Here is a 72,089-nt window from a genome sequence, read left to right as displayed (position 1 = left end):
ATATCCGGCCGTACCCGGATAGTGAGTCCGGTACATCACTAGAATAAACTAGCCTGAGTCAGAATGAGGTTTAAAAAATCTGAAAAAAAAGAACTTTAATCTATTAATAAGTAGAACAGCTAGCCTCAAGGTTTACAAATTTAGGTGTTATTTACAATTAAAAATCTGAAATCAAGTTCTTGAACAAAATACACTAGAAAATTACAAAATATTGAAAACTGGATCAGCTCAAACTTATTCAAAATCTAAAAGAAAATAGCCTGAGTTTTTATAAAAAAACTTAACTAGCCTAAGGCAGTCCAAGATTTTATAAAATTCCCAAAAATTTTCAATTTAGCAGGGTTGCCACTGTTTAAGTCAATAAAACTAGCTAGAGTGAGTATAAACAAGCCTGAGTCAGAATGAGGTTTTTAAAAACTGAAAAATTACTTTAATCTAATAAGCAGTAGAACAGCTAGCAAAGGTTGACAATTTGGTAGTAAAGTTGTGGACTGATTGTGGTACAGTTAACCTATTAGTAATACCCATCATAATTAAATCCTACCTTATTTAATTAATATCTAACAAATACTAAATTCTAACTGAGACTACTTTCTTTAATCAGACACGACAGTTTTGAGTGATGAATCTTTTATATAAAACACAACAAGAAATACTAGCATAAACAAAATTATTAATTACTTTGGTAACACTTTAAAAACTGGAAGCTATTTAAATCTATATCAAAAGACTTAAAACAAAAATCTAAAAATTAAATAAAACTTTTAGTAAACAAGAAACTGTAAAATTTTTAATAAACTATTAAACTATAAACCTGGCTTAAATATTTAAACAATTAAACACCTGTTGAATTATTCACTTTTAATAAGCATTCACAAAAAAGTTAAAGATATTTTGTTGCTTCAAGCTACACACCAAACTAACTAACTGCTTACATATAAACTGCCTGTCATGTTCTGATGTTTTGTTGCATCAGTATTTAGTTTGAAACATTTCGTCATATGATTCTCATTGGCTCGTACATTCAACAGTATTAACTCTAAATATTCTCTGAGCTCAACTTTAAACAATAAATAATGCAAGTTTTCATTCCAAAGTTTAAAATTTTACAACATATGTAAAGAGTTGCATTTCATGAAATGTTTATTTATAGTTTAAATGTTAACAAATGTAAATTCGTCATGGTACAAAATGAGCCAATCACGGTAGGTGTTTAATTTTAACTGACGAAAATGACTCTTATTAATTTTCACAGGGTTTGTTTTTGAAAAAATACTTTTCAGTATGCTCTTTTTTACTAACTATATCCGGGTCCGGACTTTTTTTTCAAATTAGAATCCGGCCGGAACCGGATCCGGACTTTTTTTTTTTAATTAGAGTCCGGCCGGATCCGGATATCAGACAAAAATGCCAATATCCGGCCGGACCCGGACCCGGATAGTGAGTCCGGTACATCACTAGTATTAATATAGTTATTAAAAAATAACAAAGTTGTTAATCAAAGAAAACTTAAATCAATGTTAACCTATTTTGTGACAACTCTAATTATTAAATTTCTTATTAAATAGATTTACTATAACTTAAAAGTTATTTCAGATGGTTTTGCTACAATAAAACTGCGCATCATGTAAACTAATAAGAAACTGTTGTATTCTTTGTTACAGAAAGTATATCAAACAACTTTGTTTAAAGTATATAACTTTTTTTTTATGCAAAAATTATTTTTCTATTTTAAAAATTATTTAAAACCCTAAAATCTATACATTTATGAACATTTATAGAATCAATCTTTTAAAATTTACTCAATCAAATTTGTTATACTAAGTTTATAGTTTATAAATATATTATTAAGCTTTAATACTTACCCAACTCATTAAGAAATATTTTTACATTTTTCAACTTCACAAACTACCTTTTATTTTATAAAAATGTTTATAGATTTATATTATATTTTTAATAAAAATACTAAAAATTAAAAAGGTCAGTGAATAACCAATTTTATTTATCGTTCAAAAACTGTTTCTTTAAACTGCATAATTTTATTTTGTTTAAAATAGAATTTTAAGTTTTCTTATTGTTTTTAAATTAATTTCGCTTAAAGAATTAAACAACGATGAAAATAAATAGGTTTTAGGGCTTATATTTTCAGATTATTAGAATAAGTCATATAATTAACAATTTTATTAAGTTAACAAGTTTGAACAGTTTTAAAATTGAATTTTAAAACAATTTAAGGATGTAAATTTTTAATGTTTCAAATGTCTAGTTGTTATATTGTAGTAAATGAATAATTCTAAATGAACTGTACCAAAATAATATATTCATATTAGTCTAACAGTTGTTTTTGTGCAGCTTTTATAATATACAAAAGCTTAACGAGATTCTTCATTAAATTTAACATTTCGCTTTAAAAAATTTTTCTTTCTATTGTATTTAATTATCAATCAAAACATATACATTGTGCGAGCTTTAATTTAACTGAACTAGAACACTAAGTCATTAAAATTTTAAACATCTAATTTAAATCTTGACAAAAATGAATACTACTTTTCTTCAAACAGCTTGATTTTTAGTTTTTCTCTTCGAGCTAAGTTTGTTTAAGTATTATAATTTTTAAATAATTATTACCAAGTTCAATTAACTTTGAAAATAAACCACTTAAGAAAATTGCTAAGAAAAGTTAATGTTTTGTAATATGTTGGAAAATTTAGTGTAAAAAATATTAGTATTTGAGCCTGACTACTTATAAATTAGTTACTTGATGATATATAGTATAAAATAATCGTAGTAAGAGTTTTTTTGCATTATTTAATTGATTTCATATTTATGATAACAAAGTTTTTAATACCTCAACTTTAGGAACGATCTTAATTTGAGAGTAATCAATAAATTTTTTAAAGTAGTTTTGAACTGGCTTTGTTTATAAATTTTAATGACTTTAAATTTTTTTAAATCTTTATTAATAAATAATGAACTTTACCACACGAACATCAACAACAAACTCCGAGACAACCTACCACCGGTTTCGTCCTTGTTAGGACTCATTGGGCAGGTATAGCCGCGAGAAACCGCTGTTGTGATCTTGACCAAGCGGGCTTAACTGCATATGCACTGCAGCAACCGTTTGTGGGTAAAATCCAAAAAATTGACACAGCTAAATTATTCGTAGCCAAACGTCTCAGACATTGTCAGCTTACTGTGAGATTATATTCTATGCTCGTTCGATCAGTTTCAACCAGTAGGTAAAGTTCATTACTCATTATTGATGGTCCGAAGCATCTCAACTTTGTTGATGATGGACGTATTAAATATTGGTTAAAACTGATCAAACGAGCATAGAATATAATCTCACAATAAGCTGTCGTTCAAACTAAGTTATTTGGTTACATATATTTCAAATGTTTTTTTTTTTTGGGGAAAGTTATCACTAACAAACATAAAAAACTTTAGTATGCTAATTTAAGTTAGAAAAATAGGTTCAACACTTGTTTTTTGCTTGTTTTGCTTTAATTTCTAGTAAAAAAATGAACTCGAGTTTTAAAACAAGAAATAAATATAAAGTATTAATATCTCAAACTATAAAGCCAACACATTTAATTATTAAAGTAGCAATTTAGTTTTTTCAGAAATTTATAACAAAAAGGTATTTATTAGACTATTTTAGACAACAGTTTGTCGTAATTTTATTTAAAACTGAAGGTTTTGCTAAATAAATTTGGCTAATAAAAAACTAAGTCATCGGTCATAATTTACTAGTTTACTTAAGCTGATTGTCATGAAACTAAAAAAAAGTTAAATAACTCTTCGGAAACTTACACTACTAAAAATACGGTTGTTTCTAACAACTAAAAATTAAGAGTTAAAAGTTTCAAAGTCATAATACCTTTTTATAGGATTATACTTTTCATCAGCACTTTTATATAAATCACAATATTAGTCTGAAGCAATTAGTTGCACTTAACCATCGTTTTAAATTTAATAATTTTATAATAAAAACTAAATTTTACTGGTTCGTGTAACTTTCAAATAAGACCAAATTATTATTTATCGTAGGTATAAAAATTTCGACACTTATTGTTATACGAACTGTTTATCTGCTATATTGACGAATAGAATATCAGTAGAACTTTTAATAATTAAGTAGCAAGAATATAGACAACCTTTAATTTAAACGATAAGTATGTTGGCTTTACAAGAAAAAAGAAGTTGAAAGTGTGACCGTAAAGCTATGAATAAATCAAAATAAAAAAAGTACACTAAATGAAACTAAGAACATAATTTTAACTTTTATTTTGTTTCTGATTTATCGATATCAAAAACATTTTATAGAAAAAAGTTTTATTTATTAAGAGAAAATTACTTACTTCTGTTTTTGAATTCTAACTACCTCGTTGTTTTATTTTTCACTTATGTTGAAATAAAAACAATTTTCTACCGAAAATAATTAGGCGTATCATTAAATTGAAATTTTTGAAAAAACTTATATGTAATACTACTGTACTTTATATGTAACATAAACATACTGAGTACATTTCAAAATTTACGTGTTCCTGATATAAAATAGCAAAAAAATTAATATATTTTTACTATTATTATAAGAGTATATTACGAATTACCAATACTAAACAAAGTATCTAATAGTTTATGTAGATTAAATATTCGTGTAACGGCCGTAAACAAAATAAACACAATTTTATCATATAAACTTTAACTTAAAACTCTGTTGTTTTTATAGGTTTTCTGTTAATTTATAATGCAATTTTTGCTCAAAATATTTTGTAAAAAAATCTTTGAATAACGCCATACTTCTTCAGACAACTAAAAGTACTGTATAATACAATATCAAAAGTAAATTTAAAAAAAAAACTTCTAGTTTTATTAAATTTTTTCAGAAAACATGACTTTTAAAAAAATGTTTAAAACAGTGTTTTTCAGTATAAAACCTGCTTAAAATATTACAACAGTAATTCTAATATCCTTTAATTACGAAAAAGTAATAACCTTCAATTTTTTTATGAATGCAATAAATTATAAGTTATGCAACAGGCAAGCAGTAAAAATATATAGTTTATAACAGATCTGTAAATTTTTAGCAAAGTTTTTTTTTTACGTAATATTAAAATAATCAAGGTTAACAATTTCATAAAGCATAAAACCAGCTTAAAATATTTTAACAGTAATTCTAATATCCTTAAATTACGAAAAAAAGTAATAACCTTCAATTTTTTTATGAATGCAATAAATTATAAGTTATGCAACAGGCAAGCAGTAAAAATAACTAGTTAATAACAGATCTGTAAATTTTTAGCAAAGTTTTTTTTTTACGTAATTTTAAAATAATGAAGGTTAACAATTTCATAAAGCATAAAACCTGCTTAAAATATTTTAACAGTAATTCTAATATCCTTAAATTACGAAAAGGTAATAACATTCAACTTTTTTATGAATGCAATAAATTATAAGTTATGCAACACGCAAGCAGTAAAAATAAACAGTTTATAAAAGGTTTGTAAATTTTTAGCGAAGTTTTTTTTTTTTACGTAACTTTTTAAATAATCAAGGTTAAAAATTACACAAAGCTTTACTCTTCGTCAAGTAAAAACATTTTAAAAGTAAACACTTTATTTCAAAACTAAATGAATGAATAAGGGCAAACTACTTAAATACAACTAGCTTTTTAATATTTTAAAAAGAGCTTTTTTCAATGTTTTTATTAGCTCACACTGACCTATAAGTATATTTTCACTTTTTTAATTATATAATTTTATATACTTAACATACGGTTAAAACTAGACGTGGAAAGCTATAAAAAATTATTAATATTTTAAAAGCTTTACATTATTACATGATGCTTTAGACAGCCCCAATAAGAAGTACAAAGTAAACTTTTATGTCGAAACTAAAAAAGAAAAAATCGAGACACACTTTTTCAATCCTGAAGTTTAAATAAACTTAAACTAAATATATTTCAAATGAATATATAATTTAGTAGAAGCTTACTTTAAAGTTGCTAAAGATATTTTTACTTTTAAATTACCTGTTTCATAAAGTTTAAATTAGCGAATGGCATTACAAAATTTCATTGTTATCAAATAGTATAATCAAATAGAAATTTAATTACAAAAGTGTTCATAAAATCTTTGTTACATAAAAATACAAAACAAGTTTTATACTTTGCAGGTAGTAGTAACAATTCAAATTAGTTCAATGTTACCTGAAAACACAACGGGTAAGTATTTTTCTTAAGTTTTTTTAAAAAACCAAAGTTTAAGTTCAAGATAAAAAAAGTGTACCAAGTTTTTTTTTTACTTAAAATCAATTTTAAATGTTTTTTTTCGCAAAAAATTTACTTTTTTACGTACTAAATGTTTTTATATAATTTTGATCAAAGTATAATTGTTTAATAAGGTTTAAACAAGTACAGTAGGTACGCAAAATATCTGGAAAGTTAGTGAGATCAAAAGTTGGTAAATACTTTTGATCGTAATCGCTTTTTAGAAAAATCTTTTGAGTAAAGTAGGTAGATCCTATTTTTAGTAACAATAAGTACATATAAGCTATCTACGTTGTGAAATTTGTTTAAAAGCTGTACTTACCTTTCCGATGTCCTAATTTTATCTATGAAGTAATAATTTAATTAAAACACTAATTTGTTTAATCTGATTTTTTCTTTAGACTTTATTGTACCAGATACAACTTTATCAGGCTTATTGAAAACAAAAATTTCACTTTCAGTTTTAATATGCGTATTCGGTTTGGTTGGAAATGGTTTGAGTATCTTTATTGTACTGGTTTTAAAGGAATACAAAAAATCAGTTATGCAAATGTTAGTGATAATCAAAACATAGTTCAATAAGTGATAAAATAATTAATACTTATATAAAAAGTTACAGCTTTATAGTTTTATAAAATTAAACAATTATTAGTAAAATTCATTATTAAACAATTTTTTTTTTTAAATCGTTATGTTTCGGATTATATCTTTTTTTACCGTTTAGAGAAGTTATTTATATAAACTAGGTAGTATGTTTTGTTCAGTGACTTACTATTACAAATTTTAGGAGAAAAATGCTTCTTTTAAGAAAAAAAGGGTTTAAAATTGATTTAAAATTTACAAACGTTTATAAAACTACGAAATTCTTTAATTCTCATATTAAATCTTAATAACAAAACTAAAACTTAGAAAAACTTTCTTTGACTACCGAAGTTTCGCTGCTCATAAAATATGAACAGCTGTACATGTTCTAATATAGTATTTGTCTTAAAGCATTTGTTTTGATTTTCTAATAGGCATTGGATGAGTAAATTTCTAGAGTTTGTCGCCTTATAATGTTATATGTAAACTTAAGTTGAATAAAAGTTGCATAAATACTACTTGACAAATTAAAATGTTTAAGCTTTTGCATATATTAGCTTAAGTATAACAGAGTTTTAAATCATATTTAAAATATATTACCCACCTAATGATGGTTAAATCTTTTTGAGAACTTTAGAAGTACATGTTTTTTTTATAAAATTACAAAATTTTACTTAAACTTTTCGCAACTAATAGAGCTAATAAAATGTTTAAATTCAGTTAAAAAAAATAATGGAAGTGTTCTGTTTTTAAGCTTAACCTAAACTTACCAATAGTCTGTATAATTTTATTCAAATTTTTGTTTTATTGTGTACATTTAGTCCTGTACGAATAACATAACTAAAATATATACTTGATAAAACAGATACTTGAGCTAGAAATCAATCAAATTAAAACTCCCAAATTTTTAAATAACTTGTTAGTTCTTTACTTGTTACTAGTTTCACTGCTCTTAGATATATTAACATAGTTTCATACTTTAAAACAGTTTAAGGCAGTTTTGTAACTTAGTGCTACAAAAACATTTTAAAAATACTTTAAACTATATTTTTAATAACGAAATACAGGTATATTTTACAACTATCAATAGCTGATGCATTGTTGTTACTAACAATTCCATTTAACGTTTATGAAGATATTAATCAAGGTTGGTATTTACCTGGGTTTATATGTCTTTCTAAAGAAACTGTTGTTTATCTCAGCTACAGCGCTTCAGTATTATTTCAAGTTGTTAGTGTTTTTAATTGTATAACTTCTCACCACAGTACATCTACTCTACATCATGTATATATATATAAAGTATTAATATTTATTCCCTAAATTATGTTTTGGCCTTTATTAGAAATAAAAAACAAACAATTAAACTATGTTAAAACATTTCTAATAAACTTTATTTCAATACGAACCAAAAAAAAAAGGATTACTGGAAATTTTTAAAATGTATTTTATGAAAAAATACTTATGAACACGAAATTCCGAGTTAATTTAACTGCATACAGTTTCAGTTATGTTTTAGAAGAAAAAATGTTTAACAAAATAATGTATCTGACAATTTGACTTAATTTTTATAAAATCTTAATGTAAATTTTGTAAGTTTTATTCAAAAATCTAGTTTAAATAACAAACATGTATACATTTTATAATATCTGAGGATAGATTCAAAACTTTAGTTTTTCTTCATACTTTCGAGAATTAATAATTTATCAAGGTTTTGTAGTTCATAAATTTTTATTGTGTAAGAGAATTGTTAAGTTTTTATTGAATTTCAAAATTTTTATTACTCATAAAAGAATATTAAACTTTTAATAATAAAACAAAGTATAATATAAAATTATTTTTTACAGCGATTTTGAACAGAAATAGAAATAAAATAACATTCAATTCTTTTGAAAACTGATTTCGTTAATTTTTTAGTACTTTTCAGTTTTTGTAAAAGCACTATACTATTAAGCAGAACGAATTTATTGTAATATTGACTAATGACGTCAAGTTTAGTTGACTTGAAAAATTATGATTTTTCAGTTTAGACGTTTAAAAAAATTTAATTTACTAAAAATTTTGATCTTATAGTTAAAACGAGTTTTTCTACTACGCAAGCCTTTTTTTAACTTAAACTATACTTTTGATCTAAGTTAAAATTTATAGTTTTTTATATGTTTATTAATATTAAAAACTTATTAAACTACAATTATTTATGAAAATTTTCTCATATTTGTAAACTGTAATGTTAATTGTATTTTGTTAAATAAATTTTTTTAAGACTGTTATAAACAAACAAAAGCAAAAACATATGTACTTTTAGTTTTTTAGTTCTTTATATAGAAATAATTAAGTTCAATAGAATATTAATAAAGGGAAAAACAGCGTAAAAGGGTTAAAAACAACATTTCAAAGGTTCTAAGAAGGCGTTTTGTTATGCTTAGTAGAACTATTTTAGATTTGAAGTTAAATACTAGTCTGTTTTGTATTAACTGTGTAGCTTTTGTAAAATTAGTGATTTTTAGTTATATGCTTTGTTACACGTTGGCGGTCGTGAATTTAGCTTAATTAGTAACAAAAAAATAAGTCTTGCAACCTCTAGATTTAAAAAAACCTTGATCTGTAAACTTACAATTGTGTACGAATACGACATTTTGGCAACTATGTTATGAAGAAATATAATTAAATTCATAATTGCTCTGCTCATCATGAAATCAAAAAGTTTGATCGTTAATTATATTCCTTGAACTTAGCTGTAACTACTACAGTTAATAATTTTGTTGTTTTACAGGTAATAAGTTTGGATAGGTACATTAAAGTTTGTCATTCCTTTTCAATTAAACTAAAAAAACTCAGAAAAAAATCATCAGTGAAAATTATCATATCGTTTGTTTGGATACTTGGCTTAATATTTTGTATTACAGTAATAAAAGACACAAATAGTTCAGGAACAAACTGTAGACACAAGTTGGTTTTAGTTTAATTAGCATTTTTGTAAAATATTTATACAGTACATAAAGATAAACTATTTTAAAACAAATGGATTTGATAAACTATAAGGAACTTTAAAACAAAAGAAAAACACTGATAAGTTCGTAAATGTAAATAGAAATTAAAGCTTATGTTTTAGTCAGCGTTTACCTCTTATCTAAGGGATGTCACCGAATTGTATTCTCTAGTAGATAACTTTAAGATATGTTAAAATATTTCAAATAAATAAAGAAAATACAGTCAATGAGTTGCTAGTAGTTTGTTATAAAGTAGGGGTGGATAATGTACATCCCGCGCAGTGAAAATGACCCGTCAATGTTTAGAAAACAAAGTATAATGCAGCCCGCAAAAGGTAAAACTGCGGCCTGCGACCATGTAAACCCGGCTAATATAAATATCACTTAACTTACTGTATATCAGTGGTCGGAAAGTGCGGCTAATGAAGGGTAAAACTTGAATACTAGTTTTTTTTTAAGGTTCCATAGTATAGTTAAGCTCTTTTACAATAAAAGTATTTTTAATTACTATGATAAGAACTATTAACAATAGATCATTTAAAGATAACTAAATTTGATTTACATCATTAGTAGAAAGAAAAACACTAAAAAGTAAACAAATAACATGTAGAGGTAATTACTATTTTAGTTTTTTTTACAGAAATGAAAACGCAGAAAATTACTTTTATGATGGCAACAACAATAAACTAGACACATATGGAGACTACAATTACTCTGATTTTATTAATACCTACAACAAAACAGAACACCTTTTCTCAATCAATATTTTGCAATTACTTTCATGCGCCTCAAAGCTGGAAAAACTTTCTCACTTTTAATTTTGCATTTTTCTACTTACTTCCAATTTTTATAATGTCAACATCATATGGACTTATAATGAAAAAGGTAACTTAACTAAAAAATATTTTTAAGAGCTAAGTTTGTACATTTTTTTTAATATTAATACTGAAAGTCAATGAAATAATTAAATATTTAAAACATTTATTAACTTTTAATCTTTTATTTTACTTGTGTAATACAGTATGAAGCATTTTTAATATATAACCTTTTAGTAAAAGGTAAAAGTATCGGTTCGCATGAGCAATATTTTTAAGGAAAAAATAAATAAGGTAATAAATTTTAACATTTATTGTTTTGAATACTTATTTAAACATATTTAAACAGTTTTGTTATGATTTTTACTATACTAAATATATAGAAAAAAAATGGTAACATCAAATCTTTTTAAACATATATGATAAATAATGAACTTCACCACGAGACCAACAGCAACAGCATTTAAGACAACCTACGACCGGTTACCTTATTAAGACTCATCAGGCAGGCATAGTCGTGAGAAACCACTGTTGAGATCTTACCAAGCGGGCTTAAGTACAAAGTACTGAAGCGACCGTTTTTGGCTAAAGTTGAAACATATATAAGAAATAGTTATATTCTGAAAATTAGTTCTATTTAATTTTTGTTTTAAATAAAACTACAGCTAAGAAACCTTTCAAAAACGAAAAAAAGCAATACTTCTAATTGAATTGCATAATACTATAAAAGCATTCAGGCAAAAATAATTTTAGGTAAACCAAACGAAAAAACCGCTTAGAAACGCAATAAACACTAGAGTTCTTGAAAAAGCTAGAAAATCCTTTAGTAAAGCAAAGAAAATCAACAAACCCAACACTAACAGTAGAGTGAACACAATTTGCACGGCTTCTTTTATTATTTGTTGGTTCCCTCAACACGCTTGGCATTTTGCCCGATTAAAAGCAGTAATCAGCGAAGACAAGGTTAGCAAATAAGTATTTTATGAAAAAATTTCTATTCATGCGTTTTTTTAATTACCGTTAGTTTTGATTTTATAATTAACTTTTGCATTTTTAAAGCTTTTATTTGTTTTTAAAATTTGTTTATTTTGTTGTTTGAAAAAGTTACACTCGCAACCATCATAACTAATAATTAAAACATATAAGTTAAAGTCATTGTTAGTTAATAATGATTTATTAAAAGAAAAAGATATTTCTATGTGAATACCAACAAACTAAATTCTTCTAAAAACATTCGAAAGGAAAATTTAAGAAAAATAAAGTTTTCCAGTAATAAGTAGTATTCATACAAACTATGAATATTCTTTTTAAATTAAGATAAAAAAAGCTTTTTCATAGTACTTAACCAAATAGTCTATTTAATATAAAGTATTTATTTAAAGAATTTTTTATTTTACACGATTTAGAAATCTTAATTAAGCTGTTTAAAGTTATACGTTTAAACTCAAACTAATTATATTTTTTCAAATTATATCACGTCAAGTTAAATTGTATACAAGTTATTGTATCAGTAAATGATAAAATTTCTGTCCATGAATTTTTTTGTTTAAGAACTTCTGATTTGTTACGTGATTATAGTAATATATGTTTGTACAAAAGTATGTTTAAAACTACCACAATTATTTTATATTTTAGGTTTAAAGATTCAATGACTGTTATTTACATTAGAGTTATAAAGCTTAAACAGTATTCGCATAGTGCTTGGTGCTACAACAAATGATAGAAAAATTGCTAAACATTATCTTAATTTATAAAAAAAACTAAACTGGTGTTTTTATAATGTATGTTACTTACTTATATAACTAATAAAACTAATTAATAATGTATGTATGTATAATGCATATATATCGAAATTGATATATATTAGTGTACTTAACTAAGATAAACACGTAAAATATACATTGTCTTTGTTAAATTTCAAATTTATTAGTTATTTCAAAAACTGTAAACTATTTAAATAAATGACTATTATGACTTTACTTTTGATTAAAACGCCGTTTAAATTTATAGGAACACCTTTGTTTAGTTTTAAGCAGCATGGCTAGTCTTTTAGGATATCTACATTTTCTGTTGAATCCTTTTTTTTATACTTTCCTACGTAAGGATTTTGCTGAAAGATGGAAGTAAGATTTAGTTATTGTTAATTAAACATTTCAATGTATTTTTTTTTTGTGAATTACTTAAGTTTTGTGTTATACTTGGTTCGATAAAATTAAACTGCTGTAAAAACGTTATGCAAAACAAAAGAAAAGTTTATAAATTGTTATAATCTGTTTTTTAAATTATGAAAAAGAAAGACAAGCCAACAATGAGTTTTCAGATGCCGAAATTTTATACACAAATAAGTTATTCATAAGTTTAAATTCTACATTAAATCAGTTTATATAAAGAAATAATCAATATTAAAATAAAATTTATTTTGCAGCAATACAACACTGAAAGTATCAATTAAATTCAGTCAAGTATATACTGATTCGAAAAAATCTCTTAAAACGAAAACCAAATTGAGAAGGTCTTTAAGACCTACATCTCTACCTACAGCTTTATATATAAGAAAGTTTGTAATAAGTTATGTTTTCTAAATTAGTTTATAACTATGCTGTTTAGCTATTTAAATATCAAATAAATTTATAAGCTGTTATAATCTGTTTTATAAATTATGAAAAAGAAAGACAAGCCAACAATAAGTTTTCAGATGCCGAAATTTTGTATACAAATAAATTATTTATAAGTTTAAATTCTATATTAAATCCGTTGTTATAAATAAATAATCAAAATAAAGTAAAATACTTATTTTTCAGCAATAAAACACTAAAAGTATCGACTAATTCCAGTCAATTATATACTGGTTCGAAAAAATCTCTTAAAACGAAAACCAAATTAAGAAGGTCTTTAAGACCTACATCTCTACCTACAGTTTCATATATAAGAAAGTAAGTAATAAGTTATGTTTTGTAAATTAGTTTACAACTATGCTGACTTTTTTTTTTTTTTTTTTGACTTTTTACAATATCGGACTTTTTTTTATTTAGTGCAAAATACTTAAATAGAGTTGTGCTATAGACTTTAATTTAAAGCTATGTAAAATTTTTGTTTTATATTATGTTCCTTTATGTTAGAAAATTAAGTGTTTTTTAAAACAAACAATGATTTATTAGATTATTTTATTTTAACAGTGAAAAGCAATTGAAAATTCATATCAAAACAAAGTCGCAAGTCTTTGAAGTATAAATGAGTGGAACTTGTAATTTTTCACTATTGGAGTACAAAGCATTCACCAAACACACAGTATAATAGAAACTGCTGATTTTTTTAAATTGATTAAATTAGGTATTACTGATCAAAAAACTGATGCGTACCTAGCAAAACTCATTACATGTGTTAAAATAAAATAAATGATCCCAAAGTTATTATTCTTTTGTAATGCTACTTGCACTTTCTTCTTTTAAAGAGAACGTAATTTTTTTTTTGCAAAAAAGCGTATGTTTTGTGTTAGTATTTTTTAGTTATCGGTTTTCTTATGTACAGGCATAATTTTGTAGTGATTTTAGCTCATCATTCAATGTTGGAATGAAGATATTGTGATTGTTGTAAGTTAGTGTGTTGAGCCCTGGTAGCATTTTTGGTGATTTGTTATTTACTTTAAAGCTTTGACGTATTTGTTTTTTTACTTGCTAGTTTTGATCGTTACTTTATGTTCGAATTTATTACTTAAAATTAAACCCTTCTATTAACAGACTGGATTTTAGTTTAAACAATAGTATAAATTAATTAAGGGTTGAGTAAAAACTTAGTGAACCTGTAGATTGAATAACGAAAGTATTTAAATAACTTACTTAGAAGTGCCTATTGTATAAAATAAAATATTATTTGTTAGGTTGATAAATAACTTTAAAAAAAAGTGACCAATAGTTTTTTTTTAAACTAGACTTGAACTTAATTCAAACACAAAAATGCAAACATAAGTGATTTTTTATCAATACTTGGTCCAAAACAAACTTATTTTTTATAGAAACTTAAAACACATAAAGTTAATAAACAACAGTATAAAGTTAAACCGATAAAAGTAAAACTTTAGTTAAGAAAAAAATTGGTATAACAAATAGCAACAAGTTTTTAAGTTGCAATTGGTCAACTTTGTTAAATTGTTTAACAAACTTTCATTAAATTTTTTTAACAAAAACAATCTAAATTGGCGAAAATATGTCTGTTTTATATTATCAGCAAAATTTCAAACTTTTTCGATCAATATTCTAACAATGAATTTAGTTTTTGTAAGCTGAAAAATCAATACATTCTCGGTTATTACATAAAAAGCTCATTTATTTTCTTGTTTTATAGAGTTTTAAAGTAAATTTTAATCAATTACTATTATTTTATCATATTTTAACCAATTATCATTAATTGAACATGAAATCCCTCATAAAAGAAATATGAGGGATTTCATGTTCAAATAATGATAATTTTAGTAAAACGTACATGGTTCATGTCTTACATAAAAAGAGTTTAGATAAAAAAATGGGTGGACCATTTAAAATAGTCACAATTAAGTGATTTAAAATAAGTTTAACTTTTTTTTTGTTTCTGCCACAGTGACCTTTAGAAAATTGAAGGTTTTTAAAACTTACAATCGGGCTTATTTGTTTATATTACACAGCAAAGTAAGAATATTAAAATAAATAAATAAATAATTTATATTTTTGGCTAAAACATCCGTTAGAGTAAAAGTTTTTTCTAAAACACCCCACTCAAAACTTCAAACCCCAATCCAATGGATTTTTTTCTAAATTAAAGGCAAAAGAGCGTTCTCTAAAAAAATAAAAAAAATCTTAGTTAGCTTTAAAGATAAAGAAAATAATTGGATCTAAAGTTTAGAAATTTTTAAAAAATTGAAAAAAATGTTAATCGAGCTAAGTTAACGCTACGCACGGGTCCTATTGTATTATGAATGTGAATTCCCAATTATAGTTAGCAATTTTAAACTATCATACCAAAGATTAAAATTTCAAACGTATAAGTAGTAAATTTAAACTGTGTTATCAGGGACAATAACTTCAATTGTAGATGCTTTAAAAATATATTATAGGTACTCACCAAAACTTGCCATTTTACTGAAATTGCCATAAATTTTTAAATTTTACCATATTTTCATAATTAGGCCGAATTTTACCTTATTAGCCAAATTTTACCAATTTAGCTATTTTATCTTATAATTGCAAACATTTTTTTTATATGCCATATTTTGCTATAACTGCCATATTTTTCTATATTTGTCATAATTTAGCAACATTGTTTCATTTTTGCCAATTTTTTTGCAATTTGGACATCTTTGCTGTTGTTGCAAAATATTGCCATGTTTGCCATATTTTGCAATATTTTCTCAAATTTACCATATTTTGCTATAAAAGTCATATTTACCAAATTTATAGTTATATTAATATTTATTGTTACAATATGTAAATCTACATTTGAAGTTTTTGTCCCTGATGATATAGTCTAAATTTACTAGTTATACATTAAATTTTTTTTGTCCCTGTTAAACAGTTTAAATTTACTAATTATAATAAAGGTTTCACAGTCGTATTACAATATGGCTTCTTTAAGCCAATTTTAGAATTCTTCTTAATTTTCATATTTGAAGCTTCGTGGCTTAATATTTGTTCAAAGTTTAAAGCACAGTAAGTTGCATTTGAATCATTCTACTCAGAAAATTGTAAAACAGTTAAATATTTCCAAGCTAGTTCATAATACATTATTTTTATTTAAAAGCAAGTTTTCAAATTTTGAAACTTGATTGTGGTGCTTTATTTACAAACAAAACTGAGCCTAAATTAAATATATAAGTAAATCAATATACACAAAATTTTTAGTTAATAACTATTAAATATGCACACAAATTAGTTCTGTTTTTTTTCTGAGTTACGCTCCAGTTACTTCAATGAACGAAATTCAGATAAATAGTTGTGATAGTATTACACAGCAGGGGCAGCTTTAGACTGAGTTTATTGACTTTGATAGTTTACTTTATACTTTTCTTTAGCAGAAAGTTTGTGTATGTTAGTAGATTTGCCTTGAAGTAAGTCTATGTGCAGTAAAGTTATGTTATTTAAAACTTTGATATTTAAAACATGTTTTTAATTAAAGCAGTTTCCCGCATGCTGTTGAGCTTAATATATTATAAAAAAAAAAAGATTTTTTTTTATAGTTCACTTTCATCTGAGCTTGTATTTTTTTAATAAACTATGCATTACTATATTGACTTTCCAACATTTTCATAAATTTTGACACCTAATTAAAAATAAATAATGCTTTATCTTTTAGAGATATTTTAATATCAATGCTTCTGTTTATAAGATTGATGGTATTTTATTTTCATTTTTCACTCTACAAACTAACTTTATAATTAAAAATATTTAACTAAATATTTTTTAAAGTATAGGATAATAAAATTTGAAGTTTAATATAAAGTCACCCTGGTTACAAAGTATATTTTATATTCTAGGATGTAGTTTAAATAACAGTTAAATATTGTTTGGAATAGAACCCCTAACAAATTTTTGTTTGTTTCACTTTACAGCTAATACAAGCACAAAAAAGATTTTTTTGAATAAGATTTTTGATTAAAAACTACTAGAGTCAGGCATTTAAAAACACTACAAGATTTTTTTTTTATTGACAGCATATATATTTATTAACAAACAACACAAGACTGCAATTTCTTACTTATCACATTTATTAGTAAAACTACACTAGCAGGATTGCAATATTAATAATCACTAAAAGCTGAAAACTTCAGTAACTTGACAAAAAACTTAAGAAAATATTTTTTAGATCTTTGTTTTTTGTAATTATATAACTTTAAAAGTAGCTCAACTGTTATCTGATTATATAATATAAATATAAAATAACATATTATTAAAAATATAAATAAAGACGTGAAAGTATTCTCAAAAATTAAATTGTAAATGCCACTTTTGTTTTTATTTATTACTAACAAATTGAAAAAATTAGTTTGCATTTTTTTGCGTCCGCCTAGAAATAGTTTTCATGTTACAAGTTTTTTTAATTTTTGCTTAACTTTGTGTTAGTTACTCAAAAATATTAAAATATATTAAAGCCTTGAAAAATTAGCAGCCAAAATGATTCTTGTAAAACTGATATTAAAATATAAAGTAATTGATAGGTAGATTAAAAGATTAAATAAATGTTATATTTTATGTTACTGGAAGTGATTGAAACATTTAAAAAATAGTAATATTTATTTTACTTTTCTTTTAAATTTTCAATTTACTGTAATTGTGATTTAATAAATAAATTGGCTAGTATGTTTATGCCTTTCATCGACTTGTTCATTAGCCTTACTTAGATTACAAGTTCTCAAATAAAGTTTAATTAAACTTTAGTATTTTTTAACCAGAATTTAAAATTTACGTTAAAAATTTAAATTAACAAAATATATTATAGCATAATAAAATATAAGGATTTTTACCTCAAAACCAATCAATGTTAAGTTTGCTAAAAACTTATATTCAGTTTAGTTTAGTAATTAAAAGGTATTAATAAAAAATCGTAATCATCTATGTTCAGCTTAACTTATACAATTTTTAACTTTTCTTCTATATAACAGTATACACTAACCATAAACTTAAGTTTTCTGTTATAATTTATAACTTGAAGTTATTGCATAGATACAAATAACAATTAGACTAAATGCATTATTTCGAGCAGTTTAATTTAAAACTAAAAAAAGTTTAATTTGATATGTACCATATACAAATTTTAACTATTTAATTCTATTATATTTAAATGAATCACGTAAATACTACAATTTACAAAACAAATATAAGTTGTTTTTAATCAAGTGAAGACTCTAAATCATTGACGAAACAAGTTGCAAAGCAGTTTAAAATAAATAAACACAAAAAAAACTCCTATAAATGGTTTATACCGTTTTTGATAATTGTGCCGTATCTTGGTACTAATATATTTTTCATAAATAAGTTTATGTTAAAGTTACTTAATTAACTTAACTAAAAAACTGTCTTCAATTGAACTAATTGCCTAACGTTTTTATTAATCATTAAATTTTTTTTTAATGAGGTAAATTGCAGGTATAAAATTCTATTTGGCAATAAACTGAATTCATATGACATTGGTACAGTTTAGACTAGAATATAGTAATTTTATACTGTTTTTTTGCAACAATAGTAACGTTGTATTTTGTTTAAAAGTTAAAATTTGATCATATGTAAGTTGATATGGTTAGTTATTAATCAACATGGTATTAGTTTAAGTGGTTTTGTATATACATACTTTAAACTTTTAATCTACCATAGATTTGTTTTTTAGGTTTGTTTAGACATATATAATTAAATAAATAGAAATATGAAAATAATATACTTACATGTCTTACAGATTAACAAAATACATTTTATTTCTGCTTAGCTTAAATGAGTTGTTTTGTATACTGTTACATATATTTTAAACTGATTTTTTTTTTCAAGTTTAAAAATTATACTGCTAGTATTTAGCTAAATATAGCTCCTACACTTAAGTAGGTGAGTGATTTATAGCAAGATAACCAAAAGGTCTTTCTTTACACTAGAAGGACCATACTTATTAAAGCTTTATTAAACAATTATGTTTCAAGTAAAAGTTAAGTAAAATACTTTATAATTGTTTTTAATTAGTTTATAGAACTAGGAATGGTATTATGTTTAAGAAATCCAAAGATAATCTGTGAGTTAATACTAGTAACTCTATAACACATCAATATTAGATATTACTTTTAAGCAACTTTTTTAACTTCTCAAAAAAATTTTATCGCTGCATTCAATAAGTTAAAAAATGTTGTCGTAAACATATAAGTGTTATCTAAAGTCCATAATTTATAAAACCAAGCTTAACAAACTTTAAAGTACAATTATTTAACTAAATGTATATAAGAATACTTATTATTAAAACTCTTAATACTTGAAAAAAAATTAATTTTTTCTTTTCTTAATTATATATTCACTGTGTTTTTTTTTGATTTATTGTTTTTCAACATTCTAATTAACGATGGCAAAAGTAGTTTTAAAATATATTGTTTAACTAATTAGCTGTGATTACAACTACTTTGTTAATATAAAAAATATAAATTGTTAGTTATAGAGCTTTTGATCATTATTTTCAATGTTGATTCTTTCAAATTTGTTATATGAAATTAGTTATGTTAGTATTAATGTTAAACTACTTAAAATATTTTAGTATTGTTTATTTTTTAATATCCTAAAAGAAGCATGATTACTTTTTTTTTGAAAACAAGATTTCAGTTGTCTTCTCTAAATTTACTTGCTTTAAATTTACCTCAGAGAACTTTAGGTTTACTTTAAGTTAATGAAAATAGATTGTTTTTGTCTGTTTTTTCAAAGTTTACCTTACAACCTTTATACTAAAACAGTTGTTTGAGATTGATAGTTTCTTTTTCATTGTCATTTATACTTTTCTTATTTTATACAAAACATTACAGTAATAATATGTTGTACAATGACTAAATCATATATTTAGTTATATAAATAAAATTTTGTATTCGTGCTTTGATTAGAACAAAAAGATTGTCTAAAGAAGTATACAGAGTTTTGTTGCATACTTGCACTTTTAATTCACATACGGTTTATATGTTGGTAATAATAATTTTTTTTATTTCAAATAAAACTTAAGTATTAATAAAAGCAGGTGAAAGTATAACAGCTAAAAACTTTGTGCATCCAATGCAAGGAAACCTTTTTATGAAACATAATGTTTAAATATAATAATAAATAAATCTTTTTTTTTTGTCGTTCAATAAACTATAATATATAAAAAGTAATTAAAAAATTATGTATTTAAGAATGTAAAAGTCAAACACTTACTGTTTTTTTTTTCTTATTAGTATTCTACTTCAATTTTATTTTTAAATTAGTTCATGACTAGTTTAAATTTATAATGCTTAACACTGGTCTTTTTATTTATTTTTTTGCTGTTTGCCAATTAGATTTAGGTATTTATAAGGTGGAGCAACACATTGAATTCTGGTAGCAAGAGGGAAGCAGAGGGAAAAAAAGGGAAAACAGGAAATGTAATGAGCTGCTGCAAAATTCCTTGCACTGTCATTGTTTAAAAGCTGAGCTCAAGAGAGTATTTAGAGCTTGACACGGTAGCGTGCACGAGCCAGACCAAAAGCGGCCATATTCGTACACTGACGCAATGTTTGAAATATACATACTGATGCAATGAAACATCAAAACATGACAATTCAGTTTTCATGTGAGCAGTTAGTCAGTTTGTTTTGTGTGCAGCTGGGTGATAGACCTCAAGAAAGAAATCTTATTTTGAACATATTGTATGTGTTATTGTAATATTGTTTTGTATAAAGTTAATAGCTCAACTTGTGTTTAAGTGCTTAAATATTTGAGGCAGATTTACATGTTTAATCAGGGATGCCACTCGGTAAGGAAAAGTTAGAAAATCAGAAAAAGTCAGGAAAATTTTTAAAAAATGACAAAAGTCAGGAAAAAATGGGGGGTTTTTAAAAAAAGTCAGGAAATTTTATAAGTTTAAAAAAAAAGTCAGATTTTGTCAGTTTAAATTTACAAAATTCCTTGTTTTTCAAAGCCTTCAAATGGTAAAAAATTGATTAAAAGTCCTTTAAAGTCAGAAAAAAAATCCAAAATTTTCCTGGAAATTTACAAAAATATTTTATTTTATTTCCAATGCCTTCACCTGGGATAAATTAGTAAAATATGCTTTATAAAACTGCAAAAAAAATTATTAATATACTGAACAAGTACCCTACTTGAACAAACAGATTTTTTAAGCTTTTTAGTATTGATGACCTGTTGCAAGGACACTTCCATAGTGAAACTGTGATATATACACAAAAATTGTAAAAGTTCCTTATATATCATTTGTTTATCTAGATACATTTATGCTAGAAAATGCTAAAACATTGTGTATTTTTTGAGACACACTGTGTTTATAAGGTGATAATACAAGTATTTTGCTGATAGAGCTGTTTATTACAAACATGAATCATACACAGATGGTTTAAGTGATGAACTGGAAGTTTGATAGAATTTAGCAAAAAACTGTTGATTTTAACCTGTAATAAAATTAGATTGAAAGCTTTATTTAGTTTCAAGTGTTAGATTATGTATTTTAGAATAAGTTTAAATTAAGAGTTTGATTTAGAAAATTCAGGAAAATTTTGGTAAAAAGTCAGGAAATTTTTCTCAGCTGATCAGTGGCAACCATGTTTAATAGTTTATTAAACCTTTTAAAGTTTATTTCTTACTAAAAGTTTTATTTAATTTTTAGCTTAATGTCTGAAGTCTTTTGAAATTGAATTATAAATTTGATAGTTGTATAAGTATTTTATAATTTACTGCACTAAAACTTGGTTTAATATTAAGTTGCACTTATACTAAGTGACCTATAAAAGTTTAAAAAGTAATTTGTATTTTGAAGTATAGTGCTTATATATTCTTGTGGTTCTTTGTATAATAGATACATAACTTAAAACTGTCTTGTCTGGTTATATAAAGTAGTATCAAATATAATTTAGTATTCACTAGATAACAATTTAATAAGGAAGGATTTAATTATGATGGGTAGTACTAATAAGATAAGTGTACCACAATCCATACCTACAATGGCTTCCTCTTCCAGTAAGAACAATCAATCTTTCAACAAACAGTTAGATATTACAGAGATAAACACAATTTTTAAAAGTAACCCCAAACACAAAAGTACCATACCCATAACATATTCAGAGCACAAAATTGAAGAACAGCTACATAAAAAGTTGCATAAAAAGAAAATTCTAGCAGCCCTAAACAAAAAAAATCAGCAGACTGAGTTAGAAATGTTAGATAACTCAAGTTATGAAATTCCTATTCAGCAAAATTTTCCAGGATATATTGGGGAAACATCTAATATTAAAATAGAGCAACTAAAACATAAAAAAACCCAGGTGTGCATCAGGTATTTTAAACAATAATAATTTCCACATACCCAGAAATGATAATAGAGGGTTCATGGTCAATAATAGAATTCTATAACTTAAGTCCACTATAAAGATAGATATAGATAGTAACCTAAGAGATGAGATAAGTTATTTTGAAGACGTGTGTCACATTTTTGAAATATTTGACCAACAAGTAAGGTACCAGGTTCTCATTTCAGTCTGGTCACATAGATACATAAAAAATTATTGCACATCAGTTGGTTTTTAAATGAGAGACTGCTAAAGTCTAATAAAGTATTTATTTTGTTTTATGTTATATATGTTTATGTTTTATTTATTATGTTGTTTTTATTTTTTAAATAATTATATATTTTTAACATTTAGTGCTATTTCTTAATGTATTTCAGTTTATGAATGAAATTTTTGTTTTAGTTTTTGTAGTTATTTCACAATTATAGTTTTTTAAACATCTGTTTTGATTTGAAGGTAAATTGTATCGTTAATAGTAAAGATATTTTTACCTACTTTTAGTATTATTAAAAACATAATCAAGTTTCTACTTAAATACAAATTTAAAATTGTCAGTAGTTTTAAATTTTATTATAAAGAGTCAATTTATTATTTTTTATTTATTATGTTTGATTAGTTCTATATATATATATTTAGTATATTTAGTATATATATTAGTATTTAATATATATACTTTTCTAGACGTTCGTATATAAAAAGATATTTTTCAGATTATTAACAACTTGATAGGTATTTTAACAACAAAATATTATGAACTCACAAAATTCTACGCCTTTGAGGGAACTCAGTAAAAGTGAGAGTTCTCTTAACACTTTAACAAACAATAAAAACAACAATCATGATGCCTCAGAAGATATTATATCAGAGTGTAATTTCATACAAGGTAAAGTAGGAAACTGTGGTATGATAGCTGCAATGGCAACACTGGCAAGCAACAGAGATCTGTGCGACAAAGTTGTTCCAAGAAACCAAAACTTCAAAACCAGCTCAGAGTCTGACATCAAGTTTGAGTTCAATCTTTATAAACTCGGAGAGCTCCACAAAGTAGTTGTCGACGGAAGTTTGCCAACAGTTGGTGATGGGTTAATGTTTTGTAGAAGTTACAACAACAGTTTAGTCGGTCCACTGCTAGAAAAAGCCATCGTGCAGCTGCATCACGAAGGCGATTACGAATCGACGAGAGGTGTAAATGCAAGCAATGTTCTATCGAGTTTTACAAACAGCTTTTTTGAGCATCATCTGACCAACTCAAAAGACTCTTACTTTAGTGTAGAGGAACTAATCAGTCATGGCTTGAAAACTAAGTCTCAAATGGTCGTCAGTTTTAAAAAGACGGTTAAAAAACTAAACCTGTTTAGTCGGCATTACTATACCTTGGTGGAAGTAAAAAACGACATCGTTAAGCTTTACACTGGCGGTACATACATACTAGTTCCTAAGAAGTTTTGTATCAAAAATATATTCATGCTTGAAATGTCTTTTTTTGAGAACGCTCTATTTAGAATACCAGAGATTAAAACTTGCGTGAGTTTTGCTGAAAATTGGCCGGCGCTAACAGGCAAAGAAAAAATACATTTAGTCGATTACGATTTAACAGTTAATGAAGACAACACCGAATTGCTTATAAACGTGGTTAGAAAACATTACTCTGGAATAGACACTCAAATTTTTATCGTTTCAAATGATGACGGAATGAAAGTGTTTTGTAGCTCGCTTTTCGCTCATAAAAGAGGCAGTAAGAGAAAATTTTACGATAGAAATTCCTTAAGAGCAAGTTTAAAAAGTGGAAAGTACAAAGTTGTTGTAACGTTGTCAACAAGCACTAAACTCAAAAGTTGTGAGACTTGCACAAAGTATTTAGAAAATGGCGGGAAGCAGTTTCTTTTAAGACTTGCGGCTTCAAAAGACTGCATCATGGAGAAACCTGCGAAAAAAGAAGCAAAGAAAATTAAAAAGGCGTTATACAACTGGTTTAACAGAAAAATACTAGGAATATCCATGAAAGACTACCTACGTACTCTCTTTACTTGTTTTGCTTATTAGAATTTTATATCATCGTACTTGATACGTAGAGTAGATTATGATTTTTAGTGAATAAATAAAATATGTTTACAGTTTTCATGTTTTTTAAAGTAACAGTAGTTCATTAAGTAGTATTAGCTTCAATGAAATCGAAATAGCTACTATTGTTTAATGACTAACATAATTTATCTAATAGCTTAGGTATTCTTTTCGGTTTGGTTAAATGACCCAAACAGCTCCAAATTTTTTCAGTTAAAGCCGCATTTTTTGTGATCTAATACTTTTTAGTAATAAAACATAATACATTATACAATGTAGTTACTTACTATAAACAAATTTAAACTGTAACAAAAAAAGTAAAAATCATTAAGTTTTTAGCCTTTTTGATATATCTTTGTTTTTATACAAGTTTGTAAAAATTTTTTTGCACATTTATCAGTACATAGATAAAATACTCTCGATGTTTTCAAATGTTTTGAAATATTTTCACTAACTTTATTTGGAAACGTGCTTGATTTTAGACAACCAAAATCAAAAACATAGTTTTTAAAATACAAAACGAACTAAAATTAATAACTAATAAGTGATAATTAACAGTAATCAAACAAAATAGTAATAAATGCAAAAATTGTTATTAAAGTAAATGTAGTACAAAAGAACAAAAAAGGTTATATAACTAAAAAAAAACACTTTTTATCAATTATTTTAGTTTAAACAGTTCTGGTTGTTCAGTTTAAATCGGTTCTAGTCTATCTATGTCAATTAAGTTTCTCCATTAGTTCGAAAAATTAAATTCAGGTAGCTTTATTCAATATTAATCATAAAATTTTCAGATTTTTCTAGCATTATTAACCGCTTTTGTCTTACTGTTAGTTTCAACTAGTGATGTACCGGACCCGGATCCGGACTTTTATTTAAATTTAGAATCCGGCCGGAACCGGATCCGGACTTTTTTTTCAAATTAGAATCCGGCCGGAACCGGATCCGGACTTTTTTTTCAAACTAGAGTCCGGCCGGAACCGGATCCGGACTTTTTTTTTCAAATTAGAATCCGGCCGGATCCGGATATCAGACAAAAATGGCAATATCCGGCCGGACCCGGATAGTGGGTCCGGTACATCACTAGAATAAACTAGCCTGAGTCAGAATGAGGTTTTTAAAAACTGAAAAAAAAGAACTTTAATCTAATAATAAGTAGAACAGCAAGCCACAAGGTTTACAAATTTAGGTGTTATTTACAATTAAAAATCTGAAATCAAGTTCTTGAACAAAATACACTAGAAAACAACAAAATATTGAAAACTGGATCAGCTCAAACTCATTCAAAATCTAAAAGAAAATTAGCCTGAGTTTTTATAAAAAACTAAACGAGCCTGAGGCAGTCCAAGAATTTCAAAAATTCCCAAAAATTTTCAAACTAGCAGGGTTGCCACTGTTTAAGTTAATAAAACTAGCTAGAGTGAGTATAAACAAGCCTGAGTTAGAATGAGGTTTTTAAAAACTGAAAAAATTACTTTAATCTAATAATCAGTAGAACAGCTAGCAAAGGTTGACAATTTGGTAGTAAAGTTGTGGACTGATTGTGGCACACTTAACTTATTTGCACTACCCATCATAATTAAATCCTACCTTTTTTAATTAATATCTAACAAATACTAAATTCTAACTGAGACTACTTTCTATAATCAGACACGACAGTTTTAAGTGATGAATCTTTTATATGAAACACAACAAGAAATACTAGCATATACAAAATTATTAATTACTTTGGTAACACTTTAAAAAGTGGAAGCTATTTAAATCTATATCAAAAGACTTAAAACAAAAAACTAAAAATTAAATAAAACTTTTAGTAAACAAGAAACTGTAAAATTTTTAATAAACTATTAAATATAAACCTGGCTTAAATATTTAAACAATCAGTTGCAACCAAAACAATCAAACACCTGTTGAAATATTCACTTTTAAATCAAAACACTACTTACAATAAGCATTCACAAAAACGTTCAAGATATTTTGTTGCTTCAAGCTACACACCAATCTAACTAACTGCTTACATATAAACTGCCTGTCATGTTCTGATGTTTTGTTGCATCAGTATTTAGTTTGAAACATTTCGTCATATGATTCTCATTGGCTCATACATTCAACTGTATTAACTCTTAATATTATCTGAGCTCAACTTTAAACAATAAATAATGCAAGTATTCATTCCAAAGTTTTCAATTTTACAACATATGTAAAGAGTTGCATTTCATGACTGTTTATTTCACAGTTTAAATGTAAACAAATGTAAATTAGTCACGTGTACAAAATGATCCATTCACGGTAGGTGTTTAATTTTAACTGACGAAAATGACTCTTATTAATTTACACTGGGTTTGTTTTTGAAAAAATACTTTTCAGTATGCTCTTTTTTACTAACTAGATCCGGGTCCGGCCGGATCTCTGTTAGGATCCGGCCGGACCCGCATCCGGACTTTTTTTTTCAAATTAGAATCCGGCCGGAACCGGATCCGGACTTTTTTTTCAAATTAGAATCCGGCCGGAACCGGATCCGGACTTTTTTTTCAAATTAGAATCCGGCCGGATCCGGATATCAGACAAAAATAGCAATATCCGGCCGGACCCGGACCCGGATAGTGAGTCCGGTACATCACTAGTTTCAACTGAGTGTACTTCAAAAACTAAACATTCATTTGTACGAAATTACGAAAACAAATTTTAATGAAAAACAATATAACTGTTTAAAAACGTTGTTCAATAATTTGCTTGCAAAAACCTGTAACAACAAAATAATAATAAAATTTAAAAAATATATGCGAGTTTTAAACTTAAAAACTTAGTTGTTTTTATGAGTTGCAACTAATTTGTTGCATTTAAGTTTATAACTATGAAAAAAAAAACTTTGCTAACAAAGACTTAAAACATTTAACTTTTCAAAAAGGATATTAATAAAGTGGTTCACTTTTTCTCGTGTAATTATTTAGTTAGATGGCTTGTTTCATATTTGCATTCACTTAATAATCTTTTTAAAATCTTTAGAAAGTTTTTTTTTAGTATTTTCAAGTTGTTTTTTGAAGTATGGCGAATAAATAAGTTTTATAAGACTATGCTATGTAACCATTTCATAGTTAAATATTTTCTCTTCTTTCAGCTTAGTTAAAATTTAATATTAAAAAAAAATTAATTACTGTTTTAGCATATAATTAACTTCTGTGCCAATTTAATTTTCATACGTTTTAGAAGAGGCTTAAAAGTGTTAGCCGAATTCATAGAACTACTAGTGACAAAAAAATAATAACGCTTCATACACACGCAACGTTTTTGGTAAAACTGTTAAAGTTAGAATACACGTTTGGGTGGGGGTTAAAAATAGGGTGTATTAAAATTTTTTTAAATAAATAAGCAAACTCACTAATGCGTATCAAATAAAAACTGTATGTATATAAAGAAGCTAAAAATTTTGTTATCATTTTAAAGCCTCACCGTTATATTGGAATGAGCCGGAGACTTAAAAGCTTGGGTATTAACTAAAAAATTTTAAGAAAAAAATTCAAGGGCGGTTGTAACTAAAGTGATTGTGCACTTCAGTGGTGTAGACTAACATTAAGCTCTTTTAGTATTTATTTATAAAATAAAGAAAACTCTAATTATATTAATATCAAAAGCTGTACACGTGTCAGTTGCTTTTGGTTAATTTAGTAGTTCAATAAACTAAAAAAATTAAAATATTGAAAAGTTAAAAAACAAATTATACTTGTTTTAAACAGATCTACAGTATTGTTAAATGATAAGGGATGAAGTTAACGAAAAATTAATAATTGTTTAAGTTAGTACAGTGCTTCCTCGCTAATCTGGTCCTCGCTAATCCGGTTCCTCGCTAATCCGGCCGGTTTTAGTCGAGAAGTCGACTTATTTACTTTAGCGTTTTTAGCGTTTAATTTCATTTTACTTCGAAAAAGTATTCAATTTACGTTTTATAAGTATGCAAGCAATATGTTGTTACATCATAATAAAGTATCATTTGTATAATCTTAAGTTTTTTTTCATACTTTTCCCGCTCAGTTGTAACAAACTTGTTTATTATTCGTTTGCAATTTTTCTGTCTTTGCTAAGCAAGTTACACTTAAATATACTACAATCAACATACCTGGTTAAAAAATGGATAAGACAGCAAAGAAACGAAAACGCGTTCAACTAACAATTGAAAACAAGTTAAAAGTTTGCGAAATGGCAAACAATAATGTGCCTAAAGCTGTTAGAATGAGCCAGTTTAATATTGGTAAGTCAACTTAAAATGACATTTTGAGAGGCGAAGAAAAGTTCAAAAAGTTTAAAGCCGAAAAGGAGGAGCTGGGACTAATTGGAGCTTCTAAAACGGCAAAAAAAGTAGAGGGAGGCGTCTTTGACAAGCTAGACAGCGCCCTTTACTTTTGGTTTCGTCAGGAACGTGAAAAGGGTTGTCCAATAACTGGCCCAATACTATTAGAAAAAGCCTCCGAGTTCCATCGTTTAATTTACGGTGAACACTCAAGACCCTTTTCAGCAAGTACGGGGTTTCAATTGAGGTTTTGCAGGAGATTTGGATTGCGTAATCTTAAAATATATGGCAAAAATATTAGCTTACTATCGTTGCCAACCAGAAGCCACTTCTGGAAAAGTGATATTTTTCCACAAAAAAGCGATATATTGTTCTTATCCGGCCAAAGGAAAATCCGGCCGTATTTTCAAAAAAATCTTGCCCAACTTGGCCGGATTAGCGAGGAAGCACTGTATAGCTTTTTAAAATTTTATAAGCACTGTTTGCAACAACAATCCATGTTACATTCGGTAACATGGTTTGATACCCATTTGAAGTAATATTTAGGGTAAAACATATAAAATTGCAACCAATTTTTTACCATGTCTTTAAAGAAAAAGGCTTAAATATTAATATTATTATTAGTTTATTGAACTACAAAGAAAGCGCTCAAAATACTAAAACAAAACTATTAGCACTACTTCTAATACTTTTGTAAACTGTATATAATTAACTTTATTAGAAAAATATTTCTAAAAGTAAAACATAACGAAATAAAAAGAAAAAAGAAAGTTGTTGTTAGCCTATAATAAAAGTAGCAAAAAAAAAACGTATTAGATGAACTATCATTAAACAGCAAATTAGTAAATCTGCGATTTACTTTTATAAATGCAAAAATTAATACTTCACACTAATTTACGAGGTTATTATTACATAATTATGATCTATTGAAATCTAGTTTTCAAAAGTTTTGTTTTATACATTTGTTTTTAAAAATAACCTATCTTATAGCCATACTAATTATACTTTCAATTAAAGCTATGTTGAGATTTTTAAAATTTTTATCGTGAACCAAAACCCTTTCTATTAAAAATAACGTCACACAAGAAAAAAATCTTGAGTTTTAAATAAACGTTTATAAATAAATGTTTTGTTTTAAAATGCGAAAATTCTTAGCATTCTTACAACCTAGTTTATTTTGTAACTTATGTGCTAATATTTTAAAAACTTTTTAATTTTATAGGTTTAGGATCTAGTGCTTCAAATGTTAATGTGCAATTTTCACAAGTTGTATAGAAATAATGTCTTTTCAAATTTAAAAAAAAGTTTCAAAGATTAGTATGAATGTTTTACTAAACAAGCAGTAGTTGGTAAAACAAAGTAAACTATTGATAAAAATGTAAAACAACAGCAGAAGCAAAAATTCACAACACAATGTGCTAAGTTTGCGTAGGTAGTATTTTGATGAATTGTTGCACTTTACAGTTAAAAATTTTAAAAACCAAGGTTTAATTCGATAGAATATATCATTCAGCTTAAAACATACTATGTAGTTTAAAGCTTATACATCACATAAATGCAAACAACAGTGACTGTTCGAAACACAAGTAACTTCTGCACCAAAATAGTTAAATCACATAATGAAACAGTGTAATAGTTTTTTCTATAAATATAGCTTATCTTTGTTTATTTAATATAATATTGATTAAAGCTTTAATAAGCCGTATCGCATGAAAGTATTAATTTGTTAGCAATACTTTGTATTTATTTTATTAATTGCACATAAAACGACTTTAAGGATTTAAATGGCTTTTTTTAAGACTATTTTTGTTATGAATATATAAAAAAAACATAAAATATTAAAAAAAGTAATTGTACGCTTGTTAAAAACTTAGCAAAAAAAAGCAACGTAACAGATAAGATTGTAATTAAAAGGCAAACTAATGACTACGATTTATTTTATAAGTAACAATATACACACTTCAATACTATATTTATGTACTTATGTTTATTATTTATAATCTATTGTAAAACAATTTTTAGTTTTTTGATGTAGATATTCGTGTTGATTTTTTTTTACTAAAATGTAATCTTCTTTTAGATTTATACTAGTTATGCTTCCACTTAAAACTATGTAGAAAACGTTTTGTTTCTAATTGTTTATTGTGAACTAATAGCCTACTTACTAAAAAAAAACATCACGCAACTTAAAACACTTAAGTTTCAAACTATGAACATTTTCAGATTTCTTGATATAAAATATGTTCAAACTTTTTGTAAGTTTTAGTTTTATAAGTTGAAGATCTATTACAAAATAACTAGTGCTAAAATTGTTATACTTCAATTTATTACATTTCTTTTAAATTTGTATGTTTTCGTACTTCAATAAAACTTTTATAGCAAAATGTTAAAGTGTAATATACTCTTTTAAGTGTATAAACAATATTTAGTAAAGCTAAATATACTTTTTTTTTAATTGTAAAGTTTTAGCAGAAGCAGAAAATCCATAACACAATGAATTTGCGTAGGTAGTTTTTAGTTGCATCGGTTGTGTAAGCCTCACAGTGAAATTCATTTTTATCATACAATCTGTGTCACGTATACTGTGCCAGGTATGAGCTGATTCGTTTCCTTTCGTAGGCGGTAGCTTCACATGTGCAATGTGCATACAATTCAAGCACTTGTTGTTAAATTCCAGAAAGATGTTAGCTTGCTTGAGAGAATTTAAAAAACTAAGAACTTTGAAGGAAGTTATTTTTTGTTGTACAAGAATAGCTAAAAGTTTATCTTAAAGCTTAATAAAGTAGTTACTATAAAGTTAGTGGTCACACTACTTTTAAGTCAGCTCAATTTTGTTAAACATATGCTGTTACCGATTAGTTGTAAAGTAAAAAGCACCATTGAAAAAATAATATTTCTAATGTCAATTAAGCAGAAAATATAAGATAAAATCTTTAAAATCTAATCATAAAAACCTGAGCTAATTTTTCCACATTTCTTTATTTTATTTGAAAGTGTTTATAAGGTTATAAAATCTAAATAAAAAGGCTAAACACTTGTTACTGAAAAATTACTTTAAAAATTAGAAAAAAGGTTTAATTTTCTAAAGGTATTAATTTCACTGCATAGGTGATTTTACAACGTTTTCTAACAATTCAAGAATTAGGATAACTTCCTTCGACAATATTCACAGTACTTTTATTTTCTTAAACATTAAAATTAAAAACTAGTAGTCACTAATGTTACGAAACTATTTCCAAGTTAAAGAAAAAAAAATAATAAGGATTATATTTAATACAATTACTTAGTTGAGTTTTAGCTCAAAAAAGCAAGTAATTGTGAAAATTTAGTTGTTTATTAAAGCGCAATAAACATTTTAATGATTTTAAATAGAGTTTTAATAATTTACTTCTGTAAAGTTCAGTTTAGTTTTTATCTATATAAAGTTTGTTTGACTGCTTTCAGATGTATGGGGAAGTCAAAAGAAAAAAAAAATCTTATAAAAAAACTTGTTTGGTTTTTCCTAACTGAGTTATGTTCTGCTAGTTTGAATAGTTTAAAATGAAAAAAGAAAAAAATCTGACATTTGTAAATAAATATTCTACAGTAGAGTAGTGCTTATACAAAGAATAATTCTTTTTTATATAACAGCTTTTAATTTACCATTAAATGATTAAATTTTTTAATTAAGTGTATATATAAACAAAATCAAAATAATTTGAATAGAAAGAACAAAATACGCACTTATGTTATTCAATACTTTTTTTTACATTTGATAAAAAAACTAGCAAACCGCCAAAATTTATAAAAATAATAGTTGGATAGCTCGTAAATTTTTAGATTTTTGAATTTTATTGTTGAACCTTTTCAAGTTGTTAGAACTATGAGTGAAGTGAAGCGGAGGCCAAAAGTAGTGATATTAGGAGCAGGAATCAGCGGGCTTTCATGTGCAGTAAATTTAATAGACTATTGTGACGTCACCATACTTGAAGCACGCAACAGAATCGGTGGCAGAATTAACACCCGCCGTTTTGAAGGTAAAAAATAAAATGAACGTTTTAAAGTTATTTGCAAACTAACAATTTGTTTTACGTTGATAACGTTTTTACGAAGTAGTTTTTATATCGATTTACAAAAAAAAAACAAAAAATAATGTTTTGAAATATATTTAAGACAATAATGTGTATATATACAATATTAAATATTATACAAAATAATTAGAAAGCTGTATATACAAAAATTTAAGAACTATTTGACCTTTAACTTTAATAATTTTCAGACAACTTCTTGTATGAAGACGGGGCCCAATGGGTAAAATGTGGAAAAGATGACGATTTGGAGTCATTTGCTGATAAACACATGATCGGTACTTCTCCGTACCAAACGTAAATTGTTTTTATTTATTTATATGATTATTATTGATTACTGATTGATGTTGTATTCTCAATGTGCTTTTAACAGAAAAAAGAGGTTTCTGTTTGAAAGCCATGAAGCCAAAGGTGACGAATATGAACGTCTTGATGAGGTGTTACAGAGTTTTGATTCTAAAGTGGAAGATGCTACAAAAGGAGTGAACATTAATAACTCGAACAATTTGATGGCATATATCAACGATAATTGGTCGTATAGTAAGAATGAGGAATTTTCACCATTGTACAATTCTATGTTACAGTTTCAAAGTGTGAAAGAAGGTTGCAGCGATTTGGAAACTGTTAATGTTAAAGATTACGACAACTTCAATAGCGACAAAGGATTGTTAGTTGAACGTAGATTATAAAGTTATTCCCAATGACACTGTTTTATCAAACACAAATTAGTTTTGACTTACACTGCTGAACTGATTCAGTTGTTTCTGTTGATAAAAAGTGTGTAATAACTGAAAATAAAAATAAAAAGGGTTTTAAATACTTTAAAAAAGTGCAGAAGTCTATTTAACTTCTATTTAGTACTGAACCGATATTTTTTAATAGTAAATAAACTTATGCTTCTATGCGCACAGGGCTACGACTTTTCAAACAGTTGATGGAGGAACGGACAGCATTTTAAACAAAATCATTGAACTTTTACCCGAAGATGCTGTGAAGTGCAACAAAAAAGTCACAAACGTCAATTGGGGTGGAGACAACGTCCGCACAACAGTTGAAGACTTGGAGTCTGGTGCGACGAGCTTCTTTGATGCTGATTTTGTTGTTTCCACTCTGCCGCTCGGAGTTTTGAAAGATGTTCATGAGAAGATGTTTGAGCCGCGTTTGCCAGTGGAAAAATCAGATGCAATCAAAAGGTAATATAGTGAAATGTCAGATATAAAGCAAATACTGATTGTGTTTTACTTTTTCTGATAGAGTTGGATTCGGAAACGTAGCTACGGTAACTCTTAGGTTTAAATGTGAAGACATAATTGGGAGTGAAGGTAAAACCATGCTGTACCTTCTAAGAAAAGATAAGTTCAAGTATGGAAACTACTCAGTGATTGTTTTCAGGTCTCCTGGAAACAATGAACAATTTATGACGGTATTTTGTATTTTAAATTTTTTAAGTAAAAAGCATTTAAATCACGTTTTTCATCACTAAAAAGTATTGAAAAAATATTTAGATTTGGTTAGTCGGAAAAGAAGCTGAATTAGCAGAAAAAACAGAAGATGATGTTCTAATTGAAGAGTTTGGGACAGATCTCAAAAGATGTTGGTTACATTTTTAAAGATTTGTTTAATATAGATTTACAAACTTTTGCTTTTTGTACTAAAACAGCCCTAGATCTTAGTATAGATACTAATACATTACTTACATATACACAAGTAGACAGCCAACAAAAACTGCTTGAAAAATAACTTAACGTTTAATTGAGAAATTAACAAAAACTTATAGAACTTTGTTTAGAAAACTGAATTTAAGGTACTGAGGTTTAAGTTAAAATTTTCAAAACACTTACCTATATTTTTCTACTCAAATTAAAAAAAAAGTTATAAAAAACAAACTTTTAACAGTCATGCCGTCTTTACCTAACCCATTTGCCGCTTACGTGACCAAGTTCTCGCAAGACGAGTACGCAAAAGGGGCTTTCCCTTACATAAACTGCCAGAGTACAATCAAGGACATAGCAAGCCTCGCGGACCCGGTGTACCACACCACAGCTGACGGTGACCGCCGGCCGAGAATTTTGTTTGCTGGCGATTCCACGAGCGAGGCGCAGTACCCTCTGGTGAACGGGGCGTTTGAAAGCGGCGTAAGAGAAGCTAAAAGATTGATAAAAATAATTTCAAACTAGTTACTTTTAATTGATGAAGAAATTGTTTAAGCTATTCAGTAAATAATAAACTATTTTTAAAACAGTGTGACTTTATTAGGTACAGTCGTATTTTTGCATTGCAGCTGCATTTTAAATATTTTGCATCTTCAGTCTATAAAATACTTTTTGAACATTCTTTAAGTTGTGCTGCTTTTTAAAACTTTAACGAAATAAAAATACCAGTTTCAGTTAATAGTACTTTTACTTTTATTTATTAAGAAGTAAATTATACACAAACATAATTTAGACTTTGTAACACTTTACAATAAACTGATACACTTTAAAAACAGTTTACACAAAGAACTTTCAGTTTTTTCATACAGAATTTTTATAAGTTATACGATAAGAGTATTGTAAATAACAAAAAAAACGGGATCAAAAAACAAAAAAAAATGTTATTAAATAACTTAGCGAAACTTTTTAAAATTATTGAAATTTAAAACAAAATATTAAAAGTATAGCCAAAGTTCTAATTTTTTCTCACAATAAAAGTTAAAAATAATGACAACCTTAGTGAACTATGAAATCCAGATAAGAAATATATTTAAACTACTATAGTTTTAAAGTAAAATCAAAAATTTTGAAAAGAATGAGATTAAGCCACTTTTATATGCTTAAAATCAGCTTTTTAAAACAGAATTTTTAACAAAAGTGTAGAACGGGGTTTCCATAAGTGTGCCATATGTCCCCCTTAGGGGCCATAAGCAGCAAAGAGGCCGAATGAGGGGATAGGACATGAGTAGTAGGGCAACAGGGAATAAAGAAGTTATATTTTGTAACTTACACTAAATATTCTTAAGTTGATGATTAAGTGCAATAAAAAAATGGACTCAGACTCATCTAATGGTAGATTTTTGAGAAATTTTGTCGGAGAAGGCCATAACTTTTTTAGTTTCTTTAAAGAAGGGGGTTATGAAAAAAAAAACAGTTTAAGAAACCCTGGTGTAGAAGCACTTATATATATTGCGATGTTTTTTTGTTCACATTTTGTGATTCTTCTCTTTTTTGTATCTATAAGTATTTTGCTTTGGTGACTGATGCTTTTCTGCGTTAAAACCGCTGTCAGCAATATCAAAAAAAGATTTTTATATTAATTTAATACAAGTAAAATTATTCTTTTAAATTTATTTTGATCATTTCTTTTTAAAGCATTCATTTATGTAAAAAAGTATGAATTGCATGCTGAAGTTGTTCGCCAAAAATCAATAAATTTAATACCCGTTTAGATTTTACAAGATAAAATAAATATATATAAAATCGTTTAATTTGTTATTTTAGATACGATCTAAAATTATTTTTAAAACCAATAAAAATACTCTACGAATGATAAAACATTTTGGAAAACATTACAATTTTTCATTCTTTAAAAGCTGTAAATATTTCTGATTTTAGATACACTTTCAAATAACTAGTAAAGTAAAGGATTTATCTGTGCTCAAACTTTAACATAACAGATAAAATGTACTACAAGTTTACTCAATAAACAATTAAGAACGGTTTATCAACTTCAAAAACTGTTTTGGTTGATCACAACTAAAACTTTTATTTAAAAAATCAATTTAAAAACTTAAAAACACCTGACAGCTAAGTAGCCTTTAACAAACTTGAAATTGCATTTTAATTGAAAACTAAAGCTTTACAGATGTTAACTATGAAATTTTTGTACAATAAAAAATTAAACTAATGCGTAATATGATTTTTCGATTGTTCAACAAAAAGTTTCAAAAGTTAAAGCTATTTTAAGAGCAGACTTTGGAAGTTTTGTTTATTACAGTAATAATATATAAACATTATAAGTTCCTTAAATCCTCCTAGTAAGCAAAAGTATTTTTAAGTACATTCAAAACGTTTTTCAAAAAGTAGTTTTTAGATTGATGAAGACGGCTTGAAAGTATTTGTAGCAATAACGATGAGTTAAATAACAATTTTGCATGTTTTTTTGACATACTTTTATATATTTAATAATAGTAATTATTATTAAATTAAACTAGAAAAAAAACAAAAAAAATGTTTATATAACTAAATCAAGAAAAAAACTAACAGCATTTCAAATCGCTAAGCTTAAACAACATACAAATTTAAAAAAAGTTCAAAACTGGGTAGCCACCGCAACCATTCGCGTCCACTTTTCCACGTGTCCCACCACCAACCGCACCTGGTCCATCAGCTCACACAAGTTCCTCGTGCGCCTTTCCTCCACGAACCTCATCAGCCAATCACAGCTCCTCCTCACCCGTATTGCGCTCCTCAGCGCTCTTTGCGCCACCTCGTGTTCGGTGGTGGCGTCGCTGCAGCTCGGATCAACCAGATGTGCGCTGATGTGCGCTGATTCCCGATGTGCGCTGATAAATTGTATTTGATTCAAACAGTAGAATTTCACGGTTGATTATTGATATGAATTTTTGAATGTTGAGCAGTTTTTTACGCAAATTTAAGTATAAGTCTTCTAACCGGGTATAAGTTTTTTTAAATAACATACCTTTCAAAAATCGTGTTGTTAGGCAAAATATTGCTGTTTTATCTTTTTTTAAAAAAAGTTGGAAAATAATTTATAACATTTTAGAAATTAAGTTATTTTTCTCTTAATTTTCGTGGTTAACTTAAAAAAAATTCTGTAGTTATTATTTATACTTGCCCTTTTTCTACATATAAAAAAATCACCAGCCTCAGCCATTTTCTGCAGGGCGACATTGAAGTTTTTCTGCACCTGATAAATTTCCCTGGTTTTTACCGGATCCGGATTAGAGCACATCCAGTGAATTTGGTAGGTGACCCGCTGCATCTCATACAATATATTATTTTTTTCTTCTCTCACTACATTTTCTAAAATACGTTCCCTAGAAAAGTATAAATAGACTGTTTTTATGTTTATTAGCTGTTTAACTTTTTTTAAATAGTATTTCATTATCTTTCGTTAATAATTTTACTAAGCTGTTTTGATACTTATCAAGTTTAAGTTTAGTAGTTATCAGAAAAAGTTATAAGTTTATGATATACAAATTTTTTAACAGAATTATAGTTAAGTTTTTTTGAAATAGAATTTTAAATTAGAAACAGAAGCAAGTTTAAATAAAGTTTTACTTTTAAGACTAATTAAACTTTTTAAATTTTTAAGGAGTTTGTCAAATAACTTTTCGGTGTTTTGAAAACTTTAAAGTTTTTATAATATTTTTCTTTTCTTTTTAGCAAATAGTATAAAGCAAAGTATTAAAATTAAAATTTGTATTTTTTTCAAAAATAAATAGCGTATCTATTTCAATCTGTTAGCAATAACCGTTTACACTAAGTAAAAACTACAACTTAAAAATAAAATAGCGTTAGAGTTATCACATTATAAAACAAAGAACCGTTTCCTAAATTCTTTACTTTAAAAAGATTCAATATGGTTATTGCTTTTGTTTTCACATACAAACTTAATTAGTACTTGTTTAATTGCGCACTTTGTTGAAAGTAAGTTCTATAGAAAAACGAAAACTTTTTGTAAGCATTAAAAATCAGAAACTAAGCACGGTAAGCAAATATTAATGTTACAACTTACTTTTGAAGCATATTATCGTCTAAACAAAATCACCATGTATTACAGAACCAATTAAAATAAATAACTTATGGTTTGTAACTGCTGCATTTTTTTTTTCTTTATTGTTTATATAATAAAAAAGTATTATTAATTTATTTATAACAGTTCTTACAACCTAAAATACGTAGCACGCTTTCAACAAATCTGATCTAAAACTAAAAAAGACTATAAATCTAAATATAATTTTTTTCTTCGGTTTTTTCAACATAAATTACTGTAGAAATTTTGAAGTTAAAGTTTTAGAACTAGTTTAGTTTGTTTTTGTAGCTTAAATTAGATAACTTGAACTAAAAGACCTAATAAAGTGCCTAATTTGTTATATAAAACGGTATAAACTAACTATTGTTTAAATTAGAAATGATTAATTGCACTAATTTACTATTAACCTATGTACTTAATCATCAAATTATAGCTTTGTAGCACAATAAGTACATTTTAATCTTTTTTAATTGTTTTAGTGTTAAAACTAAGTCTAGTTACAAGTTATTACTTTAATAAAAAGATGTAAATAAAAATTACAAACAGTTTTTTAAATGTTTTAAAGCAATTAACTATGTGACAATTAAGTTTTGTAGCTTAAAACTATCTTTAATTTTAAACAAAATACATTTTACTATTTGTCTTTTTATAAAATACAGCAAATTTTAATAAATTACGGTATAAGATTTACTAGATACTAGCTTGTTGACATAAACTTTTGGTAAGTGTATTGCAAAACAAGTTTATGTTGAAAAATTCTAGCAATATATTTTACAAAAGTTAAAACTTGAAATGCAACACAGAATTTGTTTTTATCATTTGACGATAATAAAATAAATATCTCATGATTGTAAATAGTGTTTCACAAAGTTCGTCGCGCGAAACATTATCTACGCATGTAGTTTAGTTTTTTGTAAAGTTTCAAAAACTCTCTTTTCTGATAAAACAAATAACGAAATAGTCTACTTAAAAACGTTAACTGTTGTTTTTATTCTTTCAGTGATCATCCAAGTTTAAAAAATTCTCTGGTGTTAACAATAAAAACTACAGTTTTGTTTTTATACAATCTTTATAATATAAATTGTTAAACTAGATAAAATATTTTATACAAATATAAAATAGTTTACGTTTTTTTAACCAAATTAGTTTAAATGCGAATAAGTAAGCCATAGAGTAAAGTTTATATAAATTTAACAAAAATTTACAAGTCCTAAGTTAATTTACACTGAACTTTATACTTATGCTTAGTTATGCTTATTTAAACTAATTATGATGAAATATATACCTATTTGGATGTATGTAATAAAAATGGTTGAAAATTCTTTTGTTTAAAGTATATATGGAGGTATGAACAAATTGTATATTATTTAATGTTTGATATATACTTTTTATAGCATAGAATAACTCTAAATAATTGCGTTTTTACTGTCTAACTTAACATTTAAAAAGAATGAAAAACTTTTTTTTATTAAAAACTTTTAATTAGGCTATAGCTAATTTAAAAATTCACTTTAAACTAGTGATGTACCGGACCCACAATTTCGGGTCCGGCCGGACCCGGATCCGGCCGGACCCGGATCCGGACTTTTTTTTTCAAGTTAGAATCCGGCCGGAACCGGACCCGGACTTTATTTTCAAATTAGAATCCGGCCGGAACCGGACCCGGACTTTTTTTTCAAATTAGAATCCGGCCGGAACCGGATCCGGACTTTTTTTTCAAATTAGAGTCCGGCCGGATCCGGATATCAGACAAAAATGGCAATATCCGGCCGGACCCGGACCCGGATAGTGAGTCCGCTACATCACTAGTATAAACTAGCCTGAGTCAGAATGAGGTTTTAAAAACTGAAAAAAAAGAACTTTAATCTAATAATAAGTAGAACAACTAGCCACAAGGTTTACAAATTTAGGTGTTATTTACAATTAAAAATCTGAAATCAAGTTCTTGAACAAAATACACTAGAAAATTACCAAATATTGAAAACTGGATCAGCTCAAACTCATTCAAAATTTTAAAGAAAACTAGCCTGAGTTTTTATAAAAACTAAACAAGCCTGAGGCAGTCCAAGATTTTCTAAAATTCCCAAAAATTTTCAAACTAGCAGGGTTGCCACTGTTTAAGTCAATAAGACTAGTTAGAGTGAGTATAAACAAGCCTGAGTCAGAATCAGATTTTAAAAACTGAAAAAATTACTTTAATCTAATATCAGTAGAACAGCTAGTAAAGGTTGACAATTTGGTAGTAAAGTTGTGGACTGATTGTGGCACACTTAACTTATTAGTACTATCCATCATAATTAAATCCTACCTTATTTAATTAATATCTAACAAATACTAAATTCTAACTGAGACTACTTTCTATAATCAGACACGACAGTTTTGAGTGATGAATCTTTTATATAAAACACAACAAGAAATACTAGCATATACAAAATTATTAATTACGTTGGTAACACTTTAAAAACTAAAAGCTATTTAAATCTATATCAATAGACTTAAAACAATAAACTAAAAATTAAATAAAACTTTTAGTAAAGAAGAAACTGTAAAATTTTTAATAAACTATTAAAATATAAACCTGGCTTGAATATTTAAACAATTAAACACCAGTTGAAATATTCACTTTTAAAACAAAACACTACTTACAATAAGTTTTGACAAAAAACTTCAAGATATTTTGTTGCTTCAAGCTGCACACCAAACTAACTAACTGCTTACATATAAACTGCCTGTCATGTTCTGATATTTTGTTGCATCAGTATTTAGTTTGAAACATTTCGTCATATGATTCTCATTGGCTCGTACATTCAACCGTAATAATTCTAAATATTCTCTGAGCTCAACTTTAAACAATAAATAATGCAAGTATTCATTCCAAAGTTTTCAATTTTTCAACATATGTAAAGAGTTGCATTTCTGAAATTTTTATTTCATAGTTTAAATGTAAACAAATGTAAATTAGTCACGTGTACAAAATGAGCCAATCACGGTAGGTGTTTAATTTTAACTGACGAAAATGACTCTTATTAATTTACACAGGGTTTGTTTTTGAAAAAATACTTTTCAGTATGCTCTTTTTAACTAACTAGATCCGGGTCCGGCCGGATCTCTGTTAGGATCCGGCCGGACCCGGATCCGGACTTTATTTTCAAATTATAATCCGGCCGGAACCGGATCCGGACTTTTTTTTCAAATTAGAATCCGGCCGGAACCGAATCCGGACTTTTTTTTCAAATTAGAGTCCGGCCGGATCCGGATATCAGACAAAAATAGCAATATCCGGCCGGACCCGGACCCGGATAGTGAGTCCGGTACATCACTACTTTAAACATAAAATGATTACAATAACGATCGTTACAGTATTACGTCATGCTTGAAAAAATATCTTTTATTAAGTTAAAAAAAAAAAAATAATAAATAAGGTACTACAACATTGTTAGAATTTTGATTTTTTATTTGAATTCAACAGTTTTTGGTTTTAAAGCAGTCCTAAATTTACGAATTAGGTTACTTGAATAAAAATTGTACTAGTTAGATTAATATTTACTTAAAAGTTTAAGTCGTCAAGCTTGAAAATGTGTCGATCTGTTTTAAAAGTCTTGACTTTGCTGTTAAGTTTTTATTTAATATTTTTATTATCTTACAATTTATAAAAAAATTATTTTGAAATTACTTTATTAAAGTTTGTTAACACTTGCAATATGCAATTTTCATTTAATTGATACTTTACTTTTAATGCGCAGTCTATTTACATGCATAGTTTTAAATTCTTAGTTTTAGATATTTTTTATATTCACAGTTAAGTGCTTTTTAAACACATTACTAACGAAACTTCTCAACTGAACAAATGAAAACAATGTGTAATCAAAAAAAATAAAACTTGATTTTTATACAATGGAAAAGATTCTACGAACAATTTACTGGTAGGTCGGTGATAAACAAATGATCACAAGTTTGACTTTTTTTGTTAAACTTTTGCGAAAAAGACAGCACTTTTGTTCTTCCGTGTACAAGATTTTTAAACTGAAAAGCGGCGAAAAAAATCTACTTTCTTTTTTTTTGTGTTTATTTATTACGCGCATTACAACTTTTTCACAAATATTCGATGATTAATCGGCCGAACACAAGTTTTAAGATAAAAAACGCATATTATCAAAAACTTTTTGAAATTGTTGCTAAGAATTTTTGTTTTTTTTATAGATTTTTTTTAATTTGCGACTTGTTGTAAAAAAAGGTCTGAGGTCAATTATGTAATTTTTTTTTAATTTTATGTCAAGAACTATTCTTACATATAACCAGAAATTATCATAGTATTAGTATACCATAGTTAAGTATTTTAAAATTATAACAAAATCGTAAATGAACCTTAACATTTTTTTTACCAACACTATGTTTGACAGATAGTTAACGTTGTATAAGAAATCCATAATTATATAGTTTTTTTGTTTGTTTCTATTTGCTGTAAAAAATTCTATGTGTTTTAAAAGGAAACCAAAAGAGTTAAGCTTATTGTCGAGATAACTAACTTAAAACAGGACATATTGAAACATTAACTATTGTTTGTAAGTTAATTTGAGTTAATATCATAAGATATTTCCAACATTTTCTTTTTTTACTAAACGCTGAAGTTATGTCTTATTTTATAAAATATAAAATGTAGCGTTTCGTTAGTTTCTAAAGAGTCAAAACAATATAAGATTTCTGTTTTTACATCTTACGACAAATAATATGAGTTTTGAAACATAGCATGACAAATTTTGAATTAGTAAAATGCATACGGTGTTTAAATATAAACTAGTATTTTACCTTAACAATAATTATAAACTTTTCTTTTAATCAACTTAGCTGTAAGTGTTTCAATGGTACAAAATGTGTTTAGTTTAGTATAGAAAACATTGTAAATAATTTTTGTACGCAATTGATGATAATAAGTAAAAAACGGTTTAAAATAACTTTTAATTAAAAAAAAACATAAGCTATATATTTTACTTCAAACTATCAGAAAAATGACTTTCTTATAAACTATACAGAAAAGTAAAGTATTATTTTTATTTAATTAGTTGGTTAGAGTACCATAAAAACTCTAGTTTATTGATTAAATAGTTTGTTATAAACTTGGTCCATTACTAATAAAAGGCTGCCCACCCCTGCTTCAAAAATAGCTTTTTATACTGTAAAATGTGTCTATACACGTATTTCTTGCAAACTTTTTCAATCAAAAATTTTTGATGTATAATTAAAGTTTGGAATATTTTCCAATAATTACATGTAATTTGTGCTTGTAAACGATTATTTTACGACAGAAGTTGTATAAATTGCATAAATTGAATTTGAAATAAACTAATAAGAAATTTGATTTCGAAATTAAATAAACAAAAACAAATAAGCTTACCTAAACGTTTATGTTTTAAGTAAACTGGTTTTTGTGAAATTAGTTTCATTGAATTATACTAAAGTTAAACTTAAAATATTTATAAAACAAGGATTATTAACAGAAAATATAACATACTCATTACTTAATGGAACTTAATGTTAGGGATTATTAATTTAAGAACATTATTTTAATCACTAAAAAAATGTTTATTGTGCTGATTAATGGTAAAAAAATTTACTTTTAAGTTTTAGACTTTGACCATGTTATTAAGTGTTGTTTACAAGTATAGTACAAATTAGTATGGTAAATTTATAATTTCAACACGGTTTTTTAATTAACTGCTCTACTTTAGAATTTTGCTCGATATATAATTAGCAAAGTAAATAAAATTTCAGAACGGTTAATAGTAGTACATAGAATAACTAGATTACATACAACATAATCAAAAAACTATCGATAATTTGGTAGACTTTAAAAAAAATAAAATTACTAAAGTATTTGTGATTAAAAGTTAAAACTAAACAGTGTTTACAAGTAATGCATAAACCACTCTGACTATTATTATTAAAATAGTCAGAAACAAGTTATAATCACTTGTTTACATAAAAGTGTCTGTTGATTAAAAACAATTGTTTTTTATTTGTATATCATAAATATAAATTGGTATTAAACTTTTTGATAGAAAATTTATCAAAATGTATATAAATCGATATTAGCATACATGTTGTTATAGGGTTGCTTTAGCAAAAAAATAATCGATAAACTAATCAGTCGAATTTACAGAAGATGATGAAACAAATTTTATATATAATAAATAATCGTAGAAAATACTTACCTAACAACCGCATTTTATTTTGGACTCTACTAACTTTGTAAACTAAAACAAATTTTCGTATTAAATTATAATTATAATAAACACACATTAAATACTGATGAATTAGTAGAAATAAGTAACAACTTAATTGGTGAAATACCCCGAATAAGGCTGGGCTTTCTTTCGCGCCATCTCTTCGTACTTTAGGCGGTCTTTTTTGAACAAAATGGCCGCTTCCTCATTGACCACCTCGGTCATGTCAGGGCTGATGAGCAGGTTGCCAATTCTCCTAAACACGTCACTGATTGTGAACCTGTCCGACCAACCGTCGCCCAGCATATTCATACCCATTTCGCCCTTTCGGTCCGCCGTCTCGGCCACGATGTTGGGGTGGAAGATGCTGGTTGCCATGGTGATCATGGGCGGGTTTTTTGGGTAGTCGGTCGGAAAGCTGACCCTGATGAGGAACTTGAGTCCCGCGTAAGGGGAATTTTCCGGCCCCATGACGTGCATTTCGTACCGGTAGAGGTTCATTTCAGACAAGTTTCTCAAGTTGAGGAGTCGGAGGGTCCGGAGGTGCTTCATCTCAGCCCTGATCCTCTTATCAGTTACCAAAGTTGACATTTGAATGTTTCATATAATAAAGTTAAGGCTGTTTTGTTAAAATTAAAGTTTCAAAAAGTATCAACCACCTTCTATGGTAGAATTATGTAAATAAATTGATAAGAATTACATGAAATCTGTGTGTATTTACTGTATAAGTTAAGCAATTAAGTAATAACAAACAACAGTACTTATTTAAGATTTAATTAAAAAACAAAAACAACAACTAAACTAATCAACAGAGATTGAAAAATAACAAGCAAAAAAACACCATTGACAAAATAATTTATTCAAATAAATTTTAATGATACGAATTGCTTCAACTTAATTAAACTTTTAAATATATTTTTATAAAACAAAATAATAAAAAAAAGTAAATTTTATATGTAAATTTTCATTTTATAAAGTTTAAAACTAAGAAATATACTTGTCTATCTAGTAATAATTTTTTAGATTAATGCTTGCAAGAATATGTTTTTAAGTGACGCTTAAGTGCAAAAATCAATTTTATTTGACATTTAAAAATAATATATAAAATATATTGCTGTATAATGTATATATATAAAAAGTCTTGGTAATACTTCAAAAATATAAAACTTAAACCTTTTGTTAATGTTGAACAAATTTAATTTTAAACACAAACTTTTTAAGGTACTTAACTTTAAAAATATAGTTTATTATTGTTTTGATGTTATAGTTTATTAAAGAAGAACTTTCGGAAGAAAAAAAAAAGCCTTCTTAAAAGCAAACATCCTTAAAAGAAAATTTGAACTTACAACACGTTTCTGAGCTTAAACTTTAATCAAAAGTAAGTTTACTTTTAAATGAAAATAGACTACATATTTTAAGTTAACATATAGGTATTCTGTTGTAGGTATATATATTTATATATTAAACTTTAGAATAAGTTACTAGCCAAAACTTGAAAAAAAAAACTGAAAGTGTTTAAGTTTAATACACTTTAGGCTTTTATACAGTGAATGAAATAAAAAGTAACTTGTTAAAACAACTACTATTATAGTCAATTTATATATTTTCCTTATTACTAAACAAAACAATTTAAGTGACTTAATTAGAAAAAACTGGCTAACTAGCTTAAATTTTGTTAGAATTCCTGTAATAAGATCAATTTACTACAAAAGAAAAATTATAAAGCTATCTAGTTTACTACGTAACTGAAGTACATTTAACTAAGAAAGAGATACATTTAATGAATTTTTATATATAAAAAATAGAGTGATTTTAGCTTATTAAACTTTGCACTTTTGAACTCGTGATATAATCAACAAAAGTGCAAGTAACAAATTTTAAATGAGAGAAATTCACAAATATGAGAGATCTAACCTCTTGGAAATTTTAGTGATTTGTCTATTTTCATGTTGCAATGTTGTTAGTATTACAAATGATTAGATTTAAAAATAAATTATGCAATAAATGATGTAGAGGTTTAAACTTTGTAAACATGTTGTTGTTGTCACTATTTTTTGGTAATTTTTTTCAATAGGTACTAAGTTCAAAACGCAAATATGTGATAAATATTTTTACGTTACGTTGTACAGAATTGTATAATAGTCGACTGACAACTAATTCATCTAGAAAAATTTTAATAACTAAAACAGTCAAAGAAGTAAGGGCATAACTATAAAATTTTTAACCAATTGTTAAAATTACTATAAATAACACTAAACTTATTGCAACATTTAGATTTTTAGGCAACTATACCATCAAAGTTTTATTTCTGATTTTAAATATTTTTAGTTCTATATACAATTGACTTTATTGTATATATGCAACATGCATATAAATGTTTATTATTTGTCTGCAAATTTGTATATGTTTGTAGTATTCGACTACGTGTAAATATAAGTTGATTTGTTTAAATTGCTCTACTACGTTGTATATCACAGAACAAGCATAAAAACAGTATAAAACAGTTAATATAAAGTTGAAAATATTTACAGCTAAAGACTGAAGATATTTTTATAGGTCACAATGTTGAAAATGTTTAAAAAAGTTTTTTACGGAAAACCGTTTGTATTCAAACCGTAAACTTTGTCGTTATTTGAGTAAATAAATTGCAGTTATAAATGGTCTAAATTATTTTTTAAACTAATAAGATTTGAAAAACTATTTGTAGATTAAATGATTACTTTGGTAAAAGTTATTGCAATGCTGTAAAATCTAAACTAAAATATAAAATAAAATATCGAATTAAAACTGCTTTAGTTATTGTAAATCGTTTTTAAACCTTAAGAAAACAGGTTTATTAAGTTAAATTTAGTAAACTAAAAATATTATAAACAAGCTACAAAACTATTCGTCGTGGTTTAAGGAAGTAAGTTAGTTAGTATATTATAAAAACTTTTAATGTTATATAGACTTCTAAATAGAATTTAAAAAAATTAACTATCGATTACTCGATACTCAATAAAATTAAGACAAAATTCTTATGACTTTGTTTTTAATACTTTATTTAATTGGCAAGTAGTTGCTTTTATTTTTATTATCTCTGATTAAAAAAAACAAGTTTACTTGTAGTGGTCTTAAATCTAAAACTTAAATTATATTTACCTACACTGTTCGATAATAAAGTAACTGTAGTTTATACTGTTTTTAAAACAATTTGAATTGTTTTAAACTTAAGTTTTACAAGTTTACCTTAATGACTACAGTTTAAATACACTTTTAATTTTCTTACAATATTTTATTTAGGTTTCCTAGCTAAACTTTAGAACACGGGTCGGTGACATACGACCTGACATGTGTTTTTTACACTATTAGCATACTTAAAAAATAATTGAAACAAATTCGTGAAATTACACTATTAAATTCATAATTAGTAAACACTAATACTTCATCAGTGCATATCTTACCACATATTTAGTTTAACATAGTACATTATTGAATACAACTATTTTAAATAGCGATAAGGACTTTTTATATAATGTGCTGCCTGCAAAAATTTATTCTAGTGAAATAGGCCCGTTACTTGTAACAGTCTTTTGACCCCCTGCTTTCAATTCTAGTTAGTTAATTCAAAAACGTAAACAATATTGATTGTTTCATTAGCAAAGATTTAAATATATAAACGATAAAAAAAACTATGTATAACAGCTCGTAAGAAGTTTTATAAGCATGTGGTGTACGACTCGATAACCGAAATGTTCCTTTGTACACCAGGTCCTTAGACAAAATTTTTTGAGCGTTTTTTGATCGTTCAATAACTTAAATACATCGGATTTTTTTTTTCTTGCACATTTTAACTTTTCGTTTTTGTTTTTATGAATAAACTAAATGTAACAAGACTTTAAATTAGATCAACTATTTTTAAAATTATATAAAACTTATTTTGGCAATCAACGTAATGACATAAAAAAATATTTATTAAATTGTAAATTCTAAACAAATAAGTTCTACACTATTTTTTTTAATATATTGCTTTCAAACAAATTCAAAAACCGAAGAAGTTTCAAGATAAATTGGTAATTTGCAATAAAATTAAGTAACCATAAAAATGCCATAAATGGACAACAGTAAAAATTAAATTTTTAAAATGTTTTAATAGTTGAGTATTTATAAATAACAGTTGTGACAAACGATTAATGAAATAGAAAGTAATGAAGTAAAATCATTTATGAAATTTTCTACTCAGCTTCTCTTTGGCGCGCTTTTCATACATTTCCCGGTCATTTTTGTACAAAATGGCCGCTTGCTGGTTCACCACGAGACCAGGGTCCAAATCGGGGTTCCGCATCACCGACTCCAGCCTCTGAAATACGTCACTTATGTTCAACCCCTTCTCCCACCCGGACCCCAGATAATCAAGCCCGATCTTGCCGTGGGGGGCGTCCTCCACACAGGGGTCGTCCGACAGAATGTTGGGGTGGAATATGTACGTGTTCATGCATAGCAACGGCGGGTTGCTGGGGTAGTCGACGGGAAAGTGAACTCTGATCAAGTAATTCTTCTCAAAGTAGGGACTTCCCTCGGGTCCGGTGACCGCGACCTCCCACCAGAAGAGGTTGACTTCCGACTTGATCTTGGTTTTGAGGATGCCGCGAGAAGCGAGATTTTTCATCTCTTTTCTAATCCTTACAGCGGTACTTTCCGTGATGTTCTCAGTTGGATATGACATTTTAGGTGCTATTGTGCTGAAAAATGACTGTGTGAATTAATTGAAATCAACTTTTTTGTAACAATTGAAAAATATCTACGCTTACTTGTAGTAAGTACTAAAACTTACAAAGTAGACTATTACAAAACTAAAAGATCTTGAATATAAGTTTATTAAAATGTATATATTCCGCTTTTTTACATCATATAAAAACGTAGAATATATTTGAATCAAGTTTTATATTAGAAAATAACCTGCAAAACTTTAATAACACGAAAAACTTGCTTCGTTCAATGTGTTAAAGTTAAAACCGATTTTTTTAACAATTAGATTTTAAAAAAATAATAACTTTAAACAAAATTTTACTTTTTTAAATTTTATATTCTAGAAATATAAAAAATGAAAAATAAAAATGTCATTTTCTAGACTGCAAAGTACTTAAGTAAGAAACACCTATGAAACTTATGTTTTTTGGTAGTTTAGAATTTTTACTCGTTAAATTTTGGTTTAGTTTTAGTTTCATTATTTGCGTTAATAATAAATTTTTCATAGGAAAATGTAAAAAACAAACTACGACTTTTTGAATCTAAAGTAATTAAATACAGACAATAAAAAAGTTTCTTATCTTTACTTTGACTTAAATATTTAAATTGAAATAAATATAACGAAACTTAAAAAAACAAGTTTACTAAAACAAAACATTTAAACCACAAAAAGTTACTTTTTTTACAAATTTTCTTTGACAATAGGCTCTTAACTTCAAATGAAAACAATTTTTACTAGATAGTTTAATTTTTATAAGTTGATTATATGAAATAATCTAGACAAATAAACAATTTTCTATTAACACAAACTTAAGTATAACTACTTTTTATATAATACTAACATTTTCATTATGATCAAAAAAATAAAAAAAATTGATATGCTAAGTTTTGTAAACTTACTTACAAAGACAAAATACCGTAGTTATATATTTCTTAACAAAAAAGTACTTTTTAAGAAGTTAAGAAGCCATAAAAACGTTTAACTGCTTTAAAATTTTAATAATCAAGTATTTTTGTACTAACTCTGCTTACTCCAAAGTCTAACTGGTATAAGCTTAACTTAATAAACAGAACAATTGAAAAACAGTTTATATATTTTTGTACTAAATTTGTTTTTAATTTAATTTTTTGAACTTTGATTTTTGATTTAAACATATAAAAACTAAATAAACAACAAACTAAAGTTTTTAGGTGTGTTTATTGCGAATAAGCCATGACCATGAGTATTAAAATGTTATTTATTTAAATAAGTTCCAAAAACAACTAATTTTGTTTAAAACCATTGCAAGTAATTACTTAGTTTTCTATCGAAAAATAACTAATTTTGTTTAAAATCATTGCAAGTAATTACTTAGATTTCTAGGTTTAACATGTTTTGTTTTTAAACTACTTTTGATTAACATTTTTTTTTAAATGCAGAACACTTTTTCTCTAACTTTTTTAATTGTATGAAGTAACCGTAACATTATCTAATTCATCATTTTTTAATTAATAGAAATTTAAGTAATCTTGATTCAACAAATTTAACATTACACACTTTAAAAATACTGAAAAATAAAATCATCACTTACACTATTTAAAATTTGTGCAAAAGTAATATCTTAATTTATATCTTTATTAAAATTTAACTGGTTAGGAATTTTAATTGAAATAATTTTAAATTCTGAAATAAGATACCGTTTTAACATTAAAACTCTTTATGTTTTCACTAAAAATGTAAACGATTTATAAATATTCTTTTATTAGCTGTTGTCACGTTTTCTATCTTTATGTGTATGAAACTTATTTCCTGCAGTATTTACAACAATAAACAGCAAATAAGTTAGTTAAGTTGAAAAAAAAACTATACTAGTAAAATATATCTTAAGAAACAAGTTTTTTCATTGAATTTATCTGTTTATTGACAATTTAAAATTAAGTATCAAAGTATTGCTAGTTTCTAGTAACTTTGTTTAATTTAAAACTTTTATCAAAAAAAGAGAATTGAAAAAAACTGCTAAAGCTTCCGAAATTACTTCACTAAAAATATCAAAATATGCATAGAGGTTATAAACAAAATTTATTTTTACTTTTAAGTATTCGTTAAGTACTTGAAACTATGTTAAGTTTTCAAAATTACTTTTTCTGACGTCCAAGGTTTTCTGCTGATTTTTAAAACGTAATTATTTATCTAGTATTGCTAATTTTTGAAAATTTAAAAGTATTTCATTTTATATATCTGTGAATTACGGCTTTATATATTGTAATTAGTAAACTACATAGTTTTTACAGCTTTACAGTTTCTTATAAAATTATTCATTAACTTAAAGCAAACTAATACTTAAATGTTTTTATAATGAGTTTTTTTTTTCAGTGTTATATTGTAAATTTGTATACATTGACTGTTTAAAAAACAAAAAATAAAACTTTAAAACATTTTTTTTTGTTTTCAAAGTTTGATTAGAATAATTATAATGAATTGAAAAAACACGTAACTAAATATATAAATAATGTTATAAAACCATTAAACAAATACTTAATCTTTGTTCAACAGATATTAAGTAGTATTTTTTCAATAAAAAATATATACAAAAGTTTTCTGGGTAAGTTTATTTCAAACAGTTTGAAAACACATTAAAAAAAGTTTTTTTTCATAACTGTCAATCTAAAACACAACAATTAAGAAACTATAAGTGTAAAAAAAAAGTCAAATAGGATAAAATATTTTTTTTTTGCAACAAAAGTGATAAATACAGATAATAATATAGTAACTATAGTTAAATATAAATCAGTACCGCATACACAATACAACTAAAAACTGATACTTTTAAAACACACACTTACTTGTTACTTCTGTATATAAATATTAAAACTATTGTTTTTTAGCGTATTGTTACAAGACGGAATAAATCATTGATTTGGTGACATAAACACAAAAAGAAAATTCTTTTGTAAACAAATTAAAACAATGTAAACGTGAATCACTAAAAGTTTCTAATCAATTTTCAATACAGTAGTTTGTACAGAAATCGTTGGATTTTCAATGTCTCTTTTGCTTTGTACGATTCTAAGATCAATGTCAGCAACTTTTGGTGGTTCTCCACTTTGTTTTTGCGCTATTTTATAAATATATATATATTACATTTATATTTTTTTTTTGTGAATATAGTTATATAAATAAAATTATAAAAATCAAAAAGCCTTAACAGTTTAAAAGAAACTAAAAACTGTTATTCTATTTTGCTATAAGAAAAAAAAAACTAAGTATTCGCGATGTTGTTTCGAAAACAACTTACTTTTAAATAATTAGCAGTAATAAAACATATCGTTTATTTGAAACTTGCTGACTTCCGTTTGTCGAATAATGTTTTTTTAGTTAGTTTTTTATAGAAAAAAAAAATAATTAATTTATGTCGTGTATAAGTATAACACTTTTCGAAAAAAATTATTTTGCAGTAAATTATCAATCATAGTACTATCAACAACTTAATTAGTATCTTTAAACTATCTTTAATGAATCTACTTTAGCACGGTTTAAAAACACCGTACAAATTTTTACGCAAACAATATGTTTTGAAATTGAAAGTGATAGAAAGGGCTTACCGTCGTATATTAAGTACTAAACATTGTTAACACAAGTCACTACGCTTTGGTTAAACTTTGTTGTGAACCATAAAAACAAGAAAAACGTTGTCACTTTTATAACAACATGCTGACATTTGGACTAAAAATTTCTTAAACATTGCTTAGCTTCAATTGAGTATTAATGTAGATGTTGTAAAAACTTTCAGCAAAATTAAATGTATAAGCTAGAAAAGTATAAACTAAGTCTTATATTGTATGCAAGAATGAAAAAAAAAATTAACATAAAAAGATTATTTATTTTATATATTGAAGTCTACTTCATATTTGTTGATCGTTAAAAATATCTCGTAAAAAATGACAACTTGCAAATAACTTCAAATCTTAAAAAGTATGAGAAACATTTGTATACTGTAGATTTCCAATTATTTTACTTGTAGACTTGCTTAATCAAAACTTACTAAGTAATTTTGACCAGAGTTTCATAAAGTGGCCCTTATGGCTACTTGGAGGCATCTTAGCAAGTCAAGGGGTGACAAGCTAGAAAGATTTAATTATTAAAAGGGCCGTAAGGGGAACTTGGTACATTTTACATGAAACCCGAATGTTCTTATATTAAATATTCTATGGATTGTATTGAAAAGCGTAAAAAAATAGGTTTTAGGTAAATCGCAAAAGAAATTTAAAAAAAACGTGATATTCTGAGCTTTGTAGCAATAAAAAATGTTTTAAAAACAACTTAAGGAAGATTTAAAACTTAGACTGATTATTTTTAGATTTTTAATGATTAAGAACGTTCATTTTGTTATTTGTGAAGTAGGAGCGTTTATGAAACTGAATTTGGGATACTGTGACTTAAACATTGCTAAATTCGTAGTTCAAACAAATTATTGCAACCAACCTTCTACTGCGGCCTGAGTTGTTTTTAGGATGTGCTGCATTGTTGATGCCACCTTTTCCATGGATAGTTGCAGGTCTTGTGGATGTCTGGATGTCCAGGCAAGCAACAGGGAAGCAAAAGCGTCTGTAGTTCCAAAATACTTTCCAAAATGCGGCATACACACTTTGATCGTTTCATCAGGCAATTTGTTATCTTAAAGAGTCAGTTTCAAATTTAAATGTTAACTTTTTTTTTACGATGATGTGAAATCATTTTACGAAAAAAAAAATGATATAAAAACATTGCTTAAAAAATACTTAACCAATAATTTAAAAGTAGAATAACATAAAATAAGAGCTGACAAACAAATCTCTTCTGATTTTTAAAAATTACCATTAGAAATTAGTATTCATAAAAAAATTATATTTTAGTTAATTTTAAATTGAAACTTTCAAAAACTCTTAAATCTAATCTTAAAATTAAACCTCGTATTTATTTATTTATTTATCACGATAAGTTATTATCATCATATTTTAAATACATTTATATTCCTAAATATAATATACTATAGAAAAGCATGCAATCGAGCCTGTGGTTTTCTTGTTTAGATTACAAAAACTACTCACCTTCAAGAGTTCTACTCCCATAGAAACTTGAGTTTTCGTTATTAGCTGAACTTTCAATTACAACGGTACTTGGTCCTTTGCTGTGTAAACTAATTATGCATTTCTGAATATCTGCTTCTGTTTCAATTTTCAAACCTGTTCAAATAATTTTACAGTTAACATTTTAAATAATAAAAAGCTTATTTTTAAAGACATTTTAGCTAATTAAGAGTATTATAGAAGTTTACTCATAGTTTTTAATGCAGTTCATAGTTTGCATCTAAAAACTTAAGCAATTATATTATTTTTAATATCCTTATAAACCGGTAAGAATTTCAGCTTCAAACTCATCGAGTATAAGAATATCTGCCATCTGGAGAAACTGATCTTTGTAAACTGGTATAAGATCTTCTGGAACCCACATGATGCCTTTACCATCATAAGTATCTCCCAATACAGGATCACACACTGAAAATTAAAGAAGGTATTAATAAAAGTTCAGATAAATAAAAACTCAAACAAGTATAAATAATTGCATAAAGAGATTAAAAACATGCAATACACTTCATACATATCTGTTTTAAGGGAACGGGTCAAAACTGCACGAAGACAAAATTGCACGAGGAGACTAAATTGAACGAGAAAAAAAGTGCACGATTGCACAAAATTTCACGAATATACTTTTGCACGAGGGCACAAAGTTGTACGAGGGAACAAAATTACACGAAGACAATTTTGCACCAAGGGTAAACTTTACACGAGTTAAATTTTTGCGCGAGAGTAAAACCAACAGAAAAAAAATAAATTAAATTAAAAAAACTCTAAAAGATAAAAAAAAAATACTGATTGAGGGTAAGGGTTAGGGGTAACAGTGATAGTAAAATTTAAAAAAAAAAGAACAAAATTAATCATTAAAACAAAAAGTTAAAAAAAAAAAAGCTACCGACCGAGGGTAAGGGTTAGGGGTAACACTGATAGTAAAAAAAAAACAACTAGTGCAAAAATGTCTTCGTGCAAAATTGCCTGCTCGTGCAAAAGTGACTGCTCATGCAAAAAAGTCTTAGTGGAATTTTACCTTGTGCAAAAGTATATTTGTGCAATTTTGTGCACTCGTGTAATTATGTCCCTTAGTGCTAATTTGACAGCTACCCCTATCTTATATGTTTAAATTTTTTAATATTGTGTTAATTGCAAATAAAAAAAAAATAAAATAAACTATGTAAAACAGTTACCATATATCAAATTTGGATTCATTTCTTTTAATTCTTTTACAATTTGAGCAATTTTTTCTAGTGTTTTCCTATCTCTACAATAACCTGTTTATTGTATTGATTGTTAATAGAAAATCAAAAAAATAAGTATATATTTTAAAAAACGGTTTATATGAGTTTTAAAGCATATAGTCAAAAAATAACTTAAACTTTTACCTACAGCTGGTTTAAAAACATGATCAGTAAAAGAACCTTCTTGTTTAATTTGAACTAAAATAGTGTAACTTATGCGATAAAAAAGAAATATTTTAAAATAAACCAGTACATTTTATACATTTGAAAGGTAGTGATCTTAAACAATTTTTGTCCATTAAATTTGCCTTTCGCTTCAACACAAACGCATAATAAAACAATTTTGATGTTTAAATAGTAAGGTATTTTTTCTATATTTAGTAGTACGAACTAATGCACTTTATGATATCCTAATAAAGTTTAGTATAAAAATTTAAAAATTAGTTCTGAATTTTTAAGTACAAACAAAAATATTTTTGTAGAAATACGAACTTACAACAATTATAAAAGTAAGTTCTCTATAAAAATACGAATGTGTTCATTTTTTTGTGAAATAAGAACTAAATAATAAAAGAACTTGTCCTAGACAAGACGTTAAAAGGTATCCACGGTGTACAAATCGATAACTGAAAGGTTCTTCATGCGCCAGGTCGTAGGACCAAACATTTTGAATGTTTTATTTTTTCATTGATTAAAAAAAAAAGTTTTGTTTTTGCTATTTTATCGTATGTTAAGAACTGATAACACCCAACTGACCAGTCAAAACGTAGTCATACTTAACAACTTCGTTTTTCTTCAGATTTTCATAAAGTTCTTCAACTTCAGTGGGGCAAAGTTCTTGACCACCGCAGTGAGAGTAGCCTGTGTGGTTTGAATATTGGATTACGTTGATGCAATCCACTTCAAAATCAAGCAGCTGTTAAAGATTTGAAAAGGTTTTTTATGTAGTAGAGATGATCATGAATAGTTTTTTGCAGTCTATTTCTTAATGTATTTTTTCAGTTTTAAGGACAATATTTATACGGTAGTTGTAGACTGAGTCTATAAATACTAATTTGGATTGCTGCTAAAATTTGTCAAAACACATAATTTTTTAAATGTTTTGTTTATGAAATTACGTAAAAATTTTCAATTTATAGACAAAGTTATGAATATTAGGACAAACACAAAAGTATAATGGTTTTCTAAACATACGTGTTAGTAAGATATTTTATAAGCAACCATTTTAAGCAAATTAGTTAAAATACTTAATCATACTCAATAAAAATCAAAAACATTGGTGTATCTGAATCGCTTTGAAATAAAATATTGTTTAAAATTTTTTACCACTTATTGCTTTTCAATATGTAATAAGTAATTATTAAAAACACTGAAAATTATACTAACTTGTAGAACGAATGAGGCAGTACGGTTGCCTACATATCCTCTAACGACAGTGCTTTGTATAGAAAGTACTCTCTTCAATGAGCTCATTGCGTATAACGTATTTACTGTTTAAAAGTTATGTTTTGTAACTGTTCATACATAAACCTTCTAGGCAAGTTGAAAAAACTATGTGCTTCAAAACTAGACTAACTTTCCACAATCACTGGCTCAAGTATTCTTAAATTTCTACTAAACAACAAGCATACAATCCTAGTTACTTTTTCATAATTAAATTTAGACGTTATTTTTTATAACACTCCTTAAAACTTGTTTACAATTTAATTCTTTATTAATTTTTAAGTCTCTTGTTTGATAGCTAGCTGTAACTAATTTGGAAAATTTTGCTGTAGTCTTATGATTAAGTTCATTTATTATCTGTTCTTCTTATTAATTTTTAAATCATTATTTATACCTAAATTTAATTAATCTTTAAAAAATTTCTAAGTATAAAGCAGGAAATCACAGATAACTTTTAAAGTTTGAATTTAAAAAATATGACTTAGAAGTTGTTCTTTTTAAAATAATGAAGCACTTTTTTTGCGTAAACACTACTATAAAAAGTTTAAACTTTTAAATACCCTTAACTATTTCTATCCGAGCTTGTCTATTTTTTCTCCAACTTGTTAAATATATTTAAAACTTTAAAACATTTGCCAGATTGATATAATTTATTTGTTTGCTAAAATCATTTCTGCTTACAAACTTGTTCCTCTTAAACGATTAAAAGAATTATGTATAACCCTTTAAACCAAAGTTTTTACAAACAAATTTTTAAAGAAAACATCGGCGAAAGTCTAACAAAGCATAAGCCTGGACTTTAGTACGCCGTGACGCAAGCTGTAATTGAGATAAATATCATAACATTTTGATCATCAGACTACAAGCTTATGGTAGACTGAGACCCTGGTTTCGTTCATTAAAATTCATGTCATTTTAACCTCCAAGCATAATAAACCGTTTATAGAATTACTTTTTTGGTTGCGACTGACTAACGAGTTTTTTAAAAAAGAAACCGGTTCTCAGTCTACCGAAAGCTTGTGGTCTAATGATTGAACTAGTATGAACAAGACTTTATGTAAACAAATTTTTAAACTCAATATTTAGGTCTGAAAATCTGAAAAGATTTTAACAAGAAAGAACGCAAAAATTTTATTAGGTTTTCCGTTTTAAATATAAAACTTGAGCTTTTTAATTGTTGTCTAACTTATAAGTCTTTTCTACTATCTTTTATTTTTTTAACAAAAGCAAGAACATTTATTTTTTGTTCTAGACACAGCAAATATATAACCAAGCTCAATAAGAATTATAAAAAGTGTTTGTTAACAACGTATTTCAAGTAAAATCTTTAAAACATCTGTTTCTTTCAAAAAATAAATGCAACGTGTAATTTGCTAGATAAAACTTGAATTGAAATAAAACTGTTAAGGTTTACATTTTGTAAGTAAACGGAAGAAAAAAACCTACGCAAAATAAATTCATTGCGCCTTGAATTTTTCTTCTGCTGTTAGTTTGCAATATACATTAAAAAAAAGTACATACAGTATTTTTTAATAGCTTTTAACTTTTTTTACAAAAGTTATTGTAATCTTTCAAGCTTTGCTAATAAATCAAAATTTTAACTATTAATTTGACTTGTAACAAATTAGAATACTAAAACTAAAGCCTATTCACTTTTTAAAGGAATTTCTGCTTTAGAAAAATAAATATTACTAAATAAATATAAATAAAAGTTAGGTTACAGAGAAACTAGAAGTTTTTACAACTTTTTAAGTTAAGTTTCTTTCTATGAGTGATATTTGTTTAAAACAAACATGGTCTTATTTCAAAGAAATAATACAAAACCAAAAATGTTCACCATTACTTTAATTAAAAAGTATTAAAAAAAAGTGTTAAAGCTATAAGTATAAGGTTAGTGAAGAAATTTGTTAGAATAAATCTTTTTCCAAAAATAAAAACTTTTTTTTTGATTTTTTTTCACTTTAAATTGCAAAAACGTATAAATAGGAAACTTAAAAACAAGCTGTTAAAGTCGTTGTATAAACAGCTTTCCTAATAGTTTATCGATTTCTCTTTACTAATTAAAACTAACCATGGTAACCAACTTATTTAACATTTTTAACTTTTACAGCATTTTAAAGTTGTCTGTGTTTTTTTACATCTTTTTTTGATTAACTGTACTGTAAAAGAGTTTATCAAAGTCAATATCAGAACTAAAACACAAATAAAAAGTAATTTTACTAAAGAAGAAGTAAGCTCTCTTAGTTTGATACAAACTAAACTATGCAATTATTTAATAAAAAAAGATAACAAAAGAGAAAAATGTTGTTGTTTCTAAAATATTGGGGTTTAAAAATATTTGAAAAAAGTACTAAGTGAGTATTTTATAGTCTTTTTGCAATCTGTGTTAATCCAAATTCAGGTTCAACATTTTGTCTGAAAAACTTTAAGGTATTTAATAAAATTCAAGATTAACTTGAAATATTTAATTAAAATATTTTTGTGATCTGATGTGGGTAATCTTTTAATAGGTGCTTGTTCTTTAAAACTATTGTTTGATAGTTCTACAAGTAACGATTTTTATGAATTTATTCTTTCAAGAGTTTATTTTACAAACTAAGTTTCTAAATTAGTTAGTAATTATTTTACAATTTTGTTATTTTAAGTTAGAAACTTAGTTTTTAAAATAAGTTCTTGAAAAAGTAAATTCATTATTTCTCCTCCAGTAGTTAAGATCTCTTTATTTGTTTTCTTAAAACCAAATTATATAATAGTGACGATTTTTATGTTAGTTATATTTAAAATTTTAAGTTTAAATTACTAGAGTTTAACTAAACCCTACTTACTCAAAACAGAATACAGGAAAATTTATACTAGATTTATAAATTATTAAAATGTTCATATTTCTTGCAGTTATAGGAGTTTTTGTAATTTATTAACTAAAGATTCTGTTAGTTTTAAAGGATAAGGATTTAACAAAAATAATTTTTGCTTTAAGTTTTACTTTTAAATTCTTTAAAAACTTAAATAAACTATTTTAGTAACGTTTAACTTTCTTAACTCTTAACAAAAAAAAAAGCATTAAATCAGTAAAAGAAAAGGTAAAACACAACAAATTTTGATTACGTAGGTAGTATTTTGTTTTGTTGTTTCACTTTACAGTGAAGTTAATTTTTTAGCATACTAGCTGAATTTTTTTAGGTATAGGCTATTTCGTTACATTCGTAGGCGTTAGCTGCACATACTGCCAAGAAACAAATATTTATGCACAAAAACAAGCAGGAAATTTTTAAATGTACATTGATTTAGTAAATTAAAAAAGCAACAAACTAATGTTTATTATACGTACGACACCTGTCAATTTTGTTGATGTAATGTGCTTTGTATCAAAAGTTATAAATTGTACAATTAAAATTTTAAAGCACTTCAATTTAGCTAAACAGTTAACTTTTCTTATAGTTTAACACCTACAAATAAAAATTGAATATTGTTATGCAAAATTTTTACAGCAAGTTTTGATCACATATTCGAAAAATTCGAATAAAAAAGCTTTAAAAAAAAACGCTTTAATTTTATATGCTTTTTTAGACTAACTTGTTGTTTAAGTTAATTAAAAATAAATAAAATTTTAGTCTATTCTTATGAACAATTGTTGCTAGCAAGTTAGAAAGGATTATCACTAACCGTAAAAAATATACTAACATACTAAATATATATTTGTTTTAAGCAAGTTTTATTTTACTAACAAACATTTATTTAAGTTAAAAAAGTGACCTAGTTTAAAATAGGTCACTTTATTAGTTAAACTTACACATATATTCTTTAAATACTATTAAGCAATAGAATATAGTCTTTAAAAATAGCACTTAAACAACTATCTTACATTTAGAGACTTTTATGTTCGGCATGAAAGTTTTGGTTTAATTTTATTTGATCATAATATATTTTCGACAAAAATTCAAAGCAAAAGATTATTTAAAGATTCAAAAACTGAAACTTCATATCAATTCGTAATTATTAACTCACTAGTAAAATATTTTTAGTTTTGCAGTGTATAAAAAAGTTAAGTTATTTATTTAAAAATCAATATTTAAATCAATCACCTGTAGTTTTATTTAAGAGCTAAGTTATAGTTTAACGCGTTCAAAGTTTTAAAGTTATAAATTGCGACTTAGAACTCTTTTTTCTAAGTAAATCGAACCTACTTGGTTGTTTTTTATTTAAGCGTTATATATGGAGTAAATTATTAATAACATTTTTTAATTTTTATATTAACATTTGAGATATATGTTTAATTAAAATGACTGTATGTTATAATTTATTACAATTATAGTTTATTACATAAACTCAAATTGCAGTCATCTAAATAGACAATGTTAACATAAATAAACCATAATATGTGTAATACAAAGGGTGAAATTAAATAAACAGTAAACTTACTCGCAATACGAACAGTTACATTGAAGTTTTAGCGCAAATAATACATTTAAGTATTTTAAACTTTTTTAACTTATTGGTAAAATTTAAACTAAAATATTTAGATATAACTGAATACTAAAGTATTTAAGTTTATTAATGTTTTAATTAGTTTATATATGAACTACTGTATTCTACCTTCTTGCAAATAAAACTCTACATTTTATTTGCAAGAAAAACTGTTGTTCATATCAGTGGCGTTGCCTGGTATTTTTTTAGGTGGTGCAGAAAAAAAAATCCCAGTTGCCTGTGCTCGAATTGCCTCTGCTCGAGTCGCCCCTGCTCGAGTTGCCCCAAGTCCAGTTGTCCCTGCTCGAGTAAACCCTGCTCCAGTTGCCTCTGCTCAAGTTGCTTTCGCTCGAGTTGCCTCTGCTCGAGTTGCTTTCGCTCGAGTTGTCTCTGCTTAGCTTTCTTTTCATTTTTTGTTTACAATCGCTTGTGGAATGATACTTAAACCTGTACTGTTTTAGAGAATTTTCAACTTAGCTTACTCACCGCAAGATATTGATTTTGCGGCAATTTTTGAAGAAAATTTTGCTTTTTTGAGTTCATTTGCGGCAATCAGCTAAGAGTTTGCGGCAGTGTAATGAGAAAAATGGTCGTTGTCTAAACTGGAGTTTTATAAGAGATTTTGTTCTAAAAAACAGCTAAAACGTTATAGATACATAATTTAATCTTACAAACTTTTAAGGTGGTGCAATTGCGACAGTGCAACACCCCACGCGACACCCCTGGTTCATATACAAATATTGAAAGTTCCAAGCTGATGGTTTTTCAATATATATCTTAGCGAAAGAAGTTCGTTGGAGTATATAATAAAAAACCAGTTTGCGCATTATTTTAGTTTACTTTACTTTAAAAGACTTAAGTTTAAGTTTACTTAATAAATTTATAAATTTATTAATTAGTACTTACCGTTTTACGACTTTTTCTAAACTTATAACAGTCAAAATGGATACCATATATTGCATCTGTAATAATTGAAATAATGTTTAATTATTACACATGTTCACCTACACTATCTTTATACTTTTATTCTTTCCTTGCAGTATGTATTTTTTACAAAATTTCATTATGACTGCTGTAGTTTATTGCATTTCTGCGAGTCAAAATGTTTCACTAGTTTGATAGCGTTTGTTACAGAAATTTCTGAAGTGGGCCGTATTAGAAAGTTAGGTGGCCATAAGCTGCGAATGGGCAAAAGGTGGAGCCGTTACTAGTAAAAAGGTCAAAATGCCATAATTTAAAACTTACACTAAATACTCTAAAGTTCACGTTGTACAACAAAAAAAACAAGTAAAAATGAGAGTAGTTTTAAAACTTAGACTACATATTAAGGGAAAAGTTTTGAAATTCATAGGATTCTAAAAAAAGGAGGGTTATTGCGTTTTAAATTTTTTCAAAGGTGTTGTCGTGAAAAAAGTTTGGGAAACCCTGGTTTATTGGTTCTCTAAATGTTTAATAAATTGTATCATGGCTCTTCTCTAAATATATGAAAAAACTTAGTTAGTGTAACACACAACTTATTATTTTCTATTTACTAATCATTACTAATTTTTAAAAGTTAGATTTCTATTTTGTTAAGTCTGCAATTTTTAAAGTGTAAATAAAACATTTAAATGAAGTTCGTCACTTTTGAATAGTTAAAATCTACAAAGAAGTTCAAAATATATACAACGCAAGTTCTATTTGTATAAATTCATAAAAAATAGTTTTAAACGAACCACAAATATATTTATAACGAGTATATTTTTTTTTCTCAATCAACCTTTTTTTGAAGTTTATTTACAATTGGAAAAAAATTTACAGACATTTTTAGATTTAAAGTTCTTATCATATAGTAAGCTTCTTCCTTTTCTTTGTATTTCCTTGATGATAAAAATCATTGTATTAACTAATTAAGCGTTTTGCTTATATATTAGACAATTACATAAATATAATAAATGAACACTAATTAAAAGCTAAAAAAATAGCTCTATTTAAAAACTTTGTGTATTTATATACTTATGTATAAAAAAGGTTCAGTACATTAATAAAAAGCTGATATAACTTTGTACCATCCCCTTTTAGTTACTCTAGATATACAAATATTTAGATACTATTTTAATAAAAAAACAACTTGCAAGTAAGAAAAAACTTAGTAGGCAGAAAGCGAATAAGCCATTCATGTACGGAAACCATCAATGACCACAAAATTTTAACCCAAGCCACCAAACACACATAGTCAAATTCAGTGCTATCACGCTAGTAGCTGCAAAAAAAGGTAAAAAGATTGAATTACCGTTTGGAGAAAAAATTTTAAGGTTGCATTTAATAATGAATTGAGACAAGGTTTTACATTCTGATATATCAATCATAAAGACTTTTTATATTTATTGTAAACTACTTTTATTTTTTTAAAGATAATCTTTTTTTTTCATAAAAAGCATGCCTATTTCTACACTTTTGGAATTTTTATAAAAATCTAAATCATTTTCACAAAACAAATTATTAAGAACTGTAAATGTAATAATGATACCTTTGTAATTTTTGCAACTCATTATTGTTTCAATCAGCAGTTTATAAGTTTGATATACGCATCTTGTAAACGTATTTCCCATTTCTTTAATTAATTATTATGAACTTCATTTTATGTACACAAAGCTTGAAACTTACTGGCGCCGATATTCAATCATCGTTAAAAGCACCAGTGCCTTTCTCTATAAAAATATAGCTTTGGGCATTTCTTTGCACTGCAGGAAACTAAACTTTTATAAGTTATTCAGAAAAAACAGTTTTTCGAGCATCAAAGCAGGAAACAGTTTAATTTTTATTGTTGCTTTTTTTCGTTCGAAACTTCAAAGTAGTACAATGAAATATTTTTTCGCGCTGTTCATTATAATTTACGTTGCAAAGTTGAGCGTTTGCCAACAATGCAGCCTCGTATGCGACCAGCAACAAATCAAGTTTGACCCGGTGGCTCCGGGAAACTCCCTAGTACGAGGGAAAATGGGTCCGACGGGAGAAAAGGGTGAAAAGGGTAGTGTTGGCGAAAACGGAGCCGACCTTTCGAAGGAGGTCGGCAACTTAAAGCACAAACTAACAAAAGAAGAAAGAAAAAGTTCAAAGTTGAAGAAACTTGTCAAGTCCATGAACGCGACAATATCAGTTCAAACTGCAGAAATTAAATCATTACTACAAAGTAGCGGTATCTTATTGCTTATTTTTGCTTATATTTTTTGTTTAATTAATTTATACTGTTAAATAATTTATATTTTTGATATTTTTATAGATGAAATGAACAGCAAGATGATAGTTCAGGAAAGAAAGATTGAAGACTTAAACAACACAATGGAACAAAACATAAGTTTTACAGTTTTTTAAGATATAATCAAGTAAAAATACAGTAATTTTGGAAATTTTGATACCATTATTAAAAGTCAACTAAAAACTGACTGATTTAAACAAATGTATTAACAAATAATTTGTTTTTAATCGGAAAGATTTTTTACTTATAATTTGTAATTTTAATGAAAAAATCAACAATTAAATACAATAATTTTTGTAAGATGAAACCAACACTGTCATTTTCAATCAACAAAAAAAAATTGAACATCTTGAACATTTATTAAAAAAGCAAGTTGAAAAGTTAGAACTATTCTCAAACGCTGTTCATACTATTCCTGGTTAGTTTTTGTTTTGTTTCGACAAAGAAGTACTTGAATTTTTTTTCATGTATAATTCATAACATCCCGAACTTGAACATATGTTTATTAGTTCAGAAAAAATGACTTTTTTAAACTTATTTTACTCAAACAGGTTTTTTAGTTCGGTACCTCTTAAAAAACTTAAAACTTTTTATTTAAAATAACTTGAACAATAAAGTAAGAAAAACTCTTGGAAATTTTATTTTAAATTTAAACCTAATAATGTGTTGTTTCATTTTTAAATTTAAATAGTTTAACTTAATATAAAAAACTAAAACTATTAATTGAGCGAAATTGATTGTTTAACCATTTAAATTGATTTTGAATTAACTAAGAAAAAATTTCTTTGTACAATAACTAACACCTTCAGCTTGGCTGTTACAGTAGTTCATCATGACTATGTTTGCCTGGTTAGTCCTAATAAGTCAATAAGGAAGAAATCAAATCGCAAAAGTTAACATGATTAATGGTCGTTCGGTTAAGTTTACTACTGAGTTTATAACACTTGAACTTAACTTTCACTTTAGAATGCAGTTTGGAGCACATAAAACATTTAAGTGATGAAATACCTCGCAAAATACCGCATAACACAACAGTGGAGCTCTCATGCAAGTACAATTACAGAACTCGCACCCAAGGCAGCCAAGGCAATAGGACGTGTAACTTTGGTAACTGGGTACCCAACTTTTACCAGCTCAAGTTTTCTTGCGGTTAGTCTGACACACTGGTTGTTCTAAAATTGTAGATGCTATACGTATTCTAACAATTACCATGTATTATTTGGTATAAACTTACAACAAAACTTTTTGTTTTAAAATTAATCATGGAAAAGTTTAGTTTTGTCTTTCTTTAAAGCTTTGTTTAAAATTTCAACAGAAATAACTTTAACTATCTACCTCTCTTAATACTTTGATCAAAAAAAACAATTAGCTTGCATTCACTTAATCATGATACTAGCATCTTTACAAATCGATTAGTACAAACAAAGCTGTTTTCATAATTTACAGTAATGATTGCAACAACATTGAGTAAAGCGAACGAGACTTGTTATAACCGAGGAACAACTTTAGTATTTAGAGGCATTGAAACTGTTGAAAAGCGAAAGTAATTTTATTTAAGTTGATTAACTTTTTATTACATTATACTGTATTAATTTTAATATAAAAAGAACTGAAACAGATGTTATACTAACATCTAAAATAAGGGTCGGCAGCCTTTTATAAGTGTTGAGCAATTTTTCCTGGATAGAATTGCTGGCAGGCTGCACTGTTAAAATAAGTCTTCTGCGAGCCGCAGTTATTTTAAAATATTTATAATAATCAACATAATACGGAATATTGACCAAAAATGTGATAAAATAAACAATAGTAGAGTACTAGTTACGAACAATTATATAACTAAGAACTTAATTATATAACCTCGATAACCAAAAGGTTTTTTCGTACACCAGGTCCTTAGACCAAATATTTGAGCGCTTTTTTTTTTTTTCGTTCAATAAACAATAATTGTAAGCTTTACAAGAAAAGCTTTTCTTATAACTATTTATAAAGATATAATTTTTGAGCTGAAAAGTACCTTACAGGCCAAATTCGGCCCGAGGGTCGAAGTTTGCCGACCCCTGTTTTAAAACAATACTATTTTAAATACTTCCTTTATTTTTAGTAAAACTGCAAAACTTAAACTTAATTTAATTGCATCCGCCTAGAAAAATTTTAATGATTCAAAACATTTTTAATTTTTGGTAAACTTTATATTTATTTTTTAGTAATATCATAATGTATTAAAGCCTTTGGAAAATTAGCAATCTAAAATGATTCTTGTAAAACTAATATTAAAACGTTTTGTAATTGATAGGTAGATTTAAAGATTAGGATACTGTTATATTTTGTTTTAATGGACGAGATTAAATATTTAACATAGTTAGGTTTATTACAGTTTTAATTTTTTTTTTCATTTAACTGTAGTTATTATTTAATTAATTAATTAGTAAGCAATTAATGCCTTAATTAGATTACAAGTTCTCAAAATAATTTTATTTAAAATAGTTTTTTGTATTTGTAAACTGATTTAAATATTTTTATTTAACATAGTGGTAAAGATTTATTTTATACTGCCAGTATCACAATATAATAATTTATGAACTCTATTTAATTGCTTTTTGAATCTTTAAACATATTATTTGTTGAATAAAAGTTTTCTGTATTAATACTAAAACTGTTATTTATGTTCTACTTGAAGTCTCAAAGAAAAGTTGTTTCAGACAATTAAGAACTAATTGTTTTTATAAAATGTACATATAAATTTAAAACAAAGATACTAACCTCTGCTCTGTTATCACTAAAGTATGATATTAATAAAAAAATAATACTGTTTAACTGAGCTCAGTATTAACTTAACACTGAGTAAAAGTTTTAGGTTATAGAATTTTTTTTTCAATATTTTAAGCTATTATTTATTAATAACTTACATAATTTTGAATTTATTACAATAATTGTTTTATATAATATCATAACTGAGCTTTAACTTTTGAATGAATTGCAAAGTGATAAACTGACAATTTGGTCAATATATGAGCTTAAATAAAACAAAATGTCTTATTACATATTTACTTTACAGCTTAATTTTATTTTAAAATGTTAACAAAATATCTAATTGAACAATTTAGAGTATACGTTTTATGTGTGTATGAAGTGTAAAAACTTTTCTAAGTTTTTAAATCATAAAAAAAGACATTGTTTGACAACTTTTTTAGTTACGCATAGTAAAACATTTTTTTTTACTTTTTACCTCTGGCAACCTTTTGACACATTCATTTAAGCTACTTCAAATCATAGACAATACGAACATTTTCGGTAATAATATGCTCTTTTAGAGTTTTTAAACTTTATAAACCGTAATCAAGTATACGTAATTTTTTTTTCTAGACTTAGAATACGCACCATGAAGATGATGTTTACAATCATTCTAGTGTTGTTATTTGGATACGAAGATTTAGAAAACAAAATTAAAACTGCCACTCTTTAGAAGTTGGTTTTTAAATTTTTTACACGTTTTAATTATTATTTCAATTAAAACATATTGTTTATAGATTGTGTTTTGTAAAAACTTTATAAATGTAAGAATAAACATTTGTCAATAGGTATCTTTTATCAAAGTCTAAAGTAGGTAATTACTCAAAAAATAATTATCGTTTATACTCTTTAGTAATTTTAGATATAGTATTGTTTAAAAAAGTTTAATAATATTTGTATTTATTTTCAACCTTTATATTGATAGGTATTTACTATTTACTAAAAAAGTTCATTAACAACAGGAGAAGTTGTACAAGAGTACGTAAGCGTTTTAATTATAGAAGTTTTGAAATTTTTTCAAATTGTTATTCTTGTTGTTTTGGTATTTTTAGCAATAATCTACTTTTTCTTCAATGATGTGAGTTGATTTTTAGTATTATATTTGGTGTTTTTACTAAATGATAATGGTTTATTTTTAAGGCTAGAAAATATAAGACCAACTTTATTTTTGTTGTTAATTATTTGTTTATTAGATTAATGTACTTTACTATTGGTTACTATTGGTTACTGGTTTACCACTAATTGTCAATGCATTTTGTAGTATTCTGATGAAGTATAACATCATTAATAGAAAAATTTCCTACAATACTTAAACTAATTTAAAATTTCAAATAACAGTTACAAATGTTAAAATATATTCATTATATTTTTAGTTTTTTATTGTTTAAAAAAAAGTAGTTTTATTTTCTACCTAAAAATATTTAAAATTCTTCTACTAAAGAAAGCATAGATAAACTCTAAAAATATTTACTAAATCAAAAACCTTTATAAAAGTTACAATGAACGCAAAAAATTATATGTTCTAACATCAGAAAACATTTCTATTGACTAAGTTCTAAAAAAATTTTAAATTTCAATAAAATATAATTAGGTTCAGCATAATTACATGGTTGTCACTTTACCTGGAAACATGGAAAAACCTGAAATTTGAGAAATTAAAAAAAACTAGAAAAACTTGAAATTTTTAACAAAAATCACTAAAAAATTTGGAATTTCAAACAATTTTCACAAGTAAAGCTGAAAATTTTCGATATAACACAAAAAATTTATCATAAAGAGAGTTTTTTTTGGTAATCATCATAAGATTTTTTTATTTAAAAACACATTTAAAGTAGCTTTACGGTATCTTTTTAATGGTTTTATACTTTTAAACCCAGTTTTTTTTTTACCTTAAGCTTACCTTTAAACTAAAAACAGACCCAAAAATGTGTACTTTTGAAAACCTGGAAAAAAAAACGAGTGGTAACCCTGCAATTATTAACAAAAATATTCATTTAAAAAAAAAGTCTAATAAAAATATAGTTTTAGGGTTTTTCCGGCAAAAAAGCAATACCATATAATAAATATCCCAAACATTAAATCTGCATATTTTATAGTGTGAAATTATTTTTTACACAACAACTAAAACTGAGCTTTTTTTAATAAATATTAAAAATTTTGTTTAAAACTTGTTTTTGAGTCAACAGTGTAGTGGTTATTAAATGACCATTTTGATTTTAAGCATTTTATGATATTTAGTATAACTTCTGGAAAATCTTGTGGACAACACAAATTTTTTTCTAGAAAGTTTTGACCGCAAGTTAGTTGTTAAAATAAATTAGATGCATCGGTATGAAAGGCTGCCGATCTCTGGCAAAGTAATTCTTGGAAAAAGAAAAATTAATCAAAAGCCATCAGTTTTGATTAGCTGTAAATTAAGTTTTTAATATTAATTAGCTTGCAAAAGCAGCGAGTTTTAAAAAAATTGGTGAAAAATTTCTGAAAGCACTTAAAAAATTAAACTGTCTCGAAACAAAAGTGCATAAACAACTTGAGTTTTATCATATACAGAAACTGTAGCCTTCTTACTTAATTTGTTTAAATTTGCCGACTACAGGGGTTCGGAGTTTTGTTTTATTCATTCATTACTCGTTTAACAAAACTTTGGGAGAGCAAATGGGGATCAAAATGGGGAGAAAGGATATTAAACTGTAAAGCAACTGACAATGCTTCGGGCGAAGCACAAAACAGCGCAGGAGTTGAGGCGCAGGTGACAGGCGAAAACGACCAGTGTCCGGTTTGCCTCGCCGACCTGAAAGATTCGGGAAGTTTGAAGGGAACGGGAGTTTGCGACCACGTCTTCCACTCCCAGTGCCTCGAAGAATGCCTGAAGAGGAGCGGAAAGTGCCCGGTGTGTCGCGCCCAGGTGGTCAGAAAGCTCGGTCCGTGCCCCGACGGCATCATGTTCTTCAAAAGCGACCGGAACCTGCACTGCGTGGGACACCATGAGTGCGGCACCATAACCATCAGGTACCTGCTTCACTCGGGCGTCCAGGAACAAAATTATCAGAACCTGGGAGTCGGTTACCCATCTAGCTACAGAATGGCGTACCTGCCCGACTGCGATGAGGGGAGAAAGGTGCTGGAGCTGTTGAAGGAGGCGTGGAAGATGAGGATGACGTTCACGGTGGGGAGGAGCCTGACGAGAGGAATGGACGACGTGATCACGTGGAACGACATCTACCACAAGACCTCGATGCGCGGGGGAGAGTGGGGATACCCGGATGCCGGGTACCTTCGGCGGGTCGCCTTGGACATGAACGCTATGGGAATCAGGTTGGATCAGTAATTGACAAAGTAACTGGGGAGATGTCGTCCGCTTTCGGGACCCAATCGTTTAGTGTGGTAAGTTGGTTTCGCGTCAACGAACTTAGCCATAAGGCGGGCGATGTCTACCCGCATGGAAAACTCGTTCTCATTTTAGTTTTGTTTCATGCTAATAGTTAAAAATTTCCATTTGACATAAAAATATTTTTCAAGTATATTTTAGCATCCGATAATTTTTCTTATAAGTTTTGCTGAATGTCTTCATAAAACTGGTGTTGAAATTGTTTGTAGCCTTTTGTTTTATCGTGATTTTACAATAGTTGTATGTTTTTCTTTTGACTTTGTCTATTTTATTCATGTAATTAGGTGAGACCCTGTTTTGCTAAAGTAGTTTGATATTAAGTATTTTCAACTAAATAAATAAAAAATAAACGATTTATTCTTGTTCTTTTAAAGTGTTGAGTAGTTTGTAAGCAATACTATCTCGATATCTAAGTTTTATAATTTCATTAAGTTTGTTTTAGAATTAAAAAAAACCAAAAATAGTTTTTTTATTAGATTTATTCAGTACAAACAAGTATATTTGTTTTACTGCCTTTTAATGAAACGACTTATAAATAACTATCATCATATATAATATGTTTACTTAAAATAGTCTTAAGGTAGTTATCTCAAAATACTGTAATTGTGTTAATATTTTTCTTAAAAGTAAGTATGCTGATTTGTAAA

General features: G+C 26.4%; 3 protein-coding genes across 3 annotated transcripts; 2 read left to right on the top strand and 1 right to left on the bottom strand.

The window, feature by feature from the left end:
- The first annotated feature begins 32,882 nt into the window (after positions 1-32,882).
- Positions 32,883-35,264, top strand: LOC145836502 (protein anon-37Cs-like). The gene is made up of 7 exons (XM_082944298.1): positions 32,883-33,036; positions 33,279-33,384; positions 33,461-33,754; positions 33,999-34,280; positions 34,342-34,510; positions 34,593-34,680; positions 34,984-35,264. The coding sequence occupies exons 1-7, from the start codon at positions 32,883-32,885 to the stop codon at positions 35,262-35,264; spliced, it is 1,374 nt and encodes a 457-aa protein (XP_082800424.1).
- A 13,996-nt stretch (positions 35,265-49,260) lies between these two features.
- On the bottom strand, positions 49,261-57,592 carry LOC145836499 (pyridoxal kinase-like). Its single transcript, XM_082944296.1, has 8 exons — positions 57,506-57,592; positions 56,876-57,035; positions 56,069-56,152; positions 55,161-55,304; positions 54,858-54,992; positions 54,253-54,444; positions 52,782-52,885; positions 49,261-49,794 (listed from the first exon to the last, which is right to left on the bottom strand). Exons 1-8 carry the CDS (start codon positions 57,590-57,592, stop codon positions 49,261-49,263), a joined length of 1,440 nt encoding a protein of 479 aa, XP_082800422.1.
- Positions 57,593-64,867: 7,275 nt separating this feature from the next.
- Positions 64,868-69,133, top strand: LOC145836498 (uncharacterized). The gene is made up of 7 exons (XM_082944295.1): positions 64,868-65,204; positions 65,289-65,363; positions 65,566-65,682; positions 66,231-66,413; positions 66,711-66,807; positions 68,628-68,729; positions 69,017-69,133. Exons 1-6 carry the CDS (start codon positions 64,868-64,870, stop codon positions 68,725-68,727), a joined length of 909 nt encoding a protein of 302 aa, XP_082800421.1. The 3' UTR covers positions 68,728-68,729; positions 69,017-69,133.
- The last annotated feature ends 2,956 nt before the right edge of the window (positions 69,134-72,089 follow it).

The sequence above is a fragment of the Thalia democratica genome, chromosome 5, assembly GCF_965202585.1.
Source record: "Thalia democratica chromosome 5, ktThaDemo2.hap1.1, whole genome shotgun sequence".
Lineage (NCBI taxonomy): Eukaryota > Metazoa > Chordata > Thaliacea > Salpida > Salpidae > Thalia > Thalia democratica.
Note: the sequence above shows the minus strand (reverse complement) of the source record. Positions and strands in the feature narration are given on the sequence as shown.

Bases quoted from the DNA above. Each gene is read 5' to 3' on its own strand.
- LOC145836502 (XM_082944298.1), top strand. From the start codon at position 32,883: ATGAGTGAAGTGAAGCGGAGGCCAAAAGTAGTGATATTAGGAGCAGGA. The intron at 34,281-34,341 runs GTAATATAGTGA...TTTTTCTGATAG, and splicing joins AAATCAGATGCAATCAAAAG to AGTTGGATTCGGAAACGTAG. The intron at 34,511-34,592 runs GTATTTTGTATT...AAAAATATTTAG, and splicing joins ACAATGAACAATTTATGACG to ATTTGGTTAGTCGGAAAAGA.
- LOC145836499 (XM_082944296.1), bottom strand. From the start codon at position 57,592: ATGAGCTCATTGAAGAGAGTACTTTCTATACAAAGCACTGTCGTTAGA. The intron at 54,445-54,857 runs GTGAGTAGTTTT...TGACTCTTTAAG, and splicing joins TGGGAGTAGAACTCTTGAAG to ATAACAAATTGCCTGATGAA. The intron at 49,795-52,781 runs GTATTGAAAATT...TAATTCACACAG, and splicing joins CGATTTCTGTACAAACTACT to TCATTTTTCAGCACAATAGC.
- LOC145836498 (XM_082944295.1), top strand. From the start codon at position 64,868: ATGAAATATTTTTTCGCGCTGTTCATTATAATTTACGTTGCAAAGTTG. The intron at 65,364-65,565 runs GTTTTACAGTTT...AATTTTTGTAAG, and splicing joins CACAATGGAACAAAACATAA to ATGAAACCAACACTGTCATT. The intron at 66,808-68,627 runs GTAATTTTATTT...TTTTTTTTCTAG, and splicing joins GAAACTGTTGAAAAGCGAAA to ACTTAGAATACGCACCATGA.